The sequence below is a fragment of the Salvelinus alpinus genome, chromosome 22 (assembly GCF_045679555.1).
Source record: "Salvelinus alpinus chromosome 22, SLU_Salpinus.1, whole genome shotgun sequence".
NCBI lineage: Eukaryota > Metazoa > Chordata > Actinopteri > Salmoniformes > Salmonidae > Salvelinus > Salvelinus alpinus.
This window is the reverse complement of record NC_092107.1, coordinates 7,812,276-7,884,364: the sequence shown is the minus strand read 5'-3', so window position 1 is coordinate 7,884,364 and position 72,089 is coordinate 7,812,276. Positions and strand designations below refer to the sequence as shown.

Here is a 72,089-nt window from a genome sequence, read left to right as displayed (position 1 = left end):
TAGTGCCTGTGAGCACTGCATTTGTGTTGCGTATCGTTACTCTTTTTTTTATTTATTTTTTTAGTTTCATTTAATAAACATGTGGCACTATACGCATGCTGCGCCTTGGTCCATTTATTCCAACGAACGTGACAAGTTGGGAAGAGATTTTTGATGTACCGATTCCATGGCACATGGTTTATGAACTGACACGCAAAACAACGCTGGATTCAAAACTTCTAATACTTCTACTGTATGTCCATTACATAAAATCCATTTAAATGACAAGTTGTAATGCAACAAAATAGGAAAAACGCCAAGGGGGATGAATACTTTTGCAAGGCACTGTATGTATCTTGCAGACGGAACCGGAGCATTGGGCCCCGGACCACTAGGCTCATAGAAAGATTTTACCCACAAGCCATCAGACTACTGAACTCCACCTTAACACACATGCACTCAATCACACGAAGGCTCGAACACACACACACACCTACGCTACACACACACTCCATGACTGCTGCTACTGTACTCCTACTGTATTTATAATACTGCACAATGTCTATTTGTTATTGCACAATTCCCCTACACATGTGTAAATATCCTACTTTAATTCAATTGAGTGAGTTTTTGTAGATCTTTTAGCAAAATTTGTATTCTATTTTTTTTTAAAACTATTTTATTCAGTTAACTCCTTTCCTATTGTTGTTGCATTGTTGAGAGGTAAACCTGCAAGTAAGCATTTCGTTGCACTGTGTACTCCACGTACATCATGTGTATATAATAAACAAACTTGAACAGATCTAAGGAAAATGGGGATCGACCATGAGTGCATTGAAGTTTGAGTAAACAAACTGCTGCATAATGTTTTATTTTTTTTAAGGTATAAAAGGTCAGTGATGTGACAGTAGTTTATGTGGAATAGCCCACTGACACAGAACATACAATATGCCTATGTCTACACCACGGCAGTCTGGAGAAAGATACCAGGTGATCCGGACTTACATCCTTTTTTAGACTTAAATCCTGTTTTTGTTGTTTTAGGTGTTTTTTGTACTTTTTATATTCAGACAGTAAGGACATCAGAGGGGGAGACAGGCAAGTGGGAGAAAGAGTGAGATGGGTGGACACAGGGGTTGATCCATGGTCTGGTGGGGAGATGTATATATGACTTATCCCTGGGAGTTTTACCACCGTATGGGTCTGCACGACTAGCCTCCTGTTTGATTCACACACTATGATGGGAGTGTTTGTAAGTGTAGCAGAGAAGTAAAGACTGGTAGCTGAGACATTGCGTCAATTGTATTTGTTATTCAATATATTCATATTATTGAACTACACTAGGGATGAATGAAGTTTGCTCTATAGACTACTCAATGTCCATTGCAGCCACAGGTAACAATGTTTTTCTATTGGGATGCCTATGGGATTAAACACTTTGAAGAGTAATACCGTGGCAATCATGCAAAGAGTCTTGGTAATCGATGGCAAATCTAAGAATGAAGGAATTGTGAGATATCAATAAGAGATAGTTTCACCTGATAGACACTGTTACCCTTGTCTTGTGAACCAAATATATCTACAAATATTTCTATAGGTACTATTAGGAAAATGGAGAACTCAACACAATTCACGCCATTTATGCTAGCTGGATATAGTGACAGTGGACACTTAAAGTACTTCTATTTCATTATAATAACTGTGTTATACGTCTCCATAGTTTTTACGAACACAGTGCTTATTGTGGTTATATGTATGGAGAGAAGCCTTCATGAACCCATGTATCTGTTTCTGTGCAGTTTGTTTGTGAATGAGTTGTATGGGAGCACTGTTTTGTTTCCTGCTCTTATGACTCATTTGGTTTCAGATGCCCATTCAGTTTCCACTGTGTACTGTTACCTACAGATGTTTTGTATGTACACATATATACACATACTATTGAATTCAGCAATTTATCAGCCATGTCCTATGACAGGTACCTTGCTATATGTTATCCACTACAGTATAATGTCCTCATGACACCCAACAGGGTGTGTATTTTAGTTTGTATAATATGGTTGTACTCTTTTGTAAAATTCATCATAACACAGTCTTTAACTATTCGTTTGAAATTGTGTGGGAACGTTATAGACAAAGTGTACTGTGACAACTACCTGGTAGTGAAACTTGCTTGTTCAACTTCAGACACAACAGTTAATAACATCTATGGACTCTACGGTGTTGTTTTGTCTGTCGCCGTCCCTTTAATTACTATTTTGTTTTCTTATATTAAGATTCTGTCTATTTGTTTGAAATCTTCCATTGAGACCAGACAGAAAGCTTTCAGCACCTGTACTCCTCACCTGGCCTCGCTGCTCAACTTCTCTTTCGGCTGTTTCTTAAATCTGCTCCAGAGTAGATTTGATTGGCCTATGAGAAATGTTCCAACTGTACTTCATACTATGTTGTCAGTGTACTTTTTGATTTTGATTTTTTAATTTGTGATGTGCCAGCCACTTTTGAACCCTATTGTGTATGGAGTTAGGATGGCTAAAATCAGACAGGCTTGTAAATACATACTACCTGTAGGTCTTGTTGCCCTGTTGGGTGAGGATCATAAAACCCCCATTCTCTCAATTCAATTCAATGGGCTTTATTTGCATGGGAAACATATGTTAACATTGCCAAAGCAAGTGAAGTAGATAATATACAAAAGTGAAATAAAAAATGAACAGTAAACATTACACTCACAAAAGTTCCAAAAGAATAAAGACATTACAAATGTCATATTATGTATATATACAGTGTTGTAACGATGTACAAATGGTTAAAGTACAAAAGGGAAAATAAATAAAGATAAATATGGGTTATATTTACAATGATGTTTGTTCTTCACTGGTTGCCCTTTTCTTGTGGCAATAGGTCACAAATCTTGCTGCTGTGATGCACACTGTGGTATTTCACCCAGTAGATTTGGGAGTTTATCAAAATCGTTTTTTCCCCGAGTTCTTTGTAGATCTGTGTCTCTAATATGGTCATACATTTGCTAGGAGGTTAGTAAGTGCAGCTCAGTTTTCACCTCATTTTGTGGGCTGTGTGCACATTGCCTGTCTTCTCGAGAGCCCGGTCTGCCTACGGCGGGCTTTCTCAATAGCAAGGCTATGATCACTGAGTTTGTACATAGTCAGAGCTTTCCGTCAGTTTGGGTCAGTCACAGTGCTCAGGTACTCTGCCACTGTGTACTCTCTGTTTAGAGCCAAATAGAATTCTAGTTTGCTGTTTTTTTGTTCATTCTTTCCAATGTGTCAAGTAATTATTTTGTATTTTCCCATGATTTGGTTGGGTTTAATTGTGTTGCTGTCCTGGGGCTCTGTGGGGTCTGTTTGTGTTTGTGAACAGAGCCCCAGGACCAACTTGCTTAGGGGACTGTTCTCCAGGTTCATCTCTCTGTAGGTGATGGCTTTGTTATGGAAGGTTTGGGAAACACTTCCTTTTATTTGGTTGTAGAATTTAACGGCTCTTTTCTGGATTTTGATTATTAGCGGGTATCAGCCTAATTCTGCTCTGCACGCATTATTTGGTGGTTTACGTTGTACACTGAGGATATTTTTGCAGAATTCTCAATTTGGTGTTTGTCCCATTTTGGGAATTCTTGGTTGGTGAGCGGACCCCAGACCTCACAACCATAAAGGTCAATGGGTTCTATAACTGATTCAAGTATTTTTTAGCCAGATCCTAATTGGTATGTCACATTTGATGTTCCTTTTGATTTCATAGAATGCCCTTCTTGCCTTGTCTCTCAGATTGTTCACAGCTTTGTGGAAGTTACTTGTGCCGCTGATGTTTTGCCCAAGGTACAGTGGGGAGAACAAGTATTTGATACACTGCCGATTTTGCAGGTTTTCCTACTTACAATGCATGTAGAGGTCTGTAATTTTTATCATAGGTACACTTCAACTGTGAGAGACGGAATTTTAAAAAAAATCCAGAAAATCACATTGTATGATTTTTAAGTAATTAATTCGCATTTTATTGCATGACATAAGTATTTGATCACCTACCAACCAGTAAGAATTCCGGCTCTCACAGACCTGTTAGTTTTTCTTTAAGAAGCCCTCCTGTTCTCCACTCATTACCTGTATTAACTGCACCTGTTTGAACTCGTTACCTGTATAAAAGTTTTTTTGGTAGGTTTCCACACTACATTCCTTCCATCTATAGCATTTCTTAATATTACTCAATTCCTTTGGCTTTGATACCTCATGATTGAGTATTACTCTGTTCAGGTAGACTGTGATTTTGCTGTGATCTGATAGGAGTGTCAGTGGGCTGACTGTGAATGCTCTGAGAGACTCTGGGTTGAGGTCAGTGATAAAGTAGTCTACAGTACTACTGCCAAGAGATGAGCTATAGGAGCCATTGGAGTCCCCTCGAAGTCTACCATTGACTATGTACATATCCAGCGTGCGACAGAGCTGCAGGAGTTGTGACCTGTTTTTGTTGGTTATGTTGTCATAGTTGTGCCTAGGGGGGCATATTGGGGAGGGAATGCTGTCACTTCCAGGTAGGTGTTTGTCCCCCTGTGTGCTGAGGGTGTCAGGTTCTTGTCCAGTTCTGGCATTTAGGTCGCCACAGACTAGTACATGTCCCTGGGCCTGGAAATTATTGATTTCCCCCTTCAGGATGGAGAAGCTATCTTCATTAAAGTATGGGGATTCTAGTGGGGGATATAGGGAGCAAGCAGGAGGACATTTTTCTGTTAAGATAATTTCCTTTTGAATTTCTAGCCAAATGTAAAATGTTCCTGTTTTGATTAATTTAATGGAGTGAGTTAGGTCTGCTCTATATCAAAGTAGCATACCCCCGAAGTCCCTTTCCTGTTTCACACCTGGTAGTTTGGTGGATGGGACTACCAGCTCTCTGTAACCTTGAGGGCAACCAGTGGGTCCCTCTCCTCTATACCATGTTTCTTGTAGGATGACAATGTCTGTATTTCTGATTTCTTTGATGAAGTTCAGGTTCCTGCTCTTTAGGCCAAAGGCAGATGACCTCAGGCCTTCGATATTACAGGATGAGATAGTGAAGGCTTTGTGTTCCATAAAGTGTCCAATGTTGTTGGTTGTGTGGTTTGGCCTCAGGCCAGTAAGTGTGAGCAGAGCCTGCTGAGCATCTGGTACATGCCATTGACTTGGGCTAGTGTAAGAGTGGGGGTTGGGCATGTTTGCCTACTCACGGCCTAGGCATATGTGTAACTTCCCTGTTGAGGCCCTCTTTGCAGGGGTGGGGTGCATGGGGTGGGCAGGAGGGGCATAGGTCTGATCTGAGGGGGCCTAAATGGGGTGTGGACATGGTTGACTTGGGGGTGTTGATTGGTTGGGATGGGGGTGTGGATGTGGATGTGGCTGGTGGTGTTGTGGTCTGGATGTAGGTCCTCTCAACGTGGGTCCTCTATGTGCAGGTCCGGGGGGGTGGGGGCTCCTGTAGGTCTGGGAGAGTGTCTCGCTGTTCTGGGCGGGGTGTCTTTTGATCTGTTGCTGCTGCGTGAAGTGGTGGGGCTGTGTTTGAGAGTGATGTTCTTTAGGGTCCTGGCAAAGGTGGGCACTGCTGCCTTGTATAGGTGGACCTGGTCATAAAGGCTGTTCAAGTCCAGGGTGGAGTGGTGGGCCAGGTAAACATTTGGTTTTGAGGCACAGTCACGGGAAATACTTGCGTTTAACCGCTGTATGGTAGCAGGGTGGAAGTCTTTTCGTGGTAGCAGGGTGGATATAACCACTTATGCATTGGGGAAAGTAGAATAAGCTTTTTCAATCACTCCCTTGAGTGCTGTGGCCACCATTTCCTGCTGTGCTCTCAGGTCATTTGTGCCTGTGTGTATTATTATGTGGCTAGGTGAACCTAGTTGGTCCTCAGACAGAAGGTCTAGGGCGCGCTTGGTGTTTGGACACCAGAGTTTAGACACACTGTGTTTTTTTTTCTTGTATATATTTCTCGTTTGAGTCCATAAGGAGTATAATCTGTGGCTTGTGTATGTCCTCAGTGGGTGTGGGGGGGTTGTCAGGAGGGTTATCAGGGTGGCTGACAGGGGGGTGCGATCCCCTGGGATTGGGGTTCTTCATTTGTCTGTCCCACTGTGATGTCGAGATGGTCATGGTATGGGGTGGACTGTTCTGCTGTGGTTTCGAGACTTTTGTTGGGAGCTGAGGTGGGCTGTTCTGCTGCCTTCTCTGCGGGGGTGGCCACCTCTCTAATGGGTTGTTCTCTGTCACACGCCACCCCCCCCCCCCCTCCCTCTCCTCCAGCAGTCTGATCCTCTCCTGCTTTTAATCCTGTTGAAGTTGTCTCACCACAGTCCAGAGTGCAGATATGTCTCTCTCCACCTCCAGCTCTCCGGGTCTGGTTGTAGCGGTATTTATTAGAGAGGGGTAAAGAAAGATTTTGTTCGGGCGCCAGGCAGGTATCAACCATGCCGAAAGGAAAAGAGTAGAACAGAGAGAGTACCACTACCAGACCCACACACATCAGCAGAAGAGACTGCCTAGAGTGTAGCCTGTTTACCAGATAGCCAGCGGAGAGAAAAGAGAATACACACCCTATAAAACCCACATCACAGCACAGGGTTCACCCCAACAAGAATACCTCATACAATAATAATAATAATAATAATAATGACAGAGCAATTCAACAGCAACTTCATACAAGAAAGAACCCAGTCATCAACAGAGGATTTGCAATAATCTGTATTCTCTTCCAGTGGAGGAGTGCAGAGGGTATGAATGTGGGGGGTGTTCATCGACACAACAAAGGCCTTAAAAATGTCCACAATCTTCTCGGCCACATGTCCTTAGTACACCCCACCTCAATACAGATCAAATAACAATACACAACATTAAAGCAACCTCCCTTTTAACTAAAATGTCCACCCAAATACTTCTGGCAGGGCAATAATAGCCCAGCTCCAATGAACTTCAATGGGAAGTGCATTGAGAAAATAGAGAGTCTGTTGCAGGGTAAAGCACTGGAACGATAGAGGGAAGAGAAAGAGAGAAAGGGAACGAGAGATCTTAGCTGTGGTCTTCAGGCGTGCAGGTTTACTGTCTGACTGTCCGATGGTTTGTTGGTTTGTAGCTTATAGCTCATAGCTTCGCAACAATGTTGCTACTAATCCATGCGATCCATAACCGTCGCGGTCCCAAACGAAAACAACCACGACGTAGAGCGGTCACACCGATGATTGAGTTAAATACTTTATAACTACATACGCTGAAAACAAACAAAACTTCTGCAGCATAGCACACACAATCAAACTGTCGCGCCACCCAAGAGCACCTCCCCAAAGAGCTGAACGAGCTGTCTTTAATTCCTCATTTCTTACTGCTCATGCGCTCTTAAAGTGGCAGCGCACGGTGAAGGCTCCGTGCAGGATTTCGCCACATGGTTATTTGATTTGATTGGGATCTCTTTTAGTCCCCATTTGGACTAATCTTCCAAGAGTCTTTAAACATTAAAATACAATTTATAATACAAACACATTTTTACATATAACACACATAATATACTAACATAATGACCAAATAAATACTCAATCTAAAAAATATTGATTCTTCATCTACTATGGTCCCACAACATTTCCATGTATTATATTTAAATCGTTTTAAAATCATGTTTAAATGTATATATTGAAAGGTTTCTGGTTTGCTCAGTTCATTTATTCAATTTCTTTATTGAGGTTGTGCTGGACTGTTGTCTGGGTCTGTACTGACTGGAGTGTAATCACCTGCTGTTCCAGCTCCACCTGCCTTACCTCCAGCTGGGTAAATGTATCCTTCATTTCGATGAGGGAGTAGTACTCTGTGCTGGGAGGTTGACTTTCCGCTTGGGGTTGCTCGTCTGTTATATAATGAAGAGGTCTGGTCTGACCCGCTCGGGGTGGGGATATCTTTCTCAAGGGAGAGCTTGGCAGCTTATAAGGCCTCTCCATTTGGTTGGAGTAGACAGTGCGACTCTCCTGCCATTGTTGGGCTAAAGGGCTTTGACATCTCTCACTTGACACGTCAGTTCTAATTGAAGTTGTATCAAACTTGGCAGCCTTAGTTTAGAATTCAGTCTCTCTCTCCTCCCCCCCACCGGTTTATGACTCCCCCCCCCATAAATACCTAAACTCTCTCTCTCCACTCTACAGAATGGACTTTTGGAAAACCCTGTTACCACAGAGAAATACTCTACAGGATGGTAACATCAGAAAGTTGAATATTTCTGTAATGGAAGGGACCGTTGGTACTTAAAGAATATGATGTCAGATCAGTCATTGTTTTGGTAGATTGTTACTGATGATAGGATGACAGAATTGTATCTTTGAAAGTCTACACATTCTAGTTATCAGATTTACATCAAAATATTGCAAAACTTATGTGATTAAACATGAAACTATTTGTGAGAATATAAAATGTGATTTTAGCTTCTAAATGAGAGAATTGTTTCATAAATAAACTTATGCTCAATCAGTAAACCCACCCACGGGAGCACAGACATTGGTTTGAAGGATGAAACACGCCCCTTCTCCTCCCTAGTACAAAAGCCCCCGTATCGATCATTAACATTTAGTTCCAGAAATGTGAGGACTGCTGTCTTAACGTTTAGAAGAGCGAATTTCAATGTGGAGGTGACGATCACCATGTTGGAATGGTGAATTTCGACTAGACCAGCCAGAATACAGCACGAGCTGATTATGGTAACTTTGTATGAACTTTGAACTATTATTCAATAAATAAGAAGTGATACATCCAAGATGTCGAGTTATCAACTGCAGCTGTAAATGTACCTGGCCTAGGAAAGGACAAACAATCTCCTAAGAACGACAGAGTACTTCAGCATATCCGCTCTACAACAAGACGAACAGAAAGATTCTTCAAAGGACAATGACGATCTCTGCTGGGCAAACCAGTCTACCATCTTCGAGCCATCTATCGAAGCGCATCTCAGAATAAATATATATCTTGAATTTTCCTTTTCCGAATGGGCGGTTATTAGAATGCATAATATTGTGTATTTACGGTAACACAGCTTCTCAATGTCCGATAGAGACCCAATTCCTTTGTCCCTCAGTCTTCCCGCTCTATCATTCAAACCCAACCCCCTTCCTTTGTGTAACCAGCCGTCATATCGGGTTAGTCCACTAGGGGCTTTTCATGACATGATTAGTAATCGTGTGTGTGATTATTTAGTAAATAAATAATTAAGCCAATTTGTGTATTGCTGATTCAACTTGTTAGCCAGGGTCGTGCAGATAACCAAGTACTTTACGACAATCAGAATGAGACTGAATAAGGTGACGATTAATACTTGACTGCTATTGATATAAAAGATCTTCAGATCTTTAAGAGAGTTTATTCGGAAGACAGAAGCTCTATAAACACTCCTCCGTGGTGCCCCAGGTTATTAATGAGTTAATTGTTGCATGGTTTAATTCAATCACGTAAACTTCTCTGCGCTACGGATCCCTTTAGCGGGATCATTTTCCTAAACAACCGCTGAATTGCAGTGCGCAAAATATTACAAAAAATATTTATAATCATGCTATCACAAGTGAAATATACCAAAACACAGCTTAGCTTGTTGTTAATCCACCTATCGTGTCAGATTTTGAAAATATGCTTTACAGCGAAAGAAATCCAAGCTTTTGTGAGTGTATCAATCAATGCTAGAACAGCTAGCCCCAAATTAGCATGGTCACGAAAGTCAGAAAAGCAATAAAATTAATCGCTTACCTTTGATAATCTTCGGATGTTTGCACTCACGAGACTCCCAGTTACACAATAAATGTTATTTTTGTTCGATAAATATTACTTTTATAACAAAAAAACGCCATTTGGGTTGCGCGTTATGTTCAGAAAACTACAGCCTCATTCCGGTACTGAAAGGCAGAAGAAAATTCCCAAACGTATCAGATTCAAAAATCTTACAAAAAATATTTATAATCATGCAATCACAAGTGAAATATACCAAAACACAGCTTAGCTTGTTGTTAATCCACCTATCGTGTCAGATTTTGAAAATATGCTTTGCAGCGAAAGCAATCCAAGCTTTTGTGAGTGTATCAATCAATGCTAGAACAGTTAGACTTAAATATTACTTTTATAACAAAAAAAACGCCATTTGGGTTGCGCGTTATGTTCAGAAAACCAAAGCCTCGTTCCGTTCGACGAAAATTCCAAAAGTATCCGTAATGTTCGTAGAAACATGTCAAATGTTTTTTATAATCAATCCTCAGGTTGTTTTTAACAAACATAATCGATAATATTTCAACCGGACCGTAACCTATTCAATAAAAGAGAGAAAGAAAATGGAGAGCTACCCCTCTCGCGCGCAGGAACTAATCAAAGGACACCTGACTACTTTTGAAGAATCTCGCTCATTTTTCAAAATAAAAGCCTGAAACTATGTCTAAAGCCTGGTCACAGCCTGAGGAAGCCATTGGAAAAGGAATCTGGTTGATACCCCTTTAAATGGAAGAAAGACGGGCAAGGAAACACAGATTAAAAAATTTTTAAATCACTTCCGGGTTAGATTTACTCAGGTTTTCGCCTGCAGATTCAGTTTTGTTATACTCACAGACAATATTTTGACAGTTTTGGAAACTTTGGAGAGTTTTCTATCCTAATCTGTAAATTATATGCATATTCTACGATCTGGACCTGAGAAATAGTCTGTTTACCTTGGGAACGTTATTTAAAAAATGTAAAAAAATCTGACCCCTAGCGTCAAGAGGTTAAACGTTAGGTAATCGATTTGAGAAAATTGCCTGTCATCTCATTTAATCAGTCAGAGACACAACAGTCTGTACGCTAAACATTAGTGTGGCCTTTTCTGTCCTGATTGTTAGAGTTTTGTGATGTTGACTTGTGTGTTTTGTTGCTTATAGTGACAATAATGAATGGGAGTGAGGATGGTGGAAATCAGACATGTAAAACATTTGCTAATTTGTGAAATATTGTAATTTACCTTTTATTCACTTTCTGAATAACTTGATTCGGACTCATCTGCCTGTCAGGCCTACTCTCACACTAGGAACCTCCACGCAGATTAAGTTTAAGCCATGCCAAACAGCTCCATGCCACCAGGACCTGGATACATACAACGAGGGCCGTTTCTTTTGCTCCCAAGCACTGTGCCTTTGGGACTTCCTTCCTGACAATCTCAGGGCTGCTCAGACTGTTAGGGCCTTCAAAGTAGGCCTTAAGACTAATTTCTATGAGCCTTCCCTTCCCATTCTAGTTTTTGATTGTTGCTTTCATGGTTTGGTTCTATATATATATATATATACAGTGGGGCAAAAAAGTATTTAGTCAGCCACCAATTGTGCAAGTTCTCCCACTTAAGATGAGAGAGGCCTGTAATTTTCATCATAGGTACACTTCAACTATGACAGACAAAATGAGAAAAGAAAATACAGAAAATCACATTGTAGGATTTTTAATGAATTTATTTGCAAATTATGGTGGAAAATAAGTATTTGGTCAATAACAAAAGTTTATCTCAATACTTTGTTATATACCCTTTGTTGGCAATGACAGAGGTCAAACGTTTTATGTAAGTCTTCACAAGGTTTTCACACACTGTTGCTGGTATTTTGGCCCATTCCTCCATGCAGATCTCCTCTAGAACAGTGATGTTTTGGGGCTGTTGCTGGGCAACACGGACTTTCAACTCCCTCCAAAGATTTTCTATGGGGTTGAGATCTGGAGACTGGCTAGGCCACTCCAGGACCTTGAAATGCTTCTTACGAAGCCACTCCTTCGTTGCCCGGGCGGTGTGTTTGGGATCATTGTCATGCTGAAAGACCCAGCCATGTTTCATCTTCAATGCCCTTGCTGATGGAAGGAGGTTTTCACTCAAAATCTCACGATACATGGCCCCATTCATTCTTTCCTTTACACGGATCAGTCGTCCTGGTCCCTTTGCAGAAAAACAGCCCCAAAGCATGATGTTTCCACCCCCATGCTTCACAGTAGGTATGGTGTTCTTTGGATGCAACTCAGCATTCTTTGTCCTCCAAACACGATGAGTTGAGTTTTTACCAAAAAGTTCTATTTTGGTTTCATCTGACCATATGACATTCTCCCAATCTTCTTCTGGATCATCCAAATGCTCTCTAGCAAACTTCAGACGGGCCTGGACATGTACTGGCTTAAGCAGGGGGACACGTCTGGCACTGCAGGATTTGAGTCCCTGGCGGCGTAGTGTGTTACTGATGGTAGGCTTTGTTACTTTGGTCCCAGCTCTCTGCAGGTCATTCACTAGGTCCTTCCGTGTGGTTCTGGGATTTTTGCTCACCGTTCTTGTGATCATTTTGACCCCACGGGGTGAGATCTTGCGTGGAGCCCCAGATCGAGGGAGATTATCAGTGGTCTTGTATGTCTTCCATTTCCTAATAATTGCTCCCACAGTTGATTTCTTCAAACCAAGCTGCTTACCTATTGCAGATTCAGTCTTCCCAGCCTGGTGCAGGTCTACAATTTTGTTTCTGGTGTCCTTTGACAGCTCTGGTCTTGGCCATAGTGGAGTTTGGAGTGTGGCTGTTTGAGGTTGTGGACAGGTGTCTTTTATACTGATAACAAGTTCAAACAGGTGCCATTAATACAGGTAACGAGTGGAGGACAGAGGAGCCTCTTAAAGAAGAAGTTACAGGTCTGTGAGAGCCAGAAATCGTGCTTGTTTGTAGGTGACCAAATACTTATTTTCCACCATAATTTGCAAATAAATTCATTAAAAATCCTACAATGTGATTTTCTGGATTTTTTTCCTCATTTTGTCTGTCATAGTTGAAGTGTACCTATGATGAAAATTACAGGCCTCTCTCATCTTTTTAAGTGGGAGAACTTGCACAATTGGTGGCTGACTAAATACTTTTTTGCCCCACTGTATATATATATATATATATATATATATATACAGTATATCACAAAAGTGAGTACACCCCTCACATTTTTGTAAATATTTGAGTATATCTTTTCATGTGACAACACTGAAGAAATGACACTTTGCTACAATGTAAAGTAGTGAGTGTACAGCTTGTATAACAGTGTAAATTTGCTGTCCCCTCAAAATAACTCAACACACAGCCATTAATGTCTAAACAGCTGGCAACAAAAGTGAGTACACCCCTAAGTGAAAATGTCCAAATTGGGCCCAAAGTGTCAATATTTTGTGTGGCCACCATCATTTTCCAGCACTGCATTAACCCTCTTGGGCATGGAGTTCACCAGAGCTTCACAGGTTGCCACTGGAGTCCTCTTCCACTCCTCCATGACGACATCACGGAGCTGGTGGATGTTAGAGACCTTGCACTCCTCCACCTTCCGTTTGAGGATGCCCCACAGATGCTCAATAGGGTTTAGGTCTGGAGACATGCTTGGCAATGCCAAACTGCCCCATGCCCCCAGGACCTGGCTCCCAACAGCAGTTGGGAACAAGACTAAGGGCTGGAATACAGGAGGGCTCTTAGCTCTTAGCTCTGCCACAGCCTCAAACTAAAATGTCTGCTTCAACAACGTAGTTTACCTCTCACCTGCACCTTCCCCTGGGTCTCAGTTCCTATGTCCAGTGTCTGTGTTCTTTTGCCCAACTTAATATTTTATTTTTCTTGGCCAGTCTGAGATATGGCTTTTTCTTTGCAATTTTGCATAGAAGGCCAGCATCCCGAAGTCGCTTCTTCACTGTTGACGTTGAGACTGGTGTTTTGTGGGTACTATTTAATGAAGCTGTCAGTTGAGGACTTGTGAGGCTACAATCTTCATTTACAACATTAACAATGTCTACATTGTATTTCTGATCAATTTGATGTTATTTTAATGGACAAAAAATGTGCTTTTCTTTCAAAAACAAGGAAATGTCTAAGTGACCCCAAAGTTTTGAACGGTAGTGTACATACAAAAATTCCTCACTTTGTGGGAATATTTTTCATGTACAGATTTTGGGCGGAGAAAATCCTCTCTCATGGAACAACAGGGAGCTAATCACAGTTCTCAATTAATCAATTAGCAAGCACTAGATTAGGAGTACATGGGCTAAAACGTGCAATGTAATCAATGGGCATTTGTCTCACCTGTGACATATACACAGCTAATTTCACTTAATTGGTCAGGGTAAGAAGATGACTCCATGAAGCCAAACGCTCTATCTCAGTCATTAAAACAACAAATAAGTGGGCCAAGGTTATTGCACATCATGTCCTTGAAAAAAAATTCTGTCGAAGGCCATTGATGGATCAAATATCATGATTTTAATATTTCAATAAATAAAGTACCACGTGTTTAATTGTGAACGAGTTGCACATTTTCCTTCCTAATTTCCATTAAAAAGAACATATGCAAATGGTCAAGCTTTATGTAAAATAGATCAACAAGAAAGATATGTTGATACACACTACAGTACATCACCACAATAAATTAGGTCAAGGCAGCAACTTTACGTTTAAACATCTGTCCAACTCTATTCCGAATCCGAGTGAGTTTCATCCCGTATATGATAGGGTTCACCAGAGGAGGCACAACTAGGAACTCCACCGCCATGATATTCCTCAGGGCCAGCAGGCTGGTGTTGCTGCCGTAGCGAGCGTACATCACATCGAAGGTGAGGGATATGGTGAAGTTAGTCAGGGTGATCAGATGAGGCAGACAGGTCTGCATGAACTTCTTCCTCTCCGCCCGGGAACGCAAAGAGGCTTTGATGATGTTCACATAGGAAATCAGGATGAGTATCATTTGAGAGATGTGAGAAAAAGTGGCAATGAAGCCGTAAAGGTTGTTCAGAGTGGTGTCAGCACATGAGAGCTTCACGACGGCCCAGTTTGAGCAGTAGAGTTTATCGATGTCGAGGCCACAGAGGGGTAATTTAGCTGTTATTCCCATCCCGAAGCCACTTTCTAGCCATGAGAAAATCCACGTAATAAGAAGCAGTGTCCACACTTTTCGAGTAGTCATGATAGAGTGGTATTGTAACGGCTTACAGATGGCAACATACCTGTCATATGCCATCACTGTCAAGCTGGTGAATTCACAGAAAGCATAGGAGTAGATGACCAATATCTGGGTCATGCACCCAGAGTATGATATCACATGAGAGTCAAATAAAAGGTCATAAAGTATCTTTGGGTAGAAAGCTGAAGCACCATAGATACCATTAATACACAGATTACAGAGAAATAAATACATTGGGTCATGCAACATTTTCTCCAGAAAAATGGTAACGATCAGTATCAGATTCACAAAAATGGTGAAGATGTATAGGATGAGAGTAAATGAGAAGTAGATGTGTTTGTTTGTCTGTGTCACGTTCAGTCCATGCAGCACAAACACTATCTCCTGGGAGGAGTTGAACTCTATTGTCATTGACAGCAGGCACACATGGCTGGTGTACACAGGACCTGAGAATGTTCAGTTTATCCAAGTTCCAAGATTATTTTTTAAAATTATATTCTAACAGTAACTGACAACCATACAGCAGTCTGTCAGCCTCTCAACAATGATATCTCTCCTTTAAACAGTGTCGTTGGCATTCAGAGGTTGAATATTATTTTGATTGCAGAACAACCCTAAACCACCCAGCTTCAGCACCCACCTAGAGTACAGTAAAATGCAGTGAGCATAGTCTGGCATTCAACATATCACATTCTGGTGTGCATGAAGCATTATAAATATTTCTTAATCTTCACAAATCTTAATTTAACTAAAAGTAAAAAAAAATATTGAACTGAATTAGATGATTAATCAAACAAAGTAATTTCAAAGTCTTCAAAGTTCCCCTTGAAAGATAATAATTGATTATCATTTGTATGGTTGATCAATGATAAAAACAACAAATCAAGTTCTCCTTAAGTTCTCCTTGAAGATGATCATTCGTATGGTCTGTGTATTTGTATGGTCTCTGTATCTCTCTTCTGAGGGCCAGAGCAGAACACCTCCACCTGAGCAGACCAGATCATACCTACAGTAGGTATGACACTTCTCCACTCTCCGCACCACACCTTTATGGGGCAGTATCTGAGTATCTCAACTGCCATAGCAACGTGTGAGATGTATGGAGTGACAGACAGGTGAACCCCTCAGACACACACTGCTCACTCTGGAGGTTACTTTCCTAATGAGACCACGGATATGAGATCAATTCCAAAACATTATTTTGTTCATGTAGCACGGTAATATTGTTCAAGATCATATTAACGCTTTCCAACAATTTCAATGTTTTCAAAGTTGTTCAAGTTTATTTGCCACCTTACTTAATTTTGAACAGAACTTGTTTAGAGCATGGCCAAACTCCTACAGATGTCGGATCGTAATTTGTTCTTTCTTGTCGAGGAGAATTTTCCTGCACATCAGGAAATAAAAATTAGCCTCATGATTTAGATAGATTCAGTGAAAACCCACAGTTCTCATTCTCTCCATGTGGGGGTAGTCAACACAGCACCAAATAGGTTACATTTGTACTTGTACTCATTACCCTTTTCACGTGTGAGTTTCAAATATCTCTAACGGTTGTCCCAGCGTGAGTTTATTTATGAGCGTGATGCCAGAGTGCACTCACTATTCCAAAATGTGATTGTTATGCATCAGGACAGTTAACCCGTGCTGCCCTCAAACCACGGCATGCTAATTACCTATAGGCTATATTTCAACTTGTCAATTTCAAATGATTTTCTAACAAGGTTGATTTTCTAACAACAGTTTGAATTGAGGTGTGTTCCGCCACGTCATTAATTCACATATGAAGTAGCTAATTTCACAGTTGCGGACAATTTATGTTTTTAGGCTTTACAAACTTCTCTCTTCATCGAGAGCCCAAGCACTTCCCCAGATCAAGTATGAAGACATAACGCATCTCTAGTCGGGCCTTACACAAACTTTTTCCGCCTGGTTCATTTTCTGGCTGGTGCCCGCATTGCCTTCATTGTTGTTTTCCTTACTACAAATAATAACTTTGGACATGTGTGCGTTCCTATTAAAGTAAGTGCCATATTTTCTGTACATCTTGTTGTCGTTTTTACTGTAGCATACCGTATGCATGTATGGAGCATCATTTATTTACTGTTTTATTCACGTTTTCAAATCTTGGTGACAAATCATGCATTCTGATTCTGGCATAGATTGTAATGCACACATATGTGTGTAAAATACTTTTTTGAAGGTTATGCTGATTATAATGAGCTAATGCTAAGCTATTTGCCAGTTATGTGTGGCGCCATGTTTGTTGACATCATACAATGCATTCTGGTTGTCACGTAAGCGTCTGTCAGACCAAAGATGTTATAACAAATGAGGTCACGGGATAGTTCACTCGACTGACTTATGGTGCTTTCAAGACAACTGGGAGCTCTGAAAAATACGAGGTCAAATCATGACGTCAGTGGTCTTCAGGTCTGAAAGTCGGAGTTCTAGAAAGAGGCATGAATTCCCGAGTTGGAATTCCAAGCTGGATGACCGTTCAAAAAGATTTTCCCAGTCGGAACTCTCTTTCTTCCCAAGTTCTCAGTTGTCTTGAACGCACTAAAGTTTCAGATTATTTTGTGCCGAATATAAATTAATGGTAAATCATGTATTGTGACATTTTGGAGTGACTTTTAAATAAGAATAGAATATGTTTCAGTATACTTCTACATTAATGTGGATGCTATCATGATTATGGATAGTCCTGAATTAATCGTGAATAACGATGAATGAGAAAGTTACAGACGCACAAATATCATACACCCCCAAAAGAATGCTAAGCTCCCCTGTTATTGTAATGGTGAGTGGTTAGCATGTCTTGGGGGTATGATATTTTTCCGGCTGTAACTTTCTCACTCATCATTGTTCACAATTCATTCAGAACTATGGAACTTTGCATTGTGCAGCGAAACTGCTTGAGCTGTTTAAATACTATTTGACAGTCTGACTTTTTAGTTTGTCCTATTAAATACAACTTTATTTTCCACAGCCTTTGTTTTTTGTTCTTTTGGTTCATGTGTTTTATTACCTTTTGTTAGTTTTTTATCCTTAATTTCGTGTGAAAATACAGTTTGAAAATAAAAATAATGTTTGAGTTTAAGTTTTATTTGATATTGGATCTTGAAATGATGGAATGACAATAGTTGTATGAATATAGATTCCAATAACTTAATAGTGTATTAGTCTTTTTGAGATATTTTTTAAATATATTAACTAATTCCAAAGACTATGCTACTGCACAGATTTGGAGAAGATTTATGCAGAACTGATCAGGACGAATGAGAACAATGGTCAAGGTGTTATTAAGAGCTATTAGCATGTGTGGAGATCCAGGTCCTTCCAAAGCTGAAGACTCGGACTGGTGAAATTCACAGAAATTCCAAACTCATGACTGTTGAAATCTGTTTTTATTGTGACTTGTCAATACTTTGCTTTTCCTTGCCAAAAGTTACGTGTTCGAATCTCATCACAGACAACTTTAGCATTTTAGCTAAATAGCAACTTTGCAAATATTTACTACTTTTTTAACTACTTAGCATGTTAGATAACCCTAATCTTAACCCTTTAACCTAACTCCTAACACTAACTTCTAACCTAGCTAACATTAGCCAACTAGCTAACATTAGCCACATCAAATTATAATTCAGAATTAAAATTTGTAACATATCATGGAAATTGTAATTCTTTGCGAACATACTAAATGGAGGGAAACAGATTTACTTTAGTATGTTATGTTTAACGCTGAGTCCAGGTTGAATAGTGAGGTAGACTACAGAATGGAATGCAATGGCGTAGAAAGAAAGATTGTAAAACAAGAAACACGCAAAAAGGCAGCTCATTAATTTTGTATCTATATATTATCGAAAAAGAGGACGTCTTAAAGGGAAACCTGCCGATCTCCAGCACCATCCTAACATCAACATATGTGAAAGTGGTACATTTATATGTTTTTATAGTGAAAAAAAGATAGGGGAAGATAAGCGATTCCAATGGCATCCTCGGTGTGCATTGTGTGATTTTGACCAATTGTGAGTAGGCATTTCTTGATGTTGGGATGAGGTAATTATACACATTTCTCTGTCTTTCTTATAACATAAAAACAGTGCCATTTTCACATACAGTATGTGTTGATGTTGGAGATGGTGAATATGAAGTTTCCCTTTAAGGTTTCTAGCGAACCTAAGGTTGCTAATCAACTGTAAAAAAATGTGTTCAATTAAGTGAACTGAATGAACTTAACTGAATGAAGAGACAAAATGCAATTTCGTAGTTTATCAAAATAGTTTGGGTATTGGCCTAGTCTCCAGGGAAAGAGTTTTGATTGCAGGTAACCAGCCCTATGTCACATCAATGAATGGTGTGAAAACCGATAATGTTTGTGTTTCACTGGCTGAGTTGATTGGCTGATTTTAGATGATGGCCCATCAGTCGATTGACAGCTGATTGAACAGCTTATTTCACCATCCCCAATCCTACAATCTGCGCCAACCCTGTCTCTTTAATCATGTGAGTATTTGGTCATCATCAATTAAGAATGTGATCACATTGATTGGATGAAGATACATTTATACAATGATCAAATCCAAATGACTTCACAACAATTGTAACAATGAAAATCACCTCTTTACATGTACAGTTTAACATTATGTTTAGTTATATTTGCAGCACTATGTCAATGAACATACCCTGACAGTACTATTGTCTGTGTCACCACCTTATTAATAGGCATATACAGCGTGCAGTAGAATGCGTTAATCAGTTGATTGACAGGTGTAGACCTAGGCTACTGTGAAACTAGAAATGTTCCTCTAGTGTGGATGCTAGCTATAATTTGTCATTATAGATATGTTCTTTGGTGGCCCTTAGTTGAGATTTCCAAACTGTTATGCGCAGGCTACAGTAGCATACTCTACTTTCAGTTTGATGTTGGCATTTGAAGTCATCCTTGTTCTGCATTGAAAGCCTGTATTGTGTGGCTTTAATATGTGTATTTTCATTTCGTAAAGATGTCAAGATGTTTATGCATTTGAGCCAATGATCCAAAGATGATTTCACTGAGCTGACAAACTATGCTTTGACGTGTAAATTATTTGACTATTCGTTTTACTTTTTGAAAACATTGAACTAAATCCAATTACAGTACTTATAGGTCTAATGTATAACTAAATCTATTAAAAAATAAAATTACGATCAGATGGTGGAACTCCTCCATTCATTCAGTGCGTCAATCAAAAGTAAAAGGACAAAATTGCAATGTATTCAAGGCTTAAAATTCCTCCGATTTTTATTTTTATTTTTTTAAATCTCTGACCTTATTCTCAGAATATAGAGTTTATATTCTATTTGGTTGTTTGTTTTCTCTTTCAATGGCAGAATCAGTTAGCCTAACATCTATTGTTGATTGCTAGGTCTGTGCATGATCTATGAATTTGAAGGGGGGGTCACCTTGGGGTCATGATAGGGGCTGCACCAAATGTTTGATGTATTATAATAATTGATTATGTTTGTTGTATTAATAGAAGGGGAAAGGCTATAAGACCCCTCCCACACTACATCTATAGGGTCCTGGACTACAGATTAGCAATATATATATATGATTTATAAGGTTTAATATTGTTCCACAGTTCTTTTCTAGTCTCTGCTTCTTATAAGAAACGGTCTGAGAGATGTGTGTTATTGCAGTCAAAACAGGGTGTCCACGAGAAAGCGCAAGGCTAAAAGAGATTCATAGACACAGAACCCTGCAGGGGAGTGAAAGAGATACGAGACTAGTCAGACATACCACTATAAAGCAACTTTAGGGAGTGGAAAATTACTGCTGAGCCCTTAGAAAACACTGTAACTATTGTCTCTCCTGCACGTTTGTATAACTGTATATGCATGGGATTGGTCTCATGAGTAGAAGGTGTTGACGTAGGCAGTTACATCACTAGGGGTTGACTGCAAGCATATTAAAGCAACTTGGACCCTTTCCTATTTTGCAGAACTTACTCAGAAACATGCATGCTATATTCCCGTTGTCAACTTCTGTCTGCAATTGCATTAATAAAGGTTTTTGATTGATTTACTTAAAGCTATTGTCTGACTGCTGATTTCACCAATACGCAAATGATTGACAAGGAACAAGGAACCTACCCCAACACATTACCTTGTATTATTGATAATCATGTTTTATGTTGGACTTATGCTCACAATTGTTATTTGTCCAATGATTTATTCTGCCTATTGCTTTCTTAAACATATAGTATAATAAAACAATTGATAAAGTAAAAGAAATCCTAACAAAAAATAGCCTCCCCCCTACAAATGTCAAATTATTATAATTCAGTACCACGTAAGAGTTCACACGAGATGCATTGTAGCTGCATGTAGCCTACACTATGCTACTTGAAATGGTGCCCAGTGGACCTGCAGTCTGAGGTACAATGTAGCTAGTAGGTACTATATTGCATACAATCCCCTCTTCCAGCTGCCCTCTGGTGGCGATTCTAAATATTTATTTAAATCCACCTGCTTTAGGATTATTTTACTCCTGTGACAAAACGGGTCATATTAAGATCCAACATCTGTAATTGGCATTTGGCCCCGAGAGTTACATTTAATTAATTAACAAATAATTTCATTTTATTTAATAAAAAAAACAATTACATTTCAAAATGCACTGTACTATAAACTTCATAAAGTTGATATTGAAGTAGTTCGTATCATCTATCTACTTCCAATGTACTGTTCACAGGCCTCATGGCAGTTGACCTCTTGATTGTCACAACACACCTAGCCATGGGCATCATGCTCCCCCAAAATGTTGTAGCGGCACTGATGAGTTAAATGTATATATTTGAATGTACTGTCGCATGAGTAAAATAAATGTACAAGTTAATACTTGTAATTACCTTAATAAAACATTGTCCTCGAAACCTCTGTATCTTCCCTCACCATAGTACACAGGCCTGACTCATATTAGGCTTAGGAATGACTGAAACACATTGTCCTTATATCTGCAACTTGACATACGGCCACTTGTTTTATTCTTGCAGTCATTACAAAGAAATTGGTAAAATTATGCCACCCTACTTATGGAGATATATATGTTGTATGAGATATAACAAAGTGTATAACACATAAAAACACAGACATTGGGACACTAAGTAAAGACTTGACTTGAAGGCCTGTCAATTTTCCTCATGCCTCACATGCTGACCACACCGCCCACGTAGCTTGTGCGAGCATTGCAAAATAAATGTACACATGTTATTCAGTCATTTCATCACTTGGTTCTATTTTTGACGTGCGACATGCTGCAAGTCCTGCCTCTCCCATCTCCTCATTGGTTTTTAGGAGCTTAAACCCATGTGAGTGATTGAAAGATGAACTGAGGTCCACACTCCAGTCAAGTTGGTGCGGTTATGTACCGTCAAGTTGGTTGCCAATCGCCATATAATGTGCACAGAATAAGAAAACTGAAGGAGGAGACATTCGGGAGTGGACACGCTGTCACACAAGTGAATGGAAAGAGAGAGGGTTGGAGGTCGGAAATAGAAGAAATTGAAAAAAAGTTGGTGAAGCAACAGCTGTGCTGGAATGCGAACAATATGGGTGTCAGTTCTGACGGTATGGAGCGGGACGATGAGTGTCAAGAACCGAAATGGTCGGTAGTGAAAAGACATAGGAAGGAGAGAGATCATGATACAAAAACCAGTGGAGCGTCAATTAAAGAAAGCATAACAAGGGCCAAGGTAGGAAGCAAGACTAAGGATGTGTTGGAGTGGAAAGTGGTGATGGTGTTTGATGAGACCATAAGGCGTCACTTACACCCTATTAGACTAACTAATGTCACAGAGAAAGATGTAGGTGAAGTGAAATTAGCTCTGTTCATTGGAAATGGTAGATTGTTAATATTCAATACTCCAATTTGCATACCGCCCAAACAGATCCACAGATGATGCAATCTCTATTGCACTCCACACAGCCCTTTCCCACCTGGACAAAAGGAACACCTACGTGAGAATGCTATTCATTGACTACAGCTCAGCGTTCAACACCATAGTACCCTCAAAGCTCATCACTAAGCTAAGGATCCTGGGACTAAACACCTCCCTCTGCAACTGGATCCTGGACTTCCTGACGGGCCGCCCCCAGGTGGTGAGGGTAGGTAGCAATACATCTTCCACGCTGATCCTCAACACTGGAGCCCCTCAGGGGTGTGTGCTCAGTTCCCTCCTGTACTCCCTGTTCACCCACGACTGCGTGGCCAGGCACGACTCCAACACCATCATTAAGTTTGCAGACGACACAACAGTGGTAGGCCTGATCACCGACAACGACTAGACAGCCTATAGGGAGGAGGTCAGAGACCTGGCCGGGTGGTGCCAGAATAACAACCTCTCCCTCAACGTAACCAAGACAAAGGAGATGATTGTGGACTACAGGAAAAGGAGGACCGAGCACGCCCCCATTCTCATCGGCGTGGCTGTAGTGGAGTTGGTTGAGAGCTTCAAGTTCCTTGGTGTCCACATCACCAACAAACTAGAATGGTCCAAACGCACCAAGACAGTTGTGAAGAGGGCACAACAAAGCCTATTCCCCCTCAGGAAACTAAAAGGATTTGGCGTGGGTCCTCAGATCCTCAAAAGGCTCTACACCTGCAACATCGAGAGCATCCTGACTGGTTGCATCACTGCCTGGTACGGCAACTGCTCGGCCTCTGACCGCAAGGCACTACAGAGGGTAGTGCGTACGGCCCAGTACATCACTGGGGCTAAGCTGCCTGCCATACAGGACCTCTACACCAGGCGGTGTCAGAGGAAGGCCTTAAAAATTGTCAAATACCCCAGCCACCCCAGTCATAGACTGTTCTCTCTACTTCCGCATGGCAAGTGGTACCAGAGTGCCAAGTCTAGGACCAAAAGACCTCAACAGCTTTTACCAAAAGGCAAAAGACTCCTGAACAGGTAATCAAATGGCTACCCGGACTATTTGCATTGTGCTCTCCCCCCTTTTACGCTGCTGCTACACTCTGTTTATCATATATGCATAGTCACTTTAACCATATCTACATGTACATACTACCTCAATTAGCACGACTAACCAGTGCCTGTATATAGCCTCGCTACTGTTATAGCCTCGCTACTGTATATAGCCTCGCTACTGTTATTTTTCACTCTTTTTACTGTTGTTTTTTATTTCTTTACTTATCTATTGTTCACCTAATATCATTTTTTTTCTTAAAAATTGCACTGTTGGTTAGAGCCTGTAAGTAATCATTTCACTGTAAGGTCTACAGCTGTTGTATTCGGAGCACATGACAAATAAACTTTGATTTGATTTGATTTTGTTAGGGTATGTAGAAGCTGGTCAATTGAGCAAGAAAACACGTTTACTGTATTTGGCCATCAGTCTTCACAAAACAGGTCATTAGTCCACTGTATCTTTCAATTCCCTTGACAACTATTTAGCAACCTGTGAGACCAGGGAAGCTGAAACAAAAACAGAGGTAGCCCATGATTGCTGTCTCTCGTTAGACCAATTGAAGGGTTAGTCCCAGGGAGGTACAAAATGTTATTAGGCTTAATGGTTTCCCTTCAGACTGGTCTGATATGAATGATGCAACCATATCAAACTGGGCCTAACAAGAAGTTTGCTGCACCAGAAAGGTACTCCAAACACATTGTTGATCATATTATGTTGACCTGTGACCTGAGAGAGAAAATACTGATATGGTCAAGATTATGTAAAATTATTTTCACTCTCCGGTCTTGATCTGCTAAGAGAATAGAAAATACAGACAGTTTAGTTGCTAAGGTTCCTAGATTCTAAAAGCCACTTCTATAGCCACAACAATACGGGTTGGTTGCATACGCATTTCCATTGATGAGAGGAGAGGTCCCTGATGCATTCAAATTATATTTATTACTCACGATTCCAGGTGGGTATTTGTAAAAAAAAAAAAATGTAATACACATATGGTTTAATGAATAATAATAATATAGTGAGAGTGTCAAGGACAGGGTCTGCCATGGCAACCCCGGAGCAATTACACATTACAAGTGATATTAATCAGGGGCGGTTCTAGGATTTGAAAGACGTTGTGGGCTCATTCTAAAGCCAGTAGGGAGGTTCAGGGGAATTTTCCCCCGCCAATAAATAAGGAATCTCAACAGTCAAATGCATGAATTTGGTGCACTTTGATATTAACATTGAGAGATTAGAACATTGAGAGATTAGATATTTTTCAGGTAACTTGCACCTTCCCACCTGCAACAGCTGCAGGTACTCAATTACAAACACTGCCAGTACTCAATTACAGTTGCTACTGCGGGTCTCTCTACTCTGGAACACTCTCTACTCTGGAAAACATACATCTACAGTGTATTGCCAAAAACAACTTCAAACAGACTCTGACCTTTCCAATGAGCCAAATTGATTAAAGAATCCCACAGTACGCTCACTCACTCACTCACTCACTCACTCACTCACTCACTCACTCACTCACTCACTCACTCACTCACTCACTCACACAGTGCAGTAATTAGAATCCATAGAGCAGCTTTAAGTGATAGCCTACTGTGTGCTCACCCATCCTTTTCCTCTCTCCATCACTTTCTCTGTGTCAACTGTTGCTGTCTCTCTTGTCTGCCCTCAATATTCTATGTTGCTGTCCCTTGTCTACCCTCTCTCGTACTGTGCTGGTTGTAAAAATTGCTAAAGTAAAGAATTGTTTTAATAGTAATTTCAGGCTTTTTCACCTCATCTGTAAATTCTTTGTAAACCATGTTTAACTTTTTCACTGTCTATTTCAAGAGCAGCTTGAAGTAATAGTCTACTTGTAATAGGGTCCTGTGTGTAGCTGGTGTAGAGAGTCAGGCACAGGACAGCAGAGATGAGTAATCAACGTACTTTACTCAAAATACAAAAAATACAAGGCAAATATTACGAGCCCACAATAACGGACCGACATACAAAGAACAATCACTCACAAACAAACATGGGGAACAGAGGGTTAAATAAGTCGTGACACTACTATGTGCTCAACCCACCTCTGTTCTCTCTCATCTACCCTCTTCCAGAATAAGACCCTCTATTTATTGGAAAGGAGCATCAAGCTCATAACCTTCCACTTTCACCACCCTGTGAAGTTCATCATCATTCATTTCATCTGTAGCCTAATAAACTGTATGCTTTCCCGAGTCGTAGTGGGAGGACCACACATGTAATCACGTTACTCCAAGTTTACTTCGATATGATGGTTATGATATCAATATTTCTGTGCATAGTTAATTTTACCAACAGAAATATATATTTTATTTTCATGCCGTTATTTATCTGACAGGCACTTCACTCTCATAAAAAGGTTAGATGGAAACCTGGTTAGTGTCTTGTCTTATGTCTCAGGTTCCTGTTTGTTACTGTCTCCTTTGTCTATCCTCTTCTGTTATTGCCTGTTCTGTTTTTCTGTGGCTGTCTCTGTGTCTTGTCAGGTGTCTCTCTCAATCATATCCTACTCTTCTGTTGCTGTCTCTGTGTCTTGTCTGATGTGTCTCTTTAGTTTTGCAATCCAAAACTGTCCGGGAGATACTGGGGTAGCTTTACTTTTTTGGGGCCTGTGTCTGGGTCACCTAAATCATCCTCTTCCCTACCATTTGCTCCTGGCTGCTGCTGTTCTAAGTGCTCCACTGGCCTACTGTTCTCACCTGTCTTCCTCCTTGGTTCATCCGAAAGGTAGCAAGATAGAGGTACAACATGTCATCAGTTAGTTTTAAAGGGGGACTGCACTTCCTGATTTTGCCTCATTTTAGATTTGCTTCTTTACAAAATACTGGCCGCCATGGCTGAATTCAAATGTGAGTTGTTTTCGGGGTTGTGGTTGTGTTCGCAGGTGGGAAGAGTTAGCCAAATTATTTCGCCAATTAGCTTCAGCCGGCTGGTGTGCGACCTGACTTTGTCTTTGGATAGCCTGTCTCCATTGCTAATTAGTGACCGTCAATAAATGACAAAATGCAAATCAGATGAATATTTTCATGTTGCAAACCTTTTAGTTTTCTCATTAAATGCTTTCAATATTTGCATATGGATTTCTATGATTTATTGTTGATTTGAGGTTTTTAAGTCATTGAAATTTGGAACTAATGGAATTTTAACATATTGTCCCATGTACATTGTGTAATTTACTGATGGTCCCTAACTAGCCCCATAGGGATATCCAAAGTCAACCCACATTTACCACAGGCATTATGATCAGGTCGCGTGCAGCTGCACTCTGAATTGATGATGTGTGCTGCCAGCTGTGGGCAGGTGGGCAGGATTGAAACAAACCTAACCTTAGTTTACGCTGTGATGCAGTCACGACCACAGGTCTCACTAAACACAGTTTTGGACAAGACTGACTTTATGACCAAAATTATCCTATTTACACTTTGCCGTTAATTTTGACAGTAAAATAAATGTTTCTGACTCGTATCGATGCCAGAGTCTGTTTTCTAAATGAGAAGTTGTTTTTTAGGTGCAGTTGATCTTAAAGTTTATTTGAAGTGCATCTTGCGAAGGCTTCATAAAGCATTCACATAGGCTTTATAAGGACTACATAAATGGGTCACAAATAATCTATAACCGTTTTTCCTGCTCTATAAAGGATGAATTTGAAAAAATTGAAATTGTTGATGGTTATGTCACACAGTTTTGCAACATTATGAATATAGAGCCTGATATACGGTTAGTGATCTCCAAAAGTAATGGGAGAAAATATTTGTTTTGTTGTTGTTTTGGCTCTGTACTCCAGCACTTTGGATTTGAAATGATACAATGACTATGATGTTAAAGTGCGTACTGTCAGCTTCCATTTGAGGGAAGTGAACCGTTTAGAAATTACAGCACTTTTTGTACATAGTCCCCCGATTTTATAGGACCAAAAATATTGGGACAAATTCACTTATGTGTATTAAAGTAGACAAAAATGTTGTATTTGGTCTCATATTCCTAGCATGCAATGATTTCATCAAGCTTGTTACTACAAACTTGTTGGATGCATTTTCTGTTTGTGTTTCAGATATATTTGTGCCCAATAGAAATTAATGGTAAATAGGGTCACATAAACACTTCTACATTAATGTGGATACTACCATGATTACAGATAATCCTGAATGAATTGTGAATAATGATAAGTGAGAAAGTTAAATGCACAAATATCATACCCTGAGTGACAAGCATTTTGTTGAGTAATGACATCGGGCACATTCGAGGGGATCACGTCAACTCGTTGACCATCGTGGGTCACTGACTTTGCACTCCGTTCTGCCACCTCTGGTCTCTTGGCCCTCTTTGCAGCTCCCGCTCAACCCTGTCCAAGCTCTTCTCTTTCCTGGCACCCCAATAGTGGAATCAGCTTCCCCCTCAAGCTAGGACAGCAGAGTTGCTGCCAATTTTCCCCAAAACATCTGAAACACTACCTCTTCAAAGAGTATCTTAAATAATCCCACAGCACCACCCCCCCCAAATAAATAAAATAAAACAACTTTTGTAGACTAACATTCAAACTTGACTTTTTTCCCCCTTACTAGCTCTGACTTTGCTGATAGCTATTTTATTGATGAAAATGTACTTACTATGACTGTGATATGTGGTTGTCCCACCTAGCTACAGTTGAAGTCGGAAGTTTACGTACACTTAGGTTGGAGCCATTAAAACTCGTTTTTCAACCACTCCACAAATTTCTTGTTAACAAACTATAGTTTTGGCAAGACGGTTAGGACATCTACTTTGTGCATGACACAAGTCATTTTTCCAACAATTGTTTACAGACAGATTATTTCACTTCTAATTCACTCTATCACAATTCCAGTGGATCAGAAGTTTAGATACATTAAGTTGACTGTGCCCTTAACCTCTCTTGGGTAGGGGGCAGTATTTTGACGTCCGGATGAAAAGCGTGCCCAAAGTAAACTGCCTGTTACTCAGGCCCAGAAGCTAGGATATGCATATGATTTGTAGATTTGGATAGAAAACACTCTACGGTTTCTAAAACTGTTAAAATTATGTCTGTGCGTATAACAGAACTGATATGGCAGGCAAAACCCCGGGGACAAACCATCTCCCCCCCAAAAAAAATCAGCCTACCCCTATGTTCAATGGCTATCACTTTTATTATAAGGTAAAGTCCTCCCAGATTGCAGTTCCTAGGGCTTCCACTAGATGTCAACAGTCTTTAGAAAGAGTTTCAGGCTGGTTTTTGGACAAATGAGCCAGAAATTGTAGTTTTTCTAGGTGGCTCCCATTTTGGCTTTAGTGTTTCCAAGCGCGTTCTTTGGTATTTTTCTCCGGTAAAGACAATAACGATTCTCCGTCTTAAATTTTATCGTTTATTTACGTATTAGGGTACCTAAGGTTTGATTATAAACATTGTTTGACTTGTTTGGGATTCATTTTGTATGCATTTTGATGGAGGGAAACTGGGTGGATTATTGACTGAAGCGCACCAGCTAAACCCGCCAGCTAAACTGAGTTTTTATGGTTATAAAGAAGGACATTATCGAACAAAAGGACCATTTGTGATGTAACTGGGAACTTTGAGTGCCAACAGAAGAAGATCATCAAAGATAAAAAATGCCTTACATCGCTATTTCTGACTTTCGTGTCGCACCTGCCTGGTTGAAATATGATTTTCATGTGTTTGTATGCAGGACGCTGTCCTCAGATAATCACATGGTTTGCTTTCGCCGTAAAGCCTTTTTGAAATCTGACACAGCGGCTGGATTAACAAGAAGTTAAGCTTAATTTTAATGTATTACACTTGTGATTTTATGAAAGTAAAATATTTATAATACTGTAGTTTGTATTTTGCGATCTGCAATTTCAACGGATGTTGGCCAGGTGGGACGCTACCGTCCCTGACCATAAACAGCTTGGAAAATTCCAGAAAATTTTGTCATGCTTTAGAAGCTTCTGATAGGTGTACCTGTGGATGTTTTTCAAGGCCTACCTTCAAACTCAGTGCCTCTTTGCTTGATATCATGGAAAAATCTAAATAAATCATTCAAGACCTCATCAAAAAATTGTAGACCTCCACAAGTCTGGTTCATCCTTGGGAGCAATTTCCGAACGCCTGAAGGTACCACATTCATCTGTACAAACAATAGTACGAAAGTATAAACACCATAGGACCACGCAGCCATCATACCGCTCAGGAAGGAGACACGTTCTGTCTCGCAGAGATGAATGTACTTTGGTGCGAAAAGTGCAAATCAATCCCAAAACAACAGCAAAGGATCTTGTGAAGATGCTGGAGGAAACGGGTACAAATATATATATATATCCACAGTAAAACAAGTCCTATATCGACGTAACCTGAACGGCCACTCAGCAAGGAAGAAGCCACTGCTCCAAAACCGCCATAAAAAGACCAGACTACGGTTTACAACGGCACATGGGGACAAAGATCGTACTTTTTGGAGAAATGTCCTCTGGTCAGATGAAACAAAGGATGAAACATTCGGGGCTGAAGACCTGGAAACTCAGGCCTAATGACACCACTGATATTAATGAAATAAAGGTAAACAAACAAAGTAGCAACATGCACATTAAATCCAAATGAAATGGTAGAAAACTGCAGCTCCACATGGCATCTCCACATGGCATCAGTGAGGTTATCTACATTTTGAAATAGTATCAGAATAGTCGTTTGCATTTTTACATTGTTATGTAAATAAGAATCGTTATCAATTAAATAACCTACTTTGTGTGTGATTTGAAATACTTTCTGAATATTGTCATCTGGTCACATTTTGGATGATTTTTTAAATATGTATAAATAATATATATAAGTATAATGTATTAAACTGGATACATTTTGAGTGAGTCATTTAGTCAAATGTACTACAATTCAAATACTCTAGGTTTTTTTGTGTTATTCGTTTTTTGATAATGAGTGTCTACACAATGCAAGACAAACTTAGTGTTATTCCAATTGACATGAATGTGGTGTCATATTAAAGAAGATGTTGTGCTCTTTAAAAGTAAGATAACTTGTAATTGTCATTTGGTCTTTGTTTTTTAGCTGTTTGTTCGTATTGTGTGAGAAAATTAGCTTTATCTTGAAAATTTTCAGTAATCTACAGCAGTATTCTAGAATTACATTTGGATATACAGTGGCAAGAAAAAGTATGTGAACCCTTTGGAATTACCTGGATTTCCGCATAGATTGGTCATAAAATGTTATCTGATCTTCATCTAAGTCACAACAATAGACAAACAGTCTGCTTAAACTAATAACACACAAATACGTTTTCATGTCTTTATTGAACACACTGTGTAAACATTCACAGTGCAGGGTGTAAAAAGTTATGTGAACCTTTGGCTTTAATAACTGGTTGACCCTTCTTTGGCAGCTATAACCTCAACCAAACGTTTACTGTAGTTGCAGATCAGACCTGCACAACGGTTAGGAGGAATTTTGGACCTTTCCTCTTTACAAAACTGTTTCAGTTCAGCATTATTCTTGGGATGTCTGGTGTGAACTGCTCTCTTGAGGTCATGCCACAGCATCTCAATTGGGTTGAGGTCAGGACTCTGACTAGGCCACACCAGAAGGCATATTTTATTCTGTTGTTGATTTACTTCTGTGTTTTGGGTCGTTGTCCTGTTGCATCACCCAACTTCTGTTGATCTTCAATTGGCGGACAGATAGCCTTACATTCTCCTGCAAAATGTTTTGATAAACTTGGGAATTCATTTTTCATCGATCGTAGCAAGCTGTCCAGGCCCTGAGGCCCCAAACCATGATGCTCCCGACCACAATACTTTACAGTTGGGATGAGGTTTTGATGTTGTTGTGCTGTGCCTTTTTTTCTCTTCACAGATAGTGTTGTGTGTTCCTTCCAAACAACTCAACTTAGTTTCATCTGTCCACAGAATATTTTGCCAGTATCGCTGTGAAACATCCAGCTGCTCTTTTGTGAACTTCAGATGTGTAGCAATGTTTTTTTAGACAGCTGTGGCTTCTTCCGTGGTGTCCTTCCATGAACACCATTCATGTTTAGTGTTTTACCTATCGTAGACTCGTCAACAGAGATGTTAGCATGTTCCAGAGATTTATGTAAGTCTTTAGCTGACACCCTAGGATTCTTCTTAACCGCATTCTGCACTGTGCTCTTGCAGTCATCTTTGCAGGACAGCCACTCGTAGGGAGAGTACTGTAGCAACAGTGCTGTACTTTCTCCATTTATAGACAATTTGTCTTATCGTGGACTGATCAAGGCTTCTAGAGCCACTTTTGTAACCCTTTCTAGCTTTTTGTGAGTCAACTATTCTTAGGCCTGAGTTCTCTTTTTTTCAAGGCATGGTTCACATCAGGCAATGCTTCTTGTGAGTAGCAAACTCACATTTTGTGAGGGTTTTTTATGTTACAGGGCAGCACAAACCAACATCTCCAATCCCGTTTCATTGATTGGACTCCAGGTTAGCTTACTAATGATTGCAATTAGCTTTTGGAGAAGTCATTAGCCTAGGGGTTCACATACTTTTTACAACCTACAATGTGAATGTTTAAATTATGTATTCAATGTAGACAAGAAAAATACAATAATTAGTGTGTTATTAGTTTCAGCACACTGTTTGTCTATTGTTGTGACTTAGGTGAAGATCAGATCAAATTTTATGACCAATTTATGCAGAAATCGATGTACTTTTTCTTGCCAATGTAAAGAGTAAAGCAACAAACCATTGAAGTAGAATCACCCTAGGTATGACAAATTACACAAGTCTCCTAATAGTCATTTAGCCCATTGTATGGACATCATAAAAATATCTGCTTAGATTGTTAAGGTGTGGTAACCAGATTGAATGTTTTTAGTTACCTATTTTTGTCATCTTTAGATTTCTTTGGGACCAAACTGCCATGTACAGTCTTCCATACAACCACAAATGAAGTGCTACGACGTCCACTCATAGGGAAGGAAATGTAATGGTGTATTGCCTGAATGTCACGTGCCATTAAATTTGTCACCAATTTACTGCCTAGGTCAACCAAGATGGCTGAAAGAACAACGTGGTTGGGAAACACACCCACCATTGGACACGTCGTGGCTACTCCTACATTTAGGTTCATAGCTTGGGAAACCCATCCAAGCTGAAACCACAAGGGGGACTGTTGTAACGAGGGGGACTGTTGTAACGAGTGAGGTCACACACCCTCCAGGCAGAGATACACAGTTCACCCATAAATGGTGTGAAGGGGGGTCAGCCATTCCTGTCACTAAGTGGCTTTCCAGACACCCCTATCACTCATCTGTTCCTCCCCTTTTTACTACACTGGGTGTCCCCTGAAGGAGGTCAGGAGACAAAGAACAGCCACTTTCTTCAGATCACCAGACCATCCTCATGATTCACACAAATTTCTGGGGGTGCCACAGATGTGGATTCTTAGAAAAGGGAGGAGAGGCAGGCTATGATATTCTTTGTGGAAAGAGGGAGAAGTGGTGCCAATTGCGCCACTGACATTTAAACACTTTCCTTAGTAATGTATCAAACTGAAGGATTCATAACTTGAAGAATAATGTGATATTTCTTCAGATTTTTCTATTTCATTAAATAGGTGAATAATGTGTATTTGATGTACAGTAACATGTTATGTATGCTTTTACGGAAGGCATTTTTAGAACCTACTGTACAGGCTACATATTTCATCCTAAGGACTGTTGAACTGTTTTCTGTATAGTAGGAAGATACTGTGGACACGAGGAAATTTCCGATTTATCTCAATAGCCAGAAATGTACTGAATTGTCAGAGTCAACTGGGTGGTCCCGTGACTTCCTGTCCTGATTATCGGCCCGCCCCCTGTGAGTAACCCTATAATTACAGAGCTTGCTGACAGACTGGCTTGAACAGGTGGCTTTGTGGTGCGGCCAAACCAGTTGAACGTAATGATCTATATTCTCGTTGGAAACCAAACACCTACCGACAAGACTTATCCTACTCAGACAGAAGCAGTCATTCATGATGTGATCATGCGGAACACACTGTTTGCTTTTTCAAGATTGACTAAGTTCACCATCCACCCCAGCTGGGAACAGAAGAGTAAATCACCTCATGGAAAAGCTGGACTAAGAAAGAGAGACGAAAATGGGTACAGTTTAAGTCGGAAGTTTACATACACCTTAGCCAAATACATTTAAACTCAGTTTTTCACAATTCCTGACATTTAAGTAAATATTCACTGTCTTAGGTCAGTTAGGATCACCACTTTATTTTAAGAATGTGAAATGCCAGAGTAATAGTAGAGAGAATGATTTATTTCAGCTTTTATTTCTTTCATCACATTCCCAGTGGGTTAGAAATTTACATACACTCAATTAGTATTTGGTAGCATTGCTTTTAATTTGTTTAACTTGGGTCAAACGTTTTGGGTAGCCGTCCACAAGCTTCCCACAATAAGTTGGGTGAATTTTGGCCCATTCCTCCTGACAGAGCTGGTGTAACTGAGTCAGGTTTGTAGGCCTCCTAGCTTGCACACGCTTTTTCAGTTCTGCCCACAAATCTTCTATAGGATTGAGTGATGGCCACTCCAATACCTTGACTTTGGTGTCCTTAAGGCATTTTGCCACAACTTTGGAACTATGCTTGGGGTCATTGTCCATTTGGGAGACCCATTTGCGACCAAGCTTTAACTTCCTGACTGATGTCTAGAGATGTTGCTATCAAGGGGTGAGTGTAGCTGGTGCATGGAAGTCAGGCGCAGGAGAGCAGAGATGAGTGGACAAAGCACTTTACTTAGGCAACCATTTGCACAGAACGCAACCGCGTCACAAAACAAATGCCCAACGAACAAGTGAGGCAGCACAAAGTACAAAAAAACCCAAGTACAAAGTAACGGCTGCCACAAAGCATGGGTATAAAACAAAACCCGGCGCAAACCAGCCGGAAGTGTGCCAACCTTGACAATAAACAATTTCACACACAGACATGGGGGGAACAGAGGGTTAAATACACGACAAGTAATGAGGGAAATGTAATCCAGGTGTGTGGGAAAACAAGACAAAACAAATGGAAAATGAAAGGTGGGTCGGCGATGGCTAGAAGACCGGTGACGTCGACCGCTGAACGCCGCCCGAACAAGGAGAGGCACCGACTTCGGCGGAAGTCGTGACAGTTGCTTCAATATATCCACATAATTTTCCTCCTCATGATGCCATCTATTTTGTGAAATGCACCAGTCTCTCCTGCAGCAAAGCACCCCCTGTGCTTCATGGTTGGGATGGTGTTCTTCGGCTTGTAAACTTCTGACCCCCTGGAATTGTGATACAGTGAATTATAAGTGAAATAATCTGTCTATAAACAATTGTTTGAAAAATGACTTGTGTCATTCACAAAGTAGATGTCCTAACCGACTTGCCAAAACTATGGTTTGTTAACAAGACATTTGTGCAGTGGTTGAAAAACAAGTTTTAATGACTCCAACCTAAGTGTATGTAAACTTCCGACTTCAACTGTACAGGGGGTTACCAGTGCATAATCAATATGTGGGGACACCGGTTAGTCGAGGTAATTGAGGTAATATGTACATGTAAGTAGAGTTATTAAAGTGACTATGCATAGATGATAACAACAAAGAGTAGCAGTGTTTAAAATAAGTGAGGGAGGGCAATGCAAATAGCCTGGGTAGCCATTTGATTAGATGTTCAGGTGATTAGATGTACTTTGGTGATATCTTTATCAACCTACTGCATATCCCTTTAAAGTATAAACGTTCATGTGCTAACACTCAATAACTGTGCAGGAAAAAAAGTAAATCTATTCCGCCACAATGCTACAGAACTGTTGCTGTCAACAGAGTTTAGACATAGAGTGAAAATACTGAAGACTTCTGAGAAACTGTATACACAGTACCAGTCAAAAGTTTGGACATTACTCATTCCAAGGTTTTTCTTTATTTTTACTATTTTCTACATTGTAAAAAAAACTAGGAAATAACACATATGGAATCATGTAGTAACCAAAAAAGTGTTAAACAAATCAAAATATATTTGAGATTCTTCAAACAAACATTTGCTTTTGGGTCTTCATTTAAGGTTGGGGTTAGGTATTCGGGTTTTCAGTGTGTTTAAGATTAGGTTTAACATCAGATTTTATGACTTTGTGGCTGTGCCAGCTGGTGACCACTCTGCAGAGCTGCCTCCTGTGTTATAGTCACTCACCTGTTTAGATAACTTGAAAACAAGTTAAACCAGCTCTGTTAGGGAGACTAAAATGGTCAGTGAGGTTCTCTCATTTGTGTCACCCAGACTTATCTTGCTTATTTTCCAAATGTTACAACAGGAGTAGCACAACCTACTCTTGACACATAATTTGCTGATGTTAAAATAATATGTTAAAAGGTTCATTATAAGTGCAAAATGTGAACATACTGGTGATGGTTTTACCAGGAGAATATACCAAACACTTTATCATTGTAACGGCGTTCTTCTAGATCTTCCTCCTCCTCGGACGAGGAGAGGAGAGAAGGATCGGTGGACCAATACGCAGCGAGGTATGTAGACATAAATGAATTTATTGAAAGACTAGACGAATACGAAAACACTTGGAAAATTACAAAATAACAAACACGACGTAGACAGACCTGAACATGGAACTTACATAACAACACGCAGAACTCACGAACAGGAACAGACTACATCAAAACGAAACGAACAGCCAAAACAGTCCCGTGTGGTGCACATACACTGACACGAAAGACACAGGAGACAATCACCCACAAACAAACAGTGTGAACAGCCAACCTATATATGGTTCTCAATCAGAGGAAAACGTCAAACACCTGTCTCTGATTGAGAACCATATAAGGCTAATTACAAGTGACCTAAACAATGAAACACAAAACATATAATGCCCACCCCAACTCACGCCCTGACCCTCTAAACATATACAAAAATAACATAAAATAGGTCAGGAACGTGACAATCATGTATGGTTTCATACAAAAACATTTCTAAAACATTGTTCCTCCTTCATTCCTCCATTGTGAATACTGTACAATTAATCAACCATCACAACTACTGAGAGGCCTGGCAAGAGGTAGTAGTACTTTGTTACAGTGGTTCTGTCTTTGGTCGAAATCTGTCTGGGGAAGACCTCGGTTTCTGGTCCCCTTTCTTGTACTGGACACCCATGATGGCACCCAGCTCCCAGTGAGACATCATCACACAAAGATGCTGTCAGACAAGGAGTGCTCCTCACGTTTATGAAAAACCTTTTACAGCCTCGTTCATCTCCTGCAAGAGCACACAGAGTCAGCCACAGAGGAGACAAACCATAGACTACTGAAACATGTAGACATTCTTCTAGAAGCCATTTTCTCCTCGTCTCAGCATGTTCCTTATAATCAAACTCCACACTGTTTATGAGCAGGGCCAGTGCTTCCGACAAGACATCAATTGGAGGGTAAATCTTATAGAGCAAAGCAATGACAGGTGCAAACAGTAATAGCAACAATTCAACTCATCAAAATATGTGGGCAAACTGGTCCCACTTCACAAGTGGTGCTAAAACCACTGTATAATAACAGTGTAGGTATACATTGTTACTTAGTTATTGCGGTTAGTGAAATTACAAGGAAATACGACGATGATGATTTGTTTACGCTGTAGGACTATACTCACTGCTAGATGAGGATTTTATTGTTTTATATTGCTTTTAGAGTAACTCAAATGAACTGTGACACAGGTACCCCCAGGGGTTTATAAGCTTGAACCTCGCGACACTTCCTATGAAGAATGTCCACCTTAACCTCTAAGAGGGGGTGGGGGGTACTAAGCTAACATATGGACATGTTTTATGATAGTCATACCATGGATCATTTAGCTATTTGATTTAGATTTTTAGGAGACCATTAGGTATAAAATATATATATATATATATATATATATATATATAATAATTTGATAAAATATAGAATGTTGCCTTTACTACTAGGCTATAGCCATAGAAACGTATTGAATAACACATGCATGAATGGCAAAAAAAGACAGTCAAAAAATAAATCACAAGGAATAAGGTTTTGAAGTGTCTGTCCTATATCTGGGAGATATAAGAAAGCTCAGGAAATATTTGTGTTTTTTTTTACATATATTTAACCCCTTATTTTTGTTGGCACAAAACTACCTCAATACTTCTATTAGTTTGTATGGGTTACCTTCAGACGAGTTCTGTGATACTTGTGTCATAAAGCAACACAAAGAACACCATCGTGTTCACGATAGTCTCCCCTTTCCATACTGGGGTCATATTAGTGTGTGGCTCAAACGGTTCAGACACTACAGACAGACGTTGGTACATCAGTGTTACCGAGTTCAGTCCCATGACACTTGTGGGTGTTGTAGAGAAAAACAAAGAACACCATTGTGAGAGTCTCCCCTTTCCATAGAGTGGTCAAAATAGTTTGTATTATTTTAGTGAGAAGATTGAGACGCAGCCCATGCAAAAAAACTCATATCTTTAGCTTAAGCTGACAGATTTGAAGGATTTTAAAGTCGCTGGGGGTGAGGACAGAGGACCCTGGCCGCTCCTCCTGCTGTGATAACTGGGTTGATGATGGTGCTGCAGGGAAAATACAGCATGATACAAGTCCTTACTAACGCTTATCAAATCGAAGAGAAGTTTGGGACCGTGAAAGACGTTTTCTGAATGGTGTATCAGTTTCACTCACTCATCTGGGCAGGCTGCCTGGGGGGCAGACTCATTTTGTCATAAAGTCCAGGATCTCTCTCCTGAATTCTGGCAATCATCTTCTCACTGGCTTTGCTCCCTTTCTTCCGCACCATATCGATGAGGCATCGTACCTGCTCTGCCCTAGTGCTGTTCTCCTCCATCACTGATTCTGTCTCTTCATCGTTCAGCACCTTGTCCTCTGAAAGGTCATCCAGGAGCTGCTTGATCACTGACTTCAACACACTGGCTAGGAATGTGTTCCGAGCCTTGGAGAGCACCTTGTCAGGTGAAAGTAAATGAAGACATTGTTGGAACGATATCTACGTCTTATGCATCTGCTTTGTAATTGTGCATGTGCAGTGTATTCTAAATATCAATTAATTGTTTAATGATGCAAGAAGCCATGATATATTTGTTTAATCATATTTTTGTTCATGACTTACATGGTTAATGTGTTCACAGAGACAGAGACAGAGAGACAGAGAGACAGAGGGAGAGAGAGAGAGACTGTAGAAGAATCTGTGCTCTTGAAAGTACTAATTGCAGAAAGGCAGACCTGGACTCCTCCAACTCCTTTACACACACAACACACACACACACACAAATACACACACACAGAGAAACTAAGTGACTGCTTATGCCGCTTATTGGCCAAGCCGACACTGCACTAGCCTAACCACCCACTGGAGGCTGAGAGTCACACCATGACAATTTAATTATTGGTGTCATTGGAGTTCAAGAAAACACACTGCTGTATATTGTTTTTTTTCTTCCTTTAAAGGGTATAAAAGGTCAGTGATATGACAGTAGTTTAGTGTGGAATAGCCCACAGACACAGACCATACAGAAGGCCTGTCTACACCAATGCAATCTGGAAAAAGATACCAGGTGATCTAGACTTACATCCTGTTATTAATATATATATGTATGTGTATATGTACATATTTTTATTGGTGTTTCTTTATACAGTAATACAATCAGAGGGGGAGACAGTCAAGTGGGAGAAGCAGTGAGAAAGTTGGACACAGGGATTGAACCCTGGTCTCTGGTTGGGAGTTGTATGTGACTTATGATGAGGAGTGTTACCACACCACAGCTCTGCACGACTAGCATCCTGTTTGATTTACACACTATGATTGGAGTGTTTGTAAGTGTAACAGTAGAGCAAAGACCGGTAAGCTAAGAAGGTTTGTCAATTGTATTTGTATAATATATAATGTTAGTGAACTACACTCGGGATGAATTAAGTTTGCTGTATGTTCTACTCAATGTCCATGACAGCCACGTAACAGGTTCTGTGGCAATAATGCAGAATCGTAAAAATCTTTAGCAATTCTAAGAATGTGGCAGTTATGAGATGTCAATAAGAGATTGATAGTTTCACGTGATAGACACTGTTACCCTTGTCTTGTGAACCAAATATATCTACAAATATTTCTATAAGTACTATTAGGAAAATGGAGAACTCAACACAATTCACGTCATTTATACTAGCTGGATATAGTGACAGTGGACACTTAAAGTACTTATATTTCATTATAATAACTGTGTTATACGTCTCCATAGTTTTTACGAACACAGTGCTTATTGTGGTTATATGTATGGAGAGAAGCCTTCATGAACCCATGTATCTGTTTCTGTGCAGTTTGTTTGTGAATGAGTTGTATGGGAGCACTGGTTTGTTTCCTGCTCTTATGACTCATTTGGTTTCAGATGCCCATTCAGTTTCCACTGTGTACTGTTACCTACAGATCTTTTGCATGTACACATATGGATCTATGGAATTCTGCAATTTATCAGCCATGTCCTATGACAGGTACCTTGCTATATGTTATCCACTACAGTATAATGTCCTCATGACACCCAACAGGGTGGGTTTTTTAATTTGTGTAATATGGTTGTACCCTTTTGCAAAAAGCATCATAACACTTTTTTTAACTATTCGTTTGAAATTGTGTGGGAACGTTATAGACAAAGTGTACTGTGATAACTACCTGGTAGTGAAACTTGCTTGTTCAACTTCCGACACAACAGTTAATAACATCTATGGACTCTACAGTCTTGTTTTGTCTGTTGTTGTCCCTTTAATTACTATTTTGTTTTCTTATATTAAGATTCTGACTATTTGTTTGAAATCTTCCATTGAGACCAGACAGAAAGCTTTCAGCACCTGTACTCCTCACCTGGCCTCGCTGCTCAACTTCTCTTTCGGCTGTTTCTTAAATCTGCTCCAGAGTAGATTTGATAGGCCTATGAGAAATGTTCCAACTGTACTTCACACTATTTTATCAGTGTACTTTCTGATGTGCCAGCCACTTTTTAATCCTCTTGTGTATGGAGTTAGGATGGCTAAAATCAGACAGGCTTGTAAAAACATACTACCTGTAGGTATGTACCCTAAAACATAAGCTAAACATTAGTGTGACCTTTTCTGTCCTGATTGTTAGATTTTTGTGACGTGTGTGTTTTTGTTATTTATAGGCTAGTTGCAATAATGAATGGGGTGAGGATGGTGAAAATCAGACATGTAAAACATTTGCTGATTTGTGAAATATTGCCATTTACTTGCTGTAATTCTCTTGCTGGTCTCCATTGGATACCTATCGTTCACAAAATTGACTTATCCTCCTCGTCTACAAAGCCCTAAATGGCATTGGACCCACTGACCTGTCAAACTTACTTTCCCCCTATGAACCTCCACTCACTCTACGTCCAAGCCACGCCAAACCTGCTCCTCGCCCCTAGCACCTGGCTCCGCACAATAGGGGACATGCCTTTAACTACCAAGCACCCGCCTTTGGAACTCCCTTCCTGACAATCTCAGGGCTGCTCAGACTGTTGGGGCCTTGAAAGCAGGCCTTAAGACTCATCTCTATCGGCTGGCCTTCCTTTCATCCTACATTTTGATGTCATGATTCTATATATATGTATATATATACACACACACACACACACACACACACACACACACAGTATATGACTCATTATACAACAATCTCAGTGCAGAAAATAAAATATTCTTCTTATAGTTTGTCTTAAAAAATACATTATCAATGTACAATGTACATTATACATTATCAAGTTTATATTTTATTTTATACACTTTGAGATAAGTCCTGTATAATGCAATACAATTATTATTTAAATAAAAACATTATTAAAAAAACAGAAGTTCATGACTTTGAATTTCTTACATAAGATATGCAAGACTTTCAGGATCAATTGACAACAGTGATAAATGGATTTAAATGTGTAAAAGGTAAGCCCACCCCTAAGCCCACCATAAAGAAATAAGATGTTTTATTGTCACATACACCGGATAGATGCAGTGAAATGTGTTGTTTGACTGGGTCAGCCAAAGCAGTACGGCACCCCTGGAGCAAATTAGGGTTATATACCTTCACCTTGTCATCGCAAATATTCGTACCAGCGACCTTTCAATTACTGGTCCAAAACTCCAACCGCTAGGCTACCTGACACTACTATTATTACATCCATCAGTAATGGGCAATGTAAGTTATATCCAAGCTTGGTGATCGTGTGACAATTTGAGGGAGAAATCTAGAGAAATACTATACCATGAAATCCAACTAAATGCATGTATTGTTTTCTCAGGGCCAACTGTTCAATGTAACATAATTCCTCTGTGCCAGCTATCTGACAGATGGCCTCTAGCTTTGGTTTCCCTCTGAAAACCTGTTTTCAAATTTGGATAGTTTATTATTTCCTAAAAATGTCCAGGTAATTCCTTGATAATAAGAAATACACTGTATATATATTGTTTTCAATTGAGAAATCAGAGGACTAGATACCTTTTTTTTCTGGGATCACTGTGAGATATGTTTGACCCAGAATAAAATAATCCAGTAAAGGTCATGATGATGTAAACTCAGCAAAAAAAGAAACGTCCTCTCACTGTCAACTGTGTTTATTTTCAGCAAACGTACCGATCCTGTGCAGGCGTTGTTACACATGGTTTACCACTGCAAGGACGATCAGCTGTCTCCCTGTAGCGCTGTCTTAGGCGTCTCACAGTACGGACATTGCAATTTATTGCCCTGGCCACATCTGCAGTCCTCATGCCTCCTTGCAGCATGCCTAAGGTATGTTCACGCAGATAAGCAGGGACCCTGGGCATCTTTCTTTTGGTGTTTTTCAGAGTCAGTAGAAAAGCCTCTTTAGTGTCCTAAGTTTTCATAACTGTGACCTTAATTGCCTACCGTCTGTAAGCTGTTAGTGTCTTAACGACCATTCCACAGGTACATGTTCATTAATTGTTTATGGTTCATTGAACAAGTATGGGAAACAGTGTTTAAACCCTTTACAATGAAGATCTGTGGATTTTTACGAATTATCTTTGAAAGAGGGTCTTTTTTTTGCTGAGTTTATGTATAAGACACGTTGTTCATGTACTCCATTCATACTTTTCCATGGGGAAAGCATAATAAACATGTTTATTGAGTCATTAGGTGCCAGGTCATTAGTCCACTATATTGCCTTGTTCCCTAGGAACCAATTAATGCAGCTATTAACCTGTTGAGACCTGAGGTGCTCCGGGAGAGGCTGGTCTTGATTGCATCCTAAATGGTACCCTTTTCCCTATATATATTCCCTATTCCCTATATTAGCCAGAAGCCTCTCATCAAAAGCAGTGCACTATAAAGGCAATAACGTGCAATTTGAGACTCACACCTTCTGTCATCCCCTCTGGGTGGATAGGCCCTGAAAGTGTACTGTAGGTCTAAAGAAGCCCAGAGTGACAATAAGGATCCTCACTTTTACCTGAGCAGGAAAAGCTCTGGGCCTAGGTTTTAGACTATAGCTAGGACTCAGGCTGCTGAGTTATTCTATGTTTTCCCTGGTTAGATCAAATGGTCAGGAAAAACGACAGTGCCCTAACTGTGTATTCTGGGTACCAGTATGTTTGTGCTATTAGTCCACCCCTTGTCATGCCAAACATGACAAGGAGCTAGAATGATAGCACAAATAGATCTGGGGCCAGGCTACCAATGATGACCTCTCCTCAGACTGTTGTGTTGCACCCTCATTCAGACTATAGCTAGCAAGGTAGCCCCTCAACAGTACCCAGATACCTCCCTACAGTGGTCGGGAACAAGACTAAGGGCTGAATTACAGGACCCAGATTAAGACTGGTCATAGAATAAATAGAATAAAAATCCTCAATGGAGAATCTCCATTGACAGTGTGTTTTGGTCCAGGAGTAGATCTGCGTCCGGGCAACCTTCCCTTTGTCAGAGGCTTTGGACTGGTTTGACTGAATTATTTCTTTATTATACACAGTACATAGCACACCAACTCCTGGAAGGTTAATGTGAGAGCTGATAGCATTGCCTACACAGCCCGTTGGTGATGTCACATACTTCTTCTACAGGCTAGAGGGTCCCAACACATCAAATAAAATACAATTGTATTTGTCACATGCGCCGAATAAAACAGATGAAGACCTTACCGTGAAATTCTTGCTTACAAGCCCTAAACCAATAATGCAGTTTTAAGAAAAATAAGAGTTAAAAATATTTACTAAATTAACTAAAGTAAAAAATAAAAGAGCAACAGTAAAATAACAATAATGAGGCCACCGGTATCAAGTCAATGTGCCGGAGTACTGGTTAGTTTGTACATGTAGGTAGGGGTAAAGTGACTATGCATGGATAATAAACAGCGAGTAGCAGCAGCATAAAGGGGGGGGGGGTTCTATACAAATAGTCCAGGTAGCCATTTGATAAGCTGTTCAGGAGTCTTATGGCTTGGGGGTAGTAGCAGTTATAAATTATTTTGGACCTAGACTTGGCGCTCCGGTATCGCTTGTCATGCGGTAGCAGAGAGAACAGTCTATGACTAAGGTAGCTGGAGTCTTTGGCAATTTTTAGGAACTTCCTCTGACATCGCGTGGTTTAGAGGTCCTGGATAACAGGAAGCTTGGCCCCAGTGATGTAATGGGCCGTGATGGCGGTGATGCAACCGGTCAGGATGCTCTCGATGGTGCAGCTGTAGATCCTTTTGAGGATCTGAGGACCCATGCCAAATATTTTCAGTCTCCTGAGGGGGAATAGGCATTGTCGTGCCCTCTTCACGACTGTCTTGGTGTGTTTTTCACCATGTTTGTTTGTTTCTGATGTGGACACCAAGGAACTTGAAGCTCTCAACCTGCTCCACTTTAGCCACATCTATGAAAATGGGGGAGTGTTCGGCCCTCCATTTCCTGTAGTCCACGATCATACATTGTTTTAACAGCATCATAGGCAACTAACAAAGCCTACCAAATTACTTTCTTTATTTAAGAATGTCCCTCTTTGTAACGGCAGATTTCCTCCTCTTCGTCTGAAGAGGAGGTGTAGCAGGGATCGGACCAAGACGCAGCGTAGTTAGTGTTCATCATGTTTAATAACGACAAAACCGTGAACACTACAAAATAGAAAATAACAAATGTGGCAAAACCGAAACAGTCCTATCTGGTGCATAGAACACAAAGACAGAAGACAACCACCCACAAACCCCAACACAAAACAGGCTACCTAAATATGGTTCCCAATCAGAGACAATGACTAACACCTGCCTCTGATTGAGAACCATATCAGGCCAAACATAGAAACGTGAAAACTAGACACACAACATAGAATGCCCACTCAGCTCACGTCCTGACCAACACTAAAACAAAGAAAACACAAAATAGCTATGGTCAGAACGTGACAGTACCCCCCCCCCCACCAAGGTGCGGACCCCGGCCGCAAAACCTGAACCTATAGGGGAGGGTCTGGGTGGGCATCTGTCCGCGGTGGCGGCTCTGGCACAGGACGTGGACCCCACTCCACCATAGTCTTTGTCCGCTTTAGTGTCCTCCTTTGAGCGGCGACCCTCGCCGCCGACCCTGGCCTGGGAACCCTACTAAATGGGCCCACAGGACTGAGGGACACTTCTGGACTGAAAGACGCCTCTGGACTGAAGAAGCAGCTCCGGACTGAGGGGAAGCTCCGGACTGAGGGGCAGCTCCGGACTGAGGGGCAGCTCCGGACTGAGGGGCAGCTCAGGACTGAGGGGCAGCTCAGGACTGAGGGGTAGCTCATGACTGAGGGGTAGCTCATGACTGAGAGGTAGCTCATGACTGAGAGGTAGCTCATGACTGAGAGGTAGCTCATGACTGAGAGGTAGCTCAGGACTGAGGGGTAGCTCATGGCTGAGGACAGCTCATGACTGGAGGACAGCTCATGACTGAAGGGCAGCTCATGACTGCAGGGCAGCTCATGACTGGAGGACAGCTCATGACTGAAGGGCAGCTCATGACTGAAGGGCAGCTCATGACTGGAGGACAGCTCATGACTGCAGGGCAGCTCCTGACTGGCGGGCGGCTCTCGCAGCGCCTGACTGGCGGGCGGCTCTGGCAGCTCCTGACTGGCGGGCGGCTCTGGCGGCTCCTGACTGGCGGGCGGCTCAGATGGCGCTGGACAGACGGGCGGCTCAGATGGCGCTGGGCAGACGGGCGGCTCAGATGGCGCTGGGCAGACGGGCAGCTCAGATGGCGCTGGGCAGACGGGCAGCGCAGGCGGCGCTGGGCAGACGGGCAGCGCAGGCGGCGCTGGGCAGACGGCAGACTCTGACCTGCTGAGGCGCACAGTAGGCCTGGTGCGTGGTGCCGGAATTGGTGGTACCGGGCTAAGAACACGCACCTCAAGGCTAGTGCGGGGAGCAGCAACAGGGCGTACAGGGCTCTGGAGATGCACAGGAGGCTTGGTGCGTGGTGCCGGAACTGGTGGTACCGGGCTGGAGACACGCACCACAGGGCAAGTGCGTGGAGTAGGAACAGGGCTCTGGAGACGCACAGGAAGCCTGGTGCGTGGTGTTGGCACTGGTGATACTGGGCTGGTGCGAGGTGGCACCGGATATACCGGACCGTGAAGGCGTACTGGAGCTCTTGAGCACCGAGCCTGCCCAACCTTACCTGGCTGAATACTCCCCTTAGCCCGGCCAGTGCGGCGAGGTGGAATAACCCGCACTGGGCTGTGCTGGCGAACGGGGGACACCATGCGTAAGGCTGGTACCATGTACACCGGCCCAAGGAGACGCACAGGAGACCAGATGCGTTGAGCCGGCTTCATGGCACCTGGCTCGATCCCCACTCTAGCCCGGCCGATACGAGGAGCTGGGATGTACCGCACCGGGCTATGCACACGTACAGGAGACACCGTGCGCTCTTCCGCATAACACGGTGTCTGCCCGTACTCTCGCTCTCCACGGTAAGCACGGGAAGTTGGCGCAGGTCTCCTACCTGACTTCGCCACACTCCCCGTGTGCCCTCCCCCAAGACATTTTTGGGGCTGCCTCTCTGGCTTCCAGCCACGCTTCCATGCTGCCTCCTCATACCACCGCCTCTCGGCTTTAGCTGCCTCCAGCTCTTCACGAGGGCGGCGATATTCTCCAGCTTGAACCCAGGGTCCCTTACTGTCCAGAATTTCCTCCCATGTCCAGGAGTCCTGTGTACTTGGCCGCTGCTGTCCCTTACCACGCTGCTTGGTCCGGTTTTGGTGGGTGGTTCTGTAACGGCAGATTTCCTCCTCTTCGTCTGAAAAGGAGGTGTAGCAGGGATCGGACCAAGATGCAGCGTAGTTAGTGTTCATCATGTTTAATAACGACAAAACCGTGAACACTACAAAATAGAAAATAACAAATGTGGCAAAACCGAAACAGTCCTATTTGGTGCATAGAACACAAAGACAGAAGACAACCACCCACAAACCCCAACACAAAACAGGCTACCTAAATATGGTTCCCAATCAGAGACAATGACTAACACCTGCCTCTGATTGAGAACCATATCAGGCCAAACATAGAAATGTGAAAACTAGACACACAACATAGAATGCCCACTCAGCTCACGTCCTGACCAACACTAAAACAAAGAAAACACAAAAGAACTATGGTCAGAATGTGACACTCTTACCATGTGTACTGTAACAGTATTGCTTCCATCCCCTGCCTTGCACCAACCTGGGCTAAAACCAGGGACCCTCTGACCACATCAAGAACCGTCACCCACGAAGCATCGTTACCTGTCAGTCCACAAAAGCCACAGCCCTTGCAGAGCAAGGGAAACAACTACTTCTAGGTCTCAGAAAGAGTGACATCACCGATTGAACAATAGATCGCACTGCCAACAAGCTAGTCATTTCACATCAGTTGTACATACCCTGTGTAATCTACTTTTCTCTATGAGTTACTGTAGTTTGTATAGAATTTAAGAAAGTCTTTGCACCTCCTCCCTAGAGGGCCTGTGTTACAAAATGGTGTCTGTTTTTCTCTGGACGGTTTCCTTGCCTCTGAGAATATCTAATTTTCCCCAGGTATTGGTGTACACTTGCATATCACACCATGGCAGGTGTTTTTTAAAATATATATAAGCATAGGAATCGTTTGAGGAGTTTAAGCAGTTCATCATGGATTAGAAATGGTCTGTCAAAATGTTGGATTTAGCACACTTTACAGGTAATCAATTCATTATTTTCCATTTCATTGTGACATGAGTGCCGGATACAAAGTATAATATTGTTTGATTTAGGCAATTAATTATTTTATCAGAAGAATCTAAAGCTGTCTGTATTGGTGAGTATAGATGTGAGCAAATGTGTCTCTGAATTAACAAATCAAGGAATTATCAATTTAGGTTGTTTGATGTTTATGATTTCATGATTTTAATATATATTTAAGCTACAGTAGGAGGATTTGCTCCTCTTCTTCAAACATTGACAGCACATCTTTACCAACTCCCAGGACCATGGCAAACTCTACTCACTACGAGATCTTTAGGCTTGCTGCATACGGTGATATCGGACAATTGAAGTATTTCTACTTTGCTCTAGTAACTGTAATATATTTTGTCATTATTCTTGCCAATGCTTTGCTTATTGGAGTTATCTGCATTGAAAGAAGCCTTCATGAACCCATGTATCTGTTTCTATGTGCTTTGTTTGTTAATCAGTTGTATGGGAGCACTGGTTTGTTTCCTGCTCTCATGTTTTACTTACTCTCTGACACACATGATATTTCCCTTCTTTATTGTTATCTCCAGATTTATGTGTTGTACACATATGCTATAACAGAATTTTGTAATTTAGCAGTTATGTCCTATGACAGGTACATCTCTATTTGTTATCCTCTACAGTATAACAATATTATGACACCTAAAATAATTTGTGGCTTAATCCTACTGCCCCAAGTGTATTCTTTTTTCATCAACGCCATCATTATCTCCCTGAGTTTGCGACTGCAATTTTGTGGTAACGTTCTAGACAGAGTGTATTGTGACAACTACTCAGTAGTCAAGCTTGCCTGTTCAAATACTATGCTGAATAACATATGGGGTTTTGTTGTCACTGTGATATCTTTTTCCTGTACTATATTTCCTACCATATACTCATATGTAAGAATTCTACAAATATGTTTAAAGTCTTCTAAAGAGATGAAACAGAAAGCATTTAACACCTGTACACCACACATAGCCTCTTTGCTGAACTTCTCCTTTGGCTGTTTATTTGTGATTCTACAAGGCAGATATGAAACTGCAGTTCTTCCACCTATACTTCGCACTATTTTATTAGTTTATTTTCTGATATGTCCACCACTTTTCAATCCTTTAATGTATGGCGTTAGGATGGTTAAAATCAGGCAGGCTTGTAACAAGGTACTAGGACTTTACCCTAAAACATAAACTGATTATTTTTGTAATATTGAATTGTGTTTTGTTACTTATAGTTGCTATCATTGACTGTACAAATATGTATAATTTTGCCATAATTTCTCTGTAGACCAATGATTATTGTAAAGCATCAAGTTTATATTGTATTGTAACAGAATGTTTTGTGTCATATTAGCTAGTTAACTGCATAACTACAGAGCATCAAGGGGCGCTGCCCTCCCTACCTTCAGGTTGGGCTTAAACATATGCTAACAGGGATCTTTGGGAAAACCCTACAACCCAACGTGTTCTGCCACCTCTGGTCTCTTGGCCCACCGTTACATATACATTTCTGCAATGTATATGTAACATGTCCTCATGTTATTCTAGCAGTCATGGCTTATGACAGGTATGTCCCCATTTGTAAGCTATTTCGATATCAGAACATTATGACCCTTTCTAAAGTGAAGATATTGTCAGCCTTGGTATATTTTATTCCCATAACTCTTTTCAAATGTTTATCACTTCAAGGCTCCCTTTGTGCAGGAAACAATCTATGTTTTTTTGTGATGACTAAGCGGTTGTTCAACTCCTGTTTTGAAAGTGCGCTGAGCAGCCTGTATGGTACTGTATATGGACCATATCAAGTCTAGTGGTTTTACCTTTTGTGTTAGTTGTGCTCTCATATGTCAAAATATTAAAGCCTCAAAGGAGTCACGAAAGAAGGCTTTTAATACGTGTGCTCCCCACTTGATCACTTTCATCAACTTCTCTACAGGCCTCCTTTTCCTGTTGTTTACAACAGGCACAGCACAGTTAGCAAGGAGGTTAATCTATTAATATCAGTATAGTTCATTCTTTTCCCACCACTGGTACACCCTATGTTATATGGTATTAGGACCAAGAAGATCAGGACATGTATTACAAAAATTATAAGAAGAATCTTTCCGAACTCTCTTGATTTTTCTCATCAAAAATCTGAACGTAAACTGGTACCAATTATGACTTTAGAAAGTACAGCAGCAGGACAGGGTTGCCGGTTTGAATCTCAGGTCTGACAGGATCATCTGCCAGAACTGAATGCTTATACATTTGTTTTGATCATCAACCTAATCTCTTGTTTCTCCTTGGTATTGCATTCTATTTCTGTGAATTGTTCTGCATTTCCTTTAAATGTATTTTACTGTAGTAAAGTCGTAGTTGTAGTCACTGACCGTATGTTCTTCTAGCATGTCAATGGACATGTATGTGTGTTTCAGGGGGGTTGGGGACAAAGTAAAAGGATGTAATAAATTCTGTTTCAACAAATGGGCAATAAAGTATTCTTCTAGAAGTGACAGTTCAAGCAGATCCTTTTGATATTTAGATGAAATTTGAATTAGCAAGTAAAATACACAAATAATTTCCTGTAAAATAAAAGGGATGAATCCATTTTCTTGATCAAACAGTTGTTTATTAATTTAGTCATGCTACACTGAATAAAACATTGCATTATTTATTGTAAATTAAAATACTTCAAATGCATTTTTTAAAAGAGATTCATGTACAATGAGGAAGATCAGCCCAATTCCACACTCAACTGCACTTCATCTAAAGACACATCAGTTTGTTACAAACATAGACTTATTTATTTTTTTATTTAACCTTTATTTAACCAGGTAGGCAAATTGAGAACACGTTCTCATTTACAATTGCGACCTGGCCAAGATAAAGCAAAGCAGTTCGACACATACAACAACACATAGTTACACATGGAGTAAAACAAACATATAGTCAATGATACAGTGAAAAAAAAATAAGTCTATATACAATGTGAGCAAGTGAGGTGAGATAAGGGAGGTGAAGGCAAACAAATATATGTATAAATAAATAAAAATATAAAAAGGCCATGGTGGCGAAGTAAATACAACACAGCAAGTAAAATAAAAACTAAAAACACTGGAATGGTTGGTTTGCAGTGGAAGAAAGCGCAAAGTAGAGACAGAAATAATGGGGTGCAAAGGAGCAAAATAAATAAATAAATACAGTAGGTAAAGAGGTAGTTGTTTGGGCTAAATTATAGATGGGCTATGTACAGGTGCAGTAATCTATGAGCTGCTCTGACAGCTGGTGCTTAAAGCTAGTGAGGGAGATAAGTGTTTCCAGTTTCAGAGATTTTTGTAGTTCGTTCCAGTCATTGGCAGCAGAGAACTGGAAGGAGAGGCGGCCAAAGGAAGAATTGGTTTTGGGGGTGACCAGAGAGATAAACCTGCTGGAGCGCGTGCTACAGGTAGGTGTTGCTATGGTGACCAGCGAGCTGAGATAAGGGGGGACTTTACCTAGCAGGGTCTTGTAGATGACCTGGAACCAGTGGGTTTGGCGACGAGTATGAAGCGAGGGCCAGCCAACGAGAGTGTACAGGTCGCAGTGGTGGGTAGTATATGGGGCTTTGGTGACAAAACGGATGGCACTGTGATAGACTGCATCCAATTTATTGAGTAGGGTTTTGGAGGCTATTTTGTAAATGACATCACCGAAGTCGAGGATTGGTAGGATGGTCAGTTTTACAAGGGTATGTTTGGCAGCATGAGTGAAGGATGCTTTGTTGCGGAATAGGAAGCCAATTCTAGATTTAACTTTGGATTGGAGATGTTTGATGTGAGTCTGGAAGGAGAGTTTACAGTCTAACCAGACACCTAGGTATTTGTAGTTGTCCACATATTCTAAGTCAGAGCCGTCCAGAGTAGTGATGTTGGACAGGCGGGCAGGTGCAGGCAGCGATCGGTTGAAGAGCATGCATTTAGTTTTACTTGTATTTAAGAGCAATTGGAGGCCACGGAAGGAGAGTTGTATGGCATTGAAGCTCGCCTGGAGGGTTGTTAACACGGTGTCAAAAGAAGGGCCAGAAGTATACAGAATAGTGTCGTCTGCGTAGAGGTGGATCAGAGAATCACCAGCAGCAAGAGCGACATCATTGATGTATACAGAGAAGAGAGTCGGTCCAAGAATTGAACCTTGTGGCACCCCCATGGAGACTGCCAGAGGCCCGGACAACAGACCCTCCGATTTGACACACTGAACTCGATCAGAGAAGTAGTTGGTGAACCAGGCGAGGCAATCATTAGAGAAACCAAGGCTGTCGAGTCTGCCGATGAGGATGTGGTGATTGACAGAGTCAAAAGCCTTGGCCAGGTCAATGAATACGGCTGCACAGTATTGTTTCCTATCGATGGCGGTTAAGATATCGTTTATGACCTTGAGCGTGGCTGAGGTGCACCCATGACCAGCTCTGAAACCAGATTGCATAGCGGAGAAGGTATGGTGGGATTCGAAATGGTCGGTAATCTGTTTGTTGACTTGGCTTTCGAAGACCTTAGAAAGGCAGGGTAGGATAGATATAGGTCTGTAGCTGTTAGGGTCAAGAGTGTCCCCCCCTTTGAAGAGGGGGATAACCGCAGCTGCTTTCCAATCTTTGGGAATCTCAGACGACACGAAAGAGAGGTTGAAAAGGCTAGTAATAGGGGTGGCAACAATTTCAGCAGATAGTTTTAGAAAGAAAGGGTCCAGATTATCTAGCCCGGCTGATTTGTAAGGGTCCAGATTTTGCAGCTCTTTTAGAACATCAGCTGACTGTATTTGGGAGAAAGAGAAATGGGGAAGGCTTGGGCGAGTAGCAGAGGGGAGGGCAGTGCTGTTGTCCGGGGTAGGGGTAGCCAGGTGGAAAGCATGGCCAGCCGTAGAAAAATGCTTATTGAAATTCTCAATTATAGTGGATTTGTCGGTGGTGACAGTGTTTCCTATCTTCAGAGCAGTTGGAAGCTGGGAGGAGGTGTTCTTATTCTCCATGGACTTTACAGTGTCCCAGAACTTTTTTGAATTTGTGTTGCAGGAAGCAAATTTCTGCTTGAAAAAGCTAGCCTTGGCTTTTCTAACTGCCTGTGTATACTGGTTTCTAGCTTCCCTGAAAAGTTGCATATCACGGGGGCTGTTCGATGCTAATGCAGAACGCCATAGGATGTTTTTCTGTTGGTTAAGGGCAGTCAGGTCAGGAGAGAACCAAGGGCTATATCTGTTCCTGGTTCTAAATTTCTTGAATGGGGCATGCTTATTCAAGATGGTGAGGAAGGCATTTTTAAAAAAATGTCCAGGCATCCTCTACTGACGGGATGAGATCAATATCCTTCCAGGATACCTCGGCCAGGTTGATTAGAAAGGCCTGCTCGCTGAAGTGTTTCAGGGAGCGTTTGACAGTGATGAGTGGAGGTCATTTGACCGCTGACCCATTACGGATGCAGGCAATGAGGCAGTGATCGCTGAGATCTTGGTTGAAAACAGCAGAGGTGTATTTGGAGGGCAAGTTTGTTAGGATGATATCTATGAGGGTACCCGTGTTTATGGAATTGGGGTGGTACCTGGTAGGTTCATTGATAATTTGTGTGAGATTGAGGGCATCAAGCTTAGATTGTAGGGTGGCTGGGGTGTTAAGCATGTTAAAATTTAGGTCGCCTAGCAGCACGAGCTCTGAAGATAGATGGGGGGCAATCAGTTCACATATAGTGTCCAGAGCACAGCTGGGGGCAGAGGGTGGTCTATAGCAGGCGGCAACGGTGAGAGACTTGTTTTTAGAGAGGTGGATTTTTAAAAGTAGAAGTTCAAATTGTTTGGGAACAGACCTGGATAGTAAAACAGAACTCTGCAGGCAATCTTTGCAATAGATTGCAACACCGCCCCCTTTGGCCGTTCTATCTTGTCTGAAAATCTTGTAGTTGGGGATGAAAATGTCAGAATTTTTGGTGGTCTTTCTAAGCCAGGATTCAGACACGGCTAAAACATCCGGGTTGGCAGAGTGTGCTAAAGCAGTGAACAAAACAAACTTAGGGAGGAGGCTTCTAATGTTAACATGCATGAAGCCAAGGCTATTACGGTTACAGAAGTCATCAAAAGAGAGCGCCTGGGGAATAGGAGTGGAGCTAGGTACTGCAGGGCCTGGATTCACCTCTACATCACCAGAGGAACAGAGGAGGAGTAGGATAAGGGTACGGCTAAAAGCTATGAGAATTGGTCGTCTAGAACTTCTAGAGCAGAGAGTAAAAGGAAGTTTCTGGGGGCGATAAAATAGCTTAAAGGAATAATGTACAGACAAAGGTATGGTAGGATGTGAATACAGTGGAGGTAAACCTAGGTGTTGAGTGATGATGAGAGAGATATTGTCTCTAGAAACATCATTGAAACCAGGTGATGTCATCGCATATGTGGGTGGTGGAACTGTGAGGTTGGATATGGTATAGTGAGCAGGGCTAGAGGCTCTACAGTGAAATAAGCCAATAAACACTAACCAGAACAGCAATGGACAAGGCATATTTACATTAAGGAGAGGCATGCTTAATCGAGTGATCAATAAGGGTCCAGTGAGTAGAGGTTGGTTGGGGTCACGGCGATCCAGACAGCTGGCCGGGTAGATGGCTATCGGTAGCGAGATAGCATAGTATGGAAGTCTATTTGTAGATACCTCGTGCGTTTCCGTCGGTAGGTTAGTGGGGTTCCGTGTGGTAGAGGGGATCAATCCAAATTGGCAAAATAGATATAGTGACCCAAGAAAAAAAAATAATAATAATAATAATAATAATAATTGTCCGATATACTTATTTAGATAGCAGCCGGTAAGACAGCTAACGGTTAGCGGGCCCCAGATGAGCGTTCAGGTAACGTCGGGACGGAGGTGCCAGTTGGATAACTCCCTCGGGCAGATAACGTCGGCAGTCAGTCGTGAAGGCCCGGCGGGGCTCCGTATCTGCAGCAACAACAAAACAAAAAAAAACTGGTCCGGATAGGTGACTGTAGCCCAGGAATGGCTGATGGAACTCCTCAGCTGGCTAGCTCCGGAATGATTTGAGTTTGCTCCGGGATCGACGTAAGCCAATAGTCACACGGTTTGCAGCTAGCTAGCTGCAAATGTCCAGAGCCTGCGGCTGAAATCCGGGGAAACTGAGAGAAAAAAAAGTCCCGGAATGCTCCGGTCCGAGTCGCGTTGCACAAAAGTGCCGGTAGATTATCGAGCTAAAGGAATAGCTGATGACCACAAAACGTGGGCAGCTGAGACACCAACGCTAGCCAGCAGACCGGCTAATTTCTGGGCAGCTACAGATTAGCTTCTGGCTAGCTATCGGATAGCTTCTGGTTAGCTTTCTGGCTAGCTTCTGAATTAGCCCCTGGTTAGCTTCCACGGTGGATTTTCAGATTTGAGGTAAATAATACTTTTTTGTAATTGGTGAAGCGGGTGGACTTAGATGGACATCACATCATTGTATCTGTCCCAAAAGAGTACCACAGTATGACACCTCCCTGTGGGGCTCTATATGGCGTCTATAAGATCACTGGAAGCGCCATACTCCATTTTGAAGTAGTCCATTTCCTTCTTCTACTTCTACGAGTTTTTTTAACAGGTATGAAGCCAAGTTTGGATATTTATTGCCACCTGCAGTTATGGAATGTTTGCTCATACGTTTAATGCATTGGCTAATCCCTCCTGGTGACCTGTATGGAGTTATGTGATCCTTCCTTAACTTTTACTGCCTCAGAAACCCGGATCCGGGAGCACCCCCCACCCCCCACACACTGATTAGCATAGCTAGCATAGCTTCAGAAGTAGATAGTAGCATCTAAATATCATTAAATCACAAGTCCAAGACACCAGATGAAAGATACAGATCTTGTGAATAAAGCCACCATTTCAGATTTTTAAAATGTTTTACAGGGAAGACAAAATATGTAAATCTATTAGCTAAACACGTTAGCAAAATACACCACTATTCTAACTCCATCAGTTTCTTACTCCTTCAGGTGCTATCACCAATTCGGCTCAACTAAGATATTGATATCCACTAACCAAGAAAAAACCTCTTCAGATGACAGTCTGATAACATATTCATGGTATAGGATAGTTTTTGTTAGAAAAAAGTGCATATTTCAGGTAGAAATCACAGTTTACAATTGCACCCACCATCACAAATCGACTAGAATTACTAGATAGAGCAACGTGTATGACCAATTTACTCATCATAAAACATTTCATAAAAATAGACAAAGCATAGCAATGGAAAGACCCAGTTCTTGTGATTTCAGACCATATTTCAGATTTTCTAAGCGTTTTTCAGCGAAAACACAATAAATCGATAAGTTAGCATACTACATGTGCAAACGTTACCAGAGCATCGATTCCAGCCAAAGAGCGCTATAACGTAACCACCGCCAAAAGATATTAATTTTTTCACTAACCTTCTCAGAATTCTTCCGATGACACTCCTGTAACATCATTTTACAACATACATATACAGTTTGTTCGAAAAGGTGCATATTTAGCCATACAAAACCGTGGTTACACAATAAAAATACTAGGACCATAGGAAGTCCCACCCAGTTACTACTCTAGTGACTTTTGGCCACTTGAGTCCTATATCTATCTCTACGCTTGCAAACTTTTTAGACTGGCCACTGAGCTAAATTTATGACCCATCTGGCATTTGCCGTAATTACCTGGCCAGTCTGTTTCTGCTTAATTCTTAAATATATGTTCACTCCACAGGAGGTTGGTGGCACCTTAATTGGGGAGAAAGGGCTTGTGGTAATGACTTGAGCGGTATACAGTTGAAGTAGGAAGTTTACATACACTCAGGATGGAGTCATTAAAACTCATTTTCAACCAATCCACAACTTTTTTGTCCCAAACTATAGTTCTGGCAAGTTGGTTAGGACTTGCCAAAAACAAATCTACTTTGGGCATGACACAAGTAATTTTTCCAACAAATGTTTACAGACAGATTATTTCACTGTATCACAATTCCAGTGGGTCAAAAGTTTACATACACTAAGTTGACTGTCCCTTTAAACAGCTTCGAATATTCCTGAAAATTATGTAATGGTTTTAGAAGCTTCCAATAGGCTAATTGACATAATTAGAGTCAATTGGAGGTGTACCTGTGGATGTATTTCAAGGCCTACCTTCAACCTCAGCGCCTCTTTGCTTGACATCATGGGAAAATCAAAAGAAATCATTCAAAAAATTGTAGACCTCCACAAGTCTGGTTCATCCTTGGGAGCAATTTCCAAACGCCTTAAGGTACCACATTCATCTGTACAAACAATAGTACGGAAGTATAAACAGAAATGTATGCAAATGTATACAAAATAAAAAACAGATACCTTATTTACATAATTATTCAGACAATTTGCTATGAGACTCAAAATTGAGCTCAGGTTCATCCTGTTTCCATTGATCATCCTTGAGAAATTCCTACAACTTGATCCACCTGTGGTAAATTCAATTGATTGGACATGATTTGGAAAGGCATACACCTGTCTATATAAGGTCCCACATTTGACAGTGCATGTCAGAGCAAAAACCAAGCCATGGGGTCGAAGGAATTGTCTGTAGAGCACTGAGACAGCATTGTGTCGAGGCACAGATCTGGGGAAGGGTACCAAAACATTTCTGCAGCGTTGAAGGTCCTCAAAAACACAGTGGCCTCCAACATTCTTAAATGGAAGAAGTTTGGAACCACCGAGACTCTTCCAAGAGCTGGCCGCCTGGCCAAACTGAGCAATTGGGGGAAAAGGGCATTGGTCAGGGAGGTGACTATGACAGAACTCCAGAGTTCCTCTGTGGAGATGGGAGAACCTTCCGGAAGGACAACCATCTCTGCAGCACTCAACCAGTCAGGCCTTTATGGTAGAGTGGCCAGACGGAAGCTACTCCCTAGTTAAAGGACTCTGAGACCATGAGAAACAAGATTCTCTGGTCTGATAAAACCAAGATTGAACTATGTGGCTTGAATGCCAAGCGTCACATCTGGAGGAAACCAGGCACCATCCCTACCGTGAAGTAAGGTGGTGGCAGCATCATGCTGTTGGGATGTTTCTCAATGGCAGGGACTGGGAGACTAGTCAGGATAGAGGGAATGATAAACGGATCAAAGTACAGAGAGATCCTTGATGAAAACCTGCTCCAGAGCTCTCAGGATCTCAGACTTGGGTGAAGGTTCACCTTCCAACAGGACAACAACCCTAAGACAATGCAGGAATGGCTTCGAGACAAGTCTCTGAAGGTCCTTGAGTGGCCCAGCCAGAGCCCGAACTTGAACCCGATCGAACATCTTTGGAGAGACCTGAAAATTGCTTTGCTGGAATGCTCCCCATCCAACCTGACAGAGCTTGAAAGGATCTGCAGAGAAGAATCGGAGAAACTCCCCAAATACAGTTGAATATTTATTTAATTTGAACTTAAGAACAAATGAAAAACAAATAATTTTTTACAATGACGGCCTATCAAAAGGCAAAAGGCCTCCTGCAGGGACGGGGGGCTGGGATGATTTTTAAAAATTTATTAAATAAAAATATAGGACAAAACACACGTCACGACAAGAGAGATAACACAACACTACATAAAGAGAGACCTAAGACAACAACATAGCATGGCAGCAACACCTGACAACACAACATGGCAGCAGCTCAAAATATGTCACAAACATTATTTGGCACAGACAACAGCACACACGGCAAGAAGGTAGAGACAACAATACATCACGCAGAGCAGCCACAACTGTCAGTAAGAGTGTCTATGATTGAATCTTTGAAGGAAGAGATTTGAGGGTGTTTGCAGCTCTTCCAGTCGCTAGCTGCAGCGATCTGAAAAGAGGAGCGACCAGGGATGTGTGTGATTAGGGGACCTTAAACAGAATGTGACTGGCAGAACGGGTGTTGTATGTGGAGGATGAGGGCTGCAGTAGGTATCTCAGACAGGGGGGAGTGCTGCCTAGGAGGGTTTTATAAATAAGCATCAACCAGTGGGTCTTGCGAAGGGTATACAGAGATGACTAGTTTACAGAGGAGTATAGAGTGCAGTGATGTGTCCTATAAGGAGCATTGGTGGCAAATCTGATGGCCAGAATGGTAAAGAAAGGTGTGCCAAGCTTGTAGCGTCATACCCAAGAAGACTTGAGGCTGTAATCGCTGCTAAAGGTGCTTCAACAAAGTACTGAGTAAAGGGTCTGAATACTTATGTAAATGTAATATTTCCTTTTTTTATTTTGAATAAATTTGCAAAAGTTTCTTAAACTGTTTTTGCTTTGTCATTATGGGGTATTGTTAGTAGATTGATGAGGTGAGGACAATTTAAAAAAAAATACATTTTAGAATAAGGCTGTAATGTAACAAAATGTGGATAAAGTCAAGGGGTCTGAATACTTTTTTTGTATATATATATATATATATATATATATATATATATATATATAACTAGCAACTCATAAGCAGGCCATGTCGTATTTGTTTCATAGTCGATATATAATCATATTTCATGACAGTGTAACAATTAGCTTTGTTTACAGAAGGATGAAAGAACACTATGTCTGTCAGGGAATGCTATTCTGATATGTCAGCAGAGCAATGGGCCATGTGCAGATGGTGCAGGAATCATTGCCAGAATGATCCAGCATTGTTGCATTGCTCGGCAAAAATACTCTGTTCCCCTACTCTGTTCCCTTGCACCCATGTGTCTCGTCCACATTGATACAAATCATAAATTGACAAGGTACTAAGATGTATAATGTCTCCATCAAATCTAATCTTTTTATTCTTACTTATTCCAAGACAAATATTGTGAAATTGGAGTTGTTCATCATCAACTGGTAATACATAAATAATGAAGGAGGTTTGTAACGGCTTTCGTTGGTGGAAGGAGAGGAGGACCAAAATGCAGCGTGGTACGTATCAATAATATCATTTAATCGAGAATGAATACAAAAGAACAAGATAATAAATGAAAACCAAAACAGTCCCGTATGGTGCAAACACTAACACAGGAAACAGGAAACAATCACCCACAAAACACAATGAAAAACAGGCTATCTAAATATGGCTCCCAATCAGAGACAACGACTGACACCTGCCTCTGATTGAGAACCATACTAGGCCAAACACATAGAAATATACCTTACAGAACAAAACATAGAAAAACAACATAGAATGCCTACCCCAATTCACGCCCCGACCAAACTAAAATAAAGACATAAAAAAGGACCTAAGGTCAGAACGTGACAAGGTTAAAACTTCTTACGGCTGAGATCGTTTGAATGAGGCAGGCAAAAACCTGAAAGAAAATCCAACCAGGAAGTGGAAAATTGAGGTTGGTCGATTTTCAACTCGGCTCCTATTGAAGATACAGTGGGATATTGGTAATGTTGCACTTCCTAAGGCTTCCACTAGATGTCAACAGTCGTTAGAACCTTGTCTGATGCCTCTACTGTTTAGTGGGGCCAAAGGAGAGAGGAATTAGTCAGGTCTGCCATGAGGTGACCATGCTCTGACCATGCGCGTTCGCATGAGAGCGAGCTCTGTTCCATCGCAATTCTAAAGACACAGGAATACTCCGGTTGGAACATTATTGAAGAATTATGTTAAAAACATCCTAAAGATTGATTCAATACTTCGTTTGTCATGTTTTTATGGACTGTAATATAACTTTTTTAACTTTTCGTCCGTACTTTCCGCTGTACCTGCCCGCGCGTCGTGAGTTTGGAAAGTGTACTGAACGCTAGAACAACAAGGAGGAAATTGGACATAAATGAGGGACATTATCGAACTAACAAACATTTATTGTGGAACTGGGAGTCCTGGGAGTGCATTCTGATGAAGATAATCAAAGGTAAGTGAATGTTTATAATATGACATCTGTTGACTGCATAATATGGCGGCTATATTTGTGTCTTGACTGGGCTCTGAGCGCCGACTCAGATTATTGCATGGTTTGCTTTTTTCGTAAAGCTTTTTTGAAATCTGACACAGCGGTTGCATTAAGGAAAAGTGCATCTAAAATTCCATGCATAACAGTTGTATCTTTTATCAATGTTTATTATGAGTATTCCTGTAAATTGATGTGGTTCTCTGCAAAATCAAAGGATGTTTTGTGACTTCTGAACGTAAGGCGCCAATGTATACTCAGATTTTGGATATAAATATGAACTTTACCGAACAAAACATACATGTATTGTGTAACATGAAGTCCTATGAGTGTCATCTGATGAAGATCATTAAAGGTTAGTGATTAATTTTATCTATATTTCTGCTTTTTGTGAATCCTCTCTTTGGCTGGAAAAATGGCTGTGTTATTCTGTGAATAGGCACTCACCTAACATAATCGTTTGGTTTGCTTTCGTCATAAAGCCTTTTTGAAATCGGACACTGTGGCTGGATTTACAACAAGTGTATCTTTTAAAATGGTGTAAAATACATGTATGTTTGAGGAATTCTAATTATGGGATTTCTGTTGTTTTGAATTTGGCGCCCTGCAGTTTCACTGGCTGTTGAAGAGGTGGGACGCTACCGTCTCACCTACCCTAGAGAGGTTTTAATCAGTTGTATGGGAGCACTGGTTTGTTTCCTGCTCTCATGTTTTACTTGCTGTCTGACACACATGATATTTCCCTTCTTTATTGTTATATCCAGATTTATGTGTTGTACACATATGCTATAACAGAATTTTGTAATTTAGCAGTTATTTCCTATGACAGGTACATTTCTATTTGTTATAAGAATGTGTTCTTAACTGACTTGCCTAGTTAAATAAAGGTGTAAAAAAAATCGCCAACATCGCAGTCCAAAATTACCGATTTCCGACTGTTATGAAAACTTGAAATCGGCCCTAATTAATCGGCCATTCCGATTAATCGGTCGACCTCTACTACATACCCAGCTCTGTCAGGAGGATCGGGCCAAAATTCACCCAACTTATTGTGGGAAGCTTGTGGAAGGCTACTCGAGAAGATTGACCCAAGTTCAACAATTTAAAGGCAATGCTACCAAATACTAATTGAGTGTATGCAAACCTCTGACCCACTGGGAATGTGATGAAAGAAATTAAAGCTGAAATAAATCATTCTCTCTACTGTTATTCTAACATTTCACATTCTTAAAATAAAATGGTGATCCTAACTGACAGGGAATTTTTTACTAAGATTAAATGTCAGGAATTGTGAAAAACTGAGTTTAAATGTATTTGATTAAGGGCTATGTAAACTTCCGACTTCAACTGTATATTTCTGTTTGTGATGTATGTCTAAACTTTGTCTCAACCTGTTTCTCATGGTCATCTACATTGAAACAAGTCTACATGTTTTTGTTCCACTTGGCTCTAATTGAAAGTTCTTCAGTCTGTCCAAAGATCATGAGATACCTCCTCGTGGGAATCCAAGATGTCTAGCTTGGCTGTTTAATCCAATCTCTTTCAGTAGAGTCTATTCATATCTGATTGTAACAGTGATGGCCTGTGACCTGTTTCACTCTATTTGTAAGCCCTTGCAGTACCACACCATCATGACCCCTAATAAAGTCAACCTGTTGTTGGCGGTGGTATATATCGTCCAAATTCATAGAAGCAAGGACTGACCATCCATGATATCAAAATCATACTTTTAACCATGTTTTGGGGCTATACAGTGTTTGTTTTCAGTTATATTGCTTATAAACAATGGCGTGAAACACGCTTATATTTTGGGTTCTTATGGGGTAAGACAGTTGACTAAGCCCATGAGGCATTCATAAGTTATATTTTTCAAGAATCAATGGGTGTATATCATTCTTTTAAAAGTTTGAAAATGTATTAGCAAGATTGCCCATTTAAGTGAACCAAAATAATGTGAATACAGTCAAACAAACACAACACCTCCCTGAGCTCAAATGAAGTGATACAAATACATCCTTAATTAATGCCATTGGGTGACAATCTCTCTAAGACATTGCTTTAATTTGGAAAATAGTAAAAATACTCATGTCAATTATGATATGGTGAAGGTATAAAAAAGTCTAAAATGTATCATGCCAGCCAACATCTTACTTGGAAGACTGTTCATTTTAGAATGTTTTCATCTTCATCAAATTCATTCTGTCAACCCCTCACACCAACTCTAGTGTACTAACCTGATGGTAACTATTTTGACATTTGCACATTTTCGAAACGTTTATTTTATTAATGCATTATATTATATGTAAAATGATGTCTGATAACTTCTGATTATAATTGTCTTTTACTCAGGAAATATGAACCAGACTGTCTTACATAGCACTGTATTTTTCACTGCGTACGGACCTCCAGGCCCACTCAACTACGCAGCTTTTTTCTTAACATTTTTGCTTTTCTTCATTACAATATTTGCCAACATCAGTCTCATGCTTGTCATCTACTTAGAATCACACTTACACAAGCCCATGTACATATTTCTGTTCAACTTGGCGGTGAATGGACTGATTGGGTGTTTATCCGTCTGTCCGAAGATCATGGACAATCTTGTTAATGACATAAAGGGGATCTCTCACAAAGGTTGTTTATTGCAGGTGTTTTTCAGCAGTGTATATGCATCGTGTGCTTACGTTATTCTAGCAGTGATGGCATATGACAGGTATGTCTCAATTTGTAAGCCATTGCAATATCATAGCATTATGACTCCTTCTAAAGTGAAGATGTTGGTAGCCTTGGTATATTTTATTCCCATAACTATGCTTGCTTTTCAAATATTTATCACTTCTAGGCTCCCTGTGTGCAGCTACAACATCAATAAGCTTTTTTGTGATAACTTAGCAGTTGTTAAACTCTCCTGTGTTGAAAGTGCACTGAGTAACCTGTATGGTATATGTATGATAGCAAGTCTAGTGGTTTTACCTTTTGTGTTAGTTGTGCTCTCATACATCAAAATATTACTTGTTTGCTTGAAAGTCTCAAAGGAGTCACGAAATAAGGCTTTTAATACGTGTGCTCCCCACTTGATCACTTTCATCAACTTCTCTACAGCCATCCTTTTTTCTTTTGTTTACAACAGGCACAGTACAGTCAGCAAGGAGGTTAATGTATTAATATCAGTACTGTTCATTCTGTTCCCACCACTGGTACACCCTATCATATATGGTATTAGGACCAAGGAGATCAGAACATGTATTACAAAAATTATAAGAACAAGAATCTTTCCTAACTCTCTTGACTTTCCTCATCTAAAATCTGAACGTAAACTGGTACCAATTATGACTTTAGATGGTACAGCAGCAGGGCAAGGGTTGCCGGTTTGATTTCCAGGTCTCACAAGAACTTATGACAGAATGTGAGCCGCCAGAACTGAATGTTTTTATGATCAACCTAATCGCTTGTTTCTCCTTTGAATTGCATTTTATTTTTGTGAATTATTATGCATTTTGTTAAGTCTATTTACTGTAGGAATGTCAAATAAGGGATGCTGCTGTGTCGCTGACCCGATGTCCTTCTACTTTAGCATGTCAGTGGGCATGTATGTGTGTTTCAGGGGGGTTGGAGAAAGAGAAAAAGGATGTAAGGGTACAATAAGTTCTGTTTCCACAAATGGGCAGTAAAGTATTCTTCTAGACATGACGGATCTAGTAGATACTTTTGATATTTTGAAGAAATGTGAATTAGAAAGTAAAATAAACAAATAATTTCCTGTAAAAAAAGGGATGTATGCATTTCCTTGATCAAACAGTTTATTAATTTAGTCATCCTAAAATAAATACAACTATTATTGCATTATTTATTGTTTATGTAATTGAAAATAATTCCAATGCATTTTTTTTAAATAGCTTCATGTAAAATGAGGAAGATCAGCCCAATTCCCCACTCAAATACACTTAATCTAAAGACACCTCAGTTTGTGTTACAAACATAGACATCGCATCAGTGTATCTGTCCCAATATGGCGTCTGTGAGAGTACGGGCAGCGACATTGAGGCCATCTCCATTTTGAAGTTGTCAATTTTCTTCTTCTAATACTTCTATGAGTTGGCACACAATCTGATAGGCTGCATAATGCCACTCGGAGAGTGTTGTTTGAATAGGTATAAAGTTGGTGATTTACTGCCACCTGCAGTTTGCCCACAAGTATGATTCATTGACTGATCCCTCATGGTGACCTTTATGGAATGATGTGATCCTTCCTTAACCCATAGGAAGTCCAAACTAGTTACTACTCTAGTGGCTTTTGGCCACAAGACTTCTTTATCTCTATGCTTACAAACTTTTTAGACCGGCCACTGAGCTAAAGATTGTCCAGTCCATCTGGCATTTGCCCTAACTGCCTGGCCAGTCTGTTTCTGCTTAATTCTTCAAGATATGTTCACACTGTAATTTAAGCACAGGTGTTGTTTCACACCAATATCCCATGATAATGTCCCTGAGAGGAAAAGTTTGTGGGGTGTGTCAGTGTTAACATGGAGAACACCTCTGGTACAGAATAACATTCTAAGTGAACCACAGTGTGATTCTACTTTATCTGAAATTGATTGAATTACTGCCTTTGTGCTGTTACTGGGTCTGAATATGAAGATGATATGGCAAGAGACATGTAAAGGTTAAATACAATACAAACTCATGCAAACGTTTAATAGTCTGAGCAACAGTGAAAGTCCATTGCCATGTGTACAGTCAGTGATTACAACTATAAGCAAATAGCCACTTAATTCAATGGCACAATGAAACATTCAGGAAGATTCTTGTTTTAGGGTACAGACCTAGTATGTTTTTACAAGCCTGTCTTATTTTGGCCAGCCTCTCTCCATATAATAGGATTGAAAATTGGTGTGCATATTAGAAAATAGTGAAGCATAGGTGGTACATACGTCTCTAGTGCAAACAGTAAGGAGCACAAAGGAAAGCTAATTCCACTGTTTTGGGAAAAGTTCATAATTAAATTGTAACTTAGATAGGCTTGTTTATGATCATTATATTGATTGGGCCTTACTGTGTCACATATGAAGTGCTTAGTATTGTGTATGGGCCTGATGCTTTGATCAAGGGAGTATGGATAGAATTCTAACTTGAAAAATAAATTTGGAACTTCGCCATTTTTTGCCTCAATCGTGCAGTTATGTCAATGGGAAAAATGTACTGTATGTCTGAACTTTCAGGCCTATGAGAGAGGAAGGCAGTGTTTTATGGTGGCTTGATGTTTGTAGTAATTCTCCCCAAAGACAAACATTACTTTTTATCAGTCAGAGGATTAGACACAAGATCAATGTTAAAGTTAGTGCTTCAACAATAGGTGGAAATTAACTTGAATCAGTAGTAGGCCTAAGATAACCATTATCCACATAACTGGAAATGTCTTCTTAAGTCAAATATAAGAACAGGATATATACAGTAGGCCTATAAACATCTATTTTCACTTCAGAACAAATTCTTATTTACAATGACGGCCTACACCGGCCAAACCCGGACGATGCTGTGCCAATTGTGCACCGCTCTATGGGACTCCCAATCACAGCCGGTTGTGATACAGCCTGGATTCGAACCAGGGTGTCTGTAATGACGCCTCTAGCACTTTCAAACAGCTCTTATTCTAAAAGGGCTTTATCATAATTTGTACAATTTAACAGTATTATTCCAACCTCATAGTGTGGGAATATATATAAAATACAGGAAAATGACTTTTTTGACTGCAGTGGGACATTAATTGGTCAGGGTAACAAGATGACTACATGGCTGTGTTCAAGCAGGAAGCCCATTTCTGATCTTTTTTTCGACTAATTGGTCTTTTGACCAATCACATCAGACCATTTCACACAATTTGAATGCACAGAGTTACCATGATGAATACCTGAGGCCCATTGCCCTGCCATTCATCCGTGCCATCACCTTATGTTTCAGCATGATAATGCACAGCCCCATGTTGTAAGGATCTGTACAGAATTCCTGGAAGCTGAAAATGTCCCAGTTCGTCCATGGCCTGCATACTCACCCAACATGTCACACATTGAACCTGTTTGGGATACTCTGGATCGACGTGTACAACAGCGTGTTCCAGTTCCTGCCAATATCCAGAAACGTTATATATTTATGTTCAATGTAGATTACTAATGCATTCATTCTATCGATGTAAGACATTCTGGTGAGCACTACTTTATCTTCTGGGGCAAAAAGTTATTAAAGAAGAGAAGCTGCATGTATTTAACTGTAGTTGACAGAAAAAATGACCTACCAAACGCCGGAAATTATAAGCAGAAACTTGTCTAAATTATGGGTGAAAGTAGCCAGAAGTAAATAGTAAATACATTATAGTAGGCTCAACTATTATGGTGGATCGAACTGCTCAGGTAGCCTACTTTTTGAAGTGATTTATTTGACAATCAGATGAAAACATCACACAACACCCATGATATGCTTAACTGAGCCTGCACAGACTGCAAAAACAACAGTAAACAGGATAAGATGTTTACATGCCACAGTATCACACCTTAGATCCGTATATCCCAGGCATCTTATCTGGGTTTCTCATAACCGGGATACATCTTGTTTCGGGTAATAATAAACAGGATATGTCTGTATGCATCAACTCAAAAACAGAATACTTTAGTATCCCGAATAATAATTGGATATTGGTGCGCAAGTAAGCATGGTAATTGTGACAGGCTTTGGTTCCGATTTCAAGGTTGGTTTCTTTTTGGGTGTGGATGTGCACTGATTGGAGTCGTCCTTGTTGGCCAGGATGTGTTGCACCTGTCGCCTCGTTAGTTTCACCTCTGCTGGCAGAGCCAGTGCTCCTAGTGGTGTGAGAGATGTTGGAAGAGCTAGACCGATGTTTAGCTCTCCCTTTAAGCTTGGGTTAAACAAAGCCTTTTCTCGTGTCTTTTCTGTTTGGTTTGCTCCATGTTTACTTTCACTCCCTTACCTAAGGTGGTGTGGGTTTTCTTTTAGTTTGTCTTCTCAGGTAAATCTAGTGGGCATCCATAGTGGGTGTATGTTTAGATAGATTTTATTAGGATCCCCATTAGCCAACACCAATGGCGACCTTAGTTTAGCCCCTACTTAAGTTTCCTTGGCCAGGACTCAGTAGGCACCCCCATGGATGCCTTTCAGAACCTATTTCGAAACCCCACTTAGTTTCATTTTGGTTGTCAGTGACTCATTTGTTAGTCCCTTTTTTATGTTGAGTGATGAATTTCGTTTTTTGGAGAATGTAACAAAATGAGGTCTCGTCCGGGATATTTTGTCCCAGGTTTGCTGTAGTTGCTCCAATCACTCTGAAGCAGTGGAAGTTGCATAAACACTCGCAGGATAATACAAAAAAACAAAACATTTTGGAGCATTTGTGGGGATCCCTTTTGGGGAGATACTGGATAAATGTGACCGACCACCTTGATTCAGTTTGAAATTGTGTTTTTTACATTGGATAAAAGCAGAGACACAGAGCTACAACATGGTAGATCATACATTGCATTTGAGGAACAATGGGAAAGTAATTCTGCTTTGAAAGTTGATAAACTTGTAACCTCACTTTTGAGAAAATGGTCTTTGAATGTTTTGGTACCAGTTGGAGAGCTCTTCTTTGTCTACACCCTTTTAGCATCGTTCACACCCTCTTAAGCTTAAGCCCGACCCATCTCTTTAAGGGTTGATTCGAGCGTTCTGTACGAACAACAGCAGTCAATCACCCAAGCTAACTGGCTACTTCCAGACACAAATGAGAGAACAGCTCACTGAACATTACTCGCCCTAGCAGAGCTGGTTAGGCTGTTTTTATGTTATCCAGAGCGTTGGTGACTGCAACTGTGTTGTCTGATTGTCCGTTCGTAAATTCAGAGCGTTTCGCTCTGGCCAATGAGTAGGGTTGATCCTAGCGTTCTGACCTCACAACGGCAGTCAAGCACCCAAGCTAACTGGCTAACATTGACTAGCTTGTAAGCTACTTCCAGACACAAACGAGAGAACACCCCACTCTGACCATTTTACTCACCCTAGCAGAGCTGGATAGGCTGTTTTCATGTTACCCAGAGCGTTGGTGACTAACTGTGCTGCAGGCAACAATTTAATTACGCTTTTTTGCCGACATTTACTGACACCGGCCACATTCAATGGGTGTTGAGCGTTCATAAATTAAAATCAAATTGTATTGGTCACATACACATGTTTAGCAGATGTTATTGCGGGTGTAGCAAAATGCTTGTGTTTCTAGCTCCGACAGTGCACTAACAAGTAATATTTAACAATTTCACAATATATACCCAATACACACAAATCTAAGTAAAGGAATGGAATTAAGAATATATAAATAACTGGATGAGCAATGTCAGAGCGGCATAGACGAAGATACACTGGTGGTTGTTGTCCTTGATGATCTTTTTGGCCTTCCTGTGACATCAGGTGTCCTGGAGGGCAGGTAGTTTGCCCCCGGTGATGGGTTGGGCAGACCACACCACACTCTGGAGAGCCCTGCGGTTGAGGGCGGTGCAGTTGCCGTACCCGGAAGTGATACAGCCCAACAGGATGCTCTCAATTTTGCATCTGTAAAAGTTTGAGGGTTTTTGGGTGACAAGCCAAATTTCTTCAGACTCCTGAGGTTGAAGAGGCACTGTTGCGCCTTCTTCACCACAGTCTGTGTGGGTGGACCATTTCAGTTTGTCAGTGATGTGTACGCCAAGGAACTTGAAGCTTTCATCCTCTTTGTTTTGTTGACGTTGAGTGAGAGGTTATTTTCCTGGCACCACAGTCCCAGAGCCCTCACCTGCTCCCTGTAGGCTGTCTCGTCATTGTTAGTAATCAAGCCTACCACTGTTGTGTCGTCTCCAAACTTGATGATTCAGATGAAGGCATGTGTGGCCAAGCAGTCATGGGTGAACAGGGAGTACAGGAGGGGGCTGAGAATGCACAATTGTGGGGCCCCAGTGTTGAGGATCAGTGAAGGTGTTGTTTCCTACCTTCAACACCTGGGGGTGGCCCATCAGGAAGTCCAGGACCCAGTTGCACAGGGTGAGGTTCAGACCCAGGGCCTCGAGCTTATTGATGAGCTTGGAGGGTACCATGGCGTTGAACGCTGAGCTATAATCAATGAACAGCATTCTTACATAGGTATTCCTCTTGTCCAGATGGGATAGGGCAGTGTTATGGTGATTGCATCTTCTGTGGATCTACTGGGGCGGTAAGCAAATTGAAGTGGGTCTAGGGTGACAGGTAAGGTAGAGGTGATATGATCCTTGACTATTCTCTCAAAGCACTTCATGATGACAGAAGTGAGTGCTACGGGGCAATAGTCATTTAGTTCAGTTCAGCATTTTTTGGTACTGGAATAAATGTGGCCATCTTGAAGCACGTGGGGACAGCAGACTGGGATAGGGAGAGATTGAATATGTCCGTAAACACACCAGCCAGCTGGTCTGCGCATGCTCTGAGGACGCGGCTAGAGATGACGTCTGGGCCGGCAGCATTGCGAGGGTTAACACGTGTCTTACTCACGCTGGCCACGGAGAAGGAGAGTGGGCCGCGTCGGTGGCACTGTGTTATCCTCAAAGCGGGCGAAGAAGATGTTTAGCTTGTCTAGAAGCAAGACGTCGTTGTCTGCGACATGGCTAGTTTTCCTTTTCAAGTCCGTGATTGTCTGTAGACCCTGCCACATACATCTCGTGTCTGAGCCGTTGAATTGCTACTCCACTTTGTCTCTATACTGACATTTTGCCTGTTTGATTGCCTTGCGGAGGGAATAACTATACTGTTTGTATTCTGCCATATTCCCAGTCACCTTGCCATGGTTAAATGTGGTGGTTCGCGCTTTCAGTTTTGCGCGAATGCTGCCATCTATCCACAGTTTCTGGTTAGGGTAGGTTTTAATAGTCACAATGGGTACAACATCTCCTATACACTTACTGATAAACTCAGTCACTATATCAGTGTATTCATCATTGTTATTATCAAAGGCTACCCAGAACATATCCCAGTCCGTGTGATCAAAATAATCTTGAAGCGTGGATTCCGATTGGTCAGACCAGCGTTGAATAGGTACTTCCTGTTTGATTTTCTGCCTATAGGAAGGGTGGAGCAAAATGGAGTCTGTCAGATTTGCCGAAAGGAGAGTGGGGGAGGGCCATGTTGACATCCCGGAAGCTGGAGTAGCAGTGGTCGAGTGTTTTAGCAGCACGAGTACTACAGTCAATGTGTTGATAGAACTTCGGCAGCCTTTTCCTCAAATTTGCTTTGTTAAAATCCCCAGCTACAATAAATGCGGCCTCAGGATATGTGGTTTCCAGTTCGCATAAGTCCAAAGTTCTTTGAGGGCCGTCGTGGTATCGGCTTGAGGGAGGATATACACAACGGTGACTAACATAAGAGAATTATCTTGGGAGGTAATACAGTCTGCAATGGAGTGTGAGCTATTCTAGGTCGGATGAAAAAAATTACTTGAGTTCCTGGACTTGAGTTATTCTGCTCTCTGGCACATTCAGACGAGAGTGTTCTGAAATCGGAGTAGATGGTCAGATTGAATTTACGAACACACCTGAAATGGTTACTTGCATAGTGGAGTCTTTTGTTAAGATATGTTGCTAGCTAGCTAGGTAAACAATGAACCATAATCCCAACTCATGACATTAATACCCTGCATGAATCTGCAGGTAGCTAAACAACCAGGTCCAATGTTAGCTAGCTAACATTAGGCTATAACTAGTACAGTACACTTTAACTTGAAATGAAAACAACTTTCTGTCAAAATTAGAAACGTGTAATATCTGAAAATGTAGCTGGCTAGACTATGTTATCCGTGCTCTGATATCGGAGTAGATAGCGAGAGCAAATTTACCAGCTACGTCTATCAACAGTTTTCACAGTGACATTCTATTGAAATGGATACCTTGCTTAGTGGAGACTTTTGTTAAGACATGTAGCTAGTAAGCTAGCTAGCTAAACAAATAACATTAATCCCAACTCATGACGTTGCTACCCTGCATGAATCTGCAGGTAGCTAAACAACCAGGTTCCATGTTAGCT

General features: G+C 41.0%; 3 protein-coding genes and 3 pseudogenes across 3 annotated transcripts; 5 read left to right on the top strand and 1 right to left on the bottom strand.

The window, feature by feature from the left end:
• Positions 1 to 1,590: 1,590 nt before the first annotated feature.
• On the top strand, positions 1,591 to 6,037 carry LOC139549826 (olfactory receptor 11A1-like; annotated as a pseudogene).
• Positions 6,038 to 14,402: 8,365 nt separating this feature from the next.
• On the bottom strand, positions 14,403 to 15,344 carry LOC139549825 (olfactory receptor 4S1-like). The gene has a single exon (XM_071360575.1). The coding sequence runs from the start codon at positions 15,342 to 15,344 to the stop codon at positions 14,403 to 14,405; it is 942 nt and encodes a 313-aa protein (XP_071216676.1).
• A 24,269-nt stretch (positions 15,345 to 39,613) lies between these two features.
• LOC139549781 (olfactory receptor 11A1-like) lies at positions 39,614 to 41,620 on the top strand (annotated as a pseudogene).
• Positions 41,621 to 48,325: 6,705 nt separating this feature from the next.
• LOC139549780 (olfactory receptor 11A1-like) lies at positions 48,326 to 49,345 on the top strand. The gene has a single exon (XM_071360541.1). It carries the CDS (start codon positions 48,413 to 48,415, stop codon positions 49,343 to 49,345), a length of 933 nt encoding a protein of 310 aa, XP_071216642.1. The 5' UTR covers positions 48,326 to 48,412.
• Positions 49,346 to 49,578: 233 nt separating this feature from the next.
• Positions 49,579 to 50,370, top strand: LOC139549824 (olfactory receptor 2F1-like; annotated as a pseudogene).
• A 13,009-nt stretch (positions 50,371 to 63,379) lies between these two features.
• LOC139549823 (olfactory receptor 52E4-like) lies at positions 63,380 to 64,399 on the top strand. The gene has a single exon (XM_071360573.1). The coding sequence runs from the start codon at positions 63,380 to 63,382 to the stop codon at positions 64,397 to 64,399; it is 1,020 nt and encodes a 339-aa protein (XP_071216674.1).
• Positions 64,400 to 72,089: the final 7,690 nt, after the last annotated feature.

Coding starts and splice junctions, on each gene's coding strand:
- LOC139549825 (XM_071360575.1), bottom strand. CDS start 15,344: ATGACAATAGAGTTCAACTCCTCCCAGGAGATAGTGTTTGTGCTGCAT.
- LOC139549780 (XM_071360541.1), top strand. CDS start 48,413: ATGGCAAACTCTACTCACTACGAGATCTTTAGGCTTGCTGCATACGGT.
- LOC139549823 (XM_071360573.1), top strand. CDS start 63,380: ATGAACCAGACTGTCTTACATAGCACTGTATTTTTCACTGCGTACGGA.